This window comes from Carya illinoinensis, chromosome 5 (genome assembly GCF_018687715.1).
Source record: "Carya illinoinensis cultivar Pawnee chromosome 5, C.illinoinensisPawnee_v1, whole genome shotgun sequence".
Classification (NCBI taxonomy): Eukaryota; Viridiplantae; Streptophyta; class Magnoliopsida; order Fagales; family Juglandaceae; genus Carya; species Carya illinoinensis.
The window spans coordinates 31,699,820-31,767,789 of record NC_056756.1 but is presented as its reverse complement, the minus strand read 5'-3'; the positions used below and the strand labels follow the sequence as shown (position 1 = coordinate 31,767,789).

Below are 67,970 nucleotides of genomic sequence, written 5' to 3'. Positions count from 1 at the left end.
TGGGCCCTCACACTATTTGCAAAATTTTGAAACACTTTAAGCATCCAAATGTACCTGAATGTGCTAAGTTTGTCTAAATTCGACTTGAGTTGCAAAAGTTTATATAAGTTTTCATATTTTTTTAGATGCGGTTTGGATAGTAAGATGAGATGAAATGGTTTTAGATAAAAGTTTAAAATTGAATAAAATATTCTTATAATATTATTTTTTAATATTATTATTGTTTTGAGATTTGAAAAGTTTAATTTTTTTTATTATATTTTGCATAGGAATTTGAAAAAATTGTAATGATGAAATAAGATGAGATAAAATACTTTCATTGTCCAAATGGGGCTTTAGTTAAAAAATATTTAGTACTCACGACTTCAAATATGGGGAGATGCATGCACACGTGCCTTGCACATGCCGCCCTCACGAGTTTAATATAAAAGAGCAGATTCAACAATATATATATAAAAGAGGCGTAATAAAAAATAATCTTCCTAAAATGATTGAGTGGATTATTATTGTGAATATAGAAAATCTTAGTCCTAACCGAGAGTACCTACCAGGTAGGGTTATAATCGAGACGAGCCGAGCTGAGCCAGTCTTTATCTTATCAAGCTCAACTTGACTCAAAATATTCGAGCTTGAGTCCGAACTTGAGATTTTTATTTATTATTTATTCGAGCCCAACTCGACAAGTTAAACTCTCAATTCCAGTTCAAGCTCGGTTCGAATTATTTATTTTTTTAATTTTTTGAATAAGATTTAATAATAAATAAATTAGATAAATAAAAAAATAAAATAATCCAAATTTTGTTATAAACTTATTTGTATGACCATCTTTAGCCATCAATTAAGACCAATCTTTAGCTATTAATTAAGACCATTAAGCTATCAATTAAGACCTATCTTTAACCATCAATTAAGACTTAAGCTATACCTACTCCCTTGTACTATTATATATATGACTATCATTCACTTGTATATAATCAAGTTTTGCATTGAAAAACAACTCTTTCTCTTACAATATCCTCTTTCTCTTACAATATCATTTCTCTTTTAGTTTCATAACACGTTATCAGTATAAAAGTTCTGACGAATTTGAAGCTGGTAGTCTTCTACTTCAAGTAAGTTTTTCAATATATTATTTGTAATTCCCAAAATGAATATGAAATGTTACATTACTTATTATTACTTAATGAAACTCTATGTTTATTCTCATGATTTTGTGACTGTATTTCTTATTTACAATATAAACATACTTATGTTCTTGATTTATATATTTATGTTCTTGCTCTTGACATTTTTGAAAAAATTATTAATCTTGGATCATTGATGCTGAAATCCATCTGGATGCGATGAACCTAAGAGATACAATTAAAGAAGGAAATCAAGGGTCCTAGCAGGACCGCGCTAAGGCAATAATTTTCCTTCAGCATCATCTTCATGAAAAATTAAAAACTGAGTATCTTACGGTGAAAAATCCCCTTTTGTGGAATGATTTAAGGGAGAGATATGAGCACCAGAAAACTGTAATCCTCCCAAAAGCTCGTCATGATTGGATGCATCTTAGGTTGCAAAACTTCAAAAGTGTTAGTGAGTATAACTCTGTACTCTTTAAAATTAGCTCACTATTGAAATTATGTGGTGAAAAAGTCACTGATGATGACTTGTTAGAGAAGACATATACGACTTTTCATGCATCGAATTTGCTTCTGCAGCAGCAGTATCGGAAGCGAAAGTTCAAAAAATATTCTGAACTTATATCTTGTCTTCTAGTGGCTGAACAAAATAATAAGATTTTATTAAGAAATCATCAGTCACGTCCTACTGGTTCTATATCATTCCCTGAAGTGAATGGTACTAGATTTACACCATTCCCAGAAGCGAATGGTACATCTTTTCAAAGAAACCGAGGGCGTGGACGTGGTAGGAAAAACTATAGAAGTGGAAGCCCTAGAAGCGACCATACTAAAGTGGATAATATTATATATACACCGTATCACCAGAAGTGGTTCAACTTAGAGAAGGGCAAATGTCCTCAAAACAAATTTCTAAAGAAAAATGAAGATGGATGCCATAGATATGGTATGACTGGACATTGGTCTCGTACTTGTCGTATAGCTAAGCACTTGGTTGACTTATACTAAACTTCTATAAAAGAAAAAATAAAAAAGTTTGAAACAAATTTTTCTGAACCATTAGATGCTTTAGTTTCTATAAATGGAGAAGATATTACAAACCTTGATATTTCTGATTTCTTTGAGGATACTAGTGGTAAAGTTGATCATTTGATTGGTGATAGAAGTATTCATTTTTAATTAATGTATTTTCTTTATCTTATTGTAAAAAAAATTTATATTTTGCAATGTTTTATATATAGTAATGCAAGTTTTATATATTTTGTAGAATTATGAGTTTTACTTATAAACTTTTTATCTCTGAGATGAATAATATAGATATATGTCTGACTGATAGTGCTACAACTCACACAATTCTTAAAGATAAAAAATATTTTCAAAATTTAACATTGAGTATAGCCTACGTTCATACCATATCTGGTTCATCGAATCAATTGAAGGCTCCAGAAGAGCTTATATTGTGTTACCTAATGGCACCAGATTTTGTATTGATGATGCTCTATTTTCTTCATGATCCATAAGAAATTTATTTAGTTTTAAGGATATACGTCGTAATGGTTGTCATATTGAAACCACCAACGAAGACAATAAAGAGCATCTTCTCATTACTAAAATAATTTCGAGCCAGAAGTTCGTATTAGAAAAACTGTCTGCTCTCTCATTTGGATTGTATTATATAGAAATGAGAACAATCGAATCACATGTGGTAATGCACTAGAAGTGCATTGACCCCAAAGTATTTATGAATGGACATGATCACCTTGGACATCCGAGATCAATAATGATGAGACGAATAATTGATAATTCGTATGGACATCCCTTAAAGAATCATAAGATTATCTTACCCAATGAGTATCCATGCTTTGCATGTTCTTAGGATAAATTGATTATCAAACCATCTCTCTTAAAGGTTGTTTTTGAATCTCTGTCATTTTTACAAAGGATTCATGAGGATATATATGGGCCTATTCAACCATCAAGTGGACCGTTCAGATACTTTATGGTTTTAATTAATGCATCAAGTTGATGGTCACATGTTTGTCTATTTTCCACTAGAAATATTGCGTTGGCTAAACTTCTTGCACAAATAATTAAACTACGATCACAATTCTCTTACTATCCAATTAAAACTATTCGATTGGATAATGCAGGTGAATTTACATCTTAAGCTTTTGATAACTATTGTATGTTAGGAATAAATGTTGAACATCTAGTTGCCCACACACACACTTAAAATGGTTTAGCTAAATCATTAATTAAAAGGTTTAAGCTAATCCCTAAACATTTACTTATGAAATCAAAACTTCATATTTCTACCTAGGGACATGCTATACTTCATGCAACATCGTTGATTCAAGTTATGCCATCAGTATATCACAAGTATTATCCATTACAGCTTGCATTTGGTCAACAATCAAATATTTCTCATCTCCGTATTTTTGGATGTACGATATATGTTCCAATTGCACCTCCACAACGTACAAAGACGGGTCCTCAACGTAGACGTGGGATATTTGTTGGGTTTGATTCTCCATCTATTATCAAATACCTTGAACCTCTTACAAGGGATATGTTTAAGGCACGTTTTGAGGATTATCATTTTGACAAATCCAGTTTTTCAACATTGAGTAATGAGAAGTTTGTGCCTGAAGCACAATAGGAAATTACTTGAAAAAATAAATCATTTTTTCAATTTGATTCTCATACAAATGAATGTAAACTAGAGGTTCAAAAGATTATTCATTTGCAAAGTATTGCAAATCAATTACCGGATGTATTTACTAACACTAAAGGTGTGGTAAAATCATATATTCTTGTTGTTAATGTTCCAGCAAGGATTGCAGTTCCTGAAGGACAAGTTGTCAAAACAGCAATAGGTAAGTTTAAGACACACCTGAAGCGTGGATAGCCTATTGGTGTAAAAGACAAAATTTTTCAGAAGAGAAAAATACAAAATGAATTTGGTACTCTTAAAGAGTCCATACCCACAACATAGGCCATAAGAATAATTGATGTTCCTGAATAGACTAAATCTCCTGAAAAAGAACCTCTTGAAGAGATATTTAATTAAACGTTTTCTCTTGAAGAAGGACAGGTACTTGAAAATAACGAAATCTCGATACATTTCATGAGTACTGGAGAAATTTTGGATAGAAATAAAACTGTTATCGACAACATATTTTCATATAAAATGACCCTTGATATTACTAGAAGTAATGAAGAAATTGAGCCAAGAACTGTCGAAGAATGTCAACGTTGAAATGACTAGCCAAAATGGAAATCAGCTATTGAAACTGAATTAAACTCGCTAGCAAAGCGAGAGGTCTTTAGACCAATTGTACAAACACCAAAGGGTGTAATGCTTGTTGGATATAAATAGGTATTTATACGTAAGCGTAATGAGAACAATGAAATTGTGCGATATAAGAGTTCCTGCAGAAACCAGAGATTGATTATGAGGAAACATACTCTCCTGTTATGGATGCAATCATATTCAGATTTTTGATTAGTTTGGTAGTTACAAAAAGATTAGATATGCAGTTGATGGATGTGATCATTGCATATTTATATGCATCATTGGATCATGACATATATATATATATATATATATATATGAAAATTCCTAAAGGATATAAAATGCTTGAATCTTCTAATCTGAGTACATTCAGAAATATGTATTTTATTAAACTTCAAAAATCTTTATATGGGTTAAAACAATCCGGACACATGTGGTATAAACGTCTTAGTGAATATCTATTGAAAAAAGGATTTGAGAATAATCCAATATGCCCATGTGTTTTTATTAAGAAATCAGACTCCAGATTTGTTATTATTGTGGTTCATGTTGATGATCTAAATCTTGTTGGAACTCCTAAAGAGATCATAAGAACCACTACATATTTAAAGAATGAATTTGAAATAAAAGATCTTGGCAAAACGAAATTTTGTTTCGATCTGCAGCTCGAGCATTTGCAAAATGGAATTCTTATTTATCAGTCAAATTATACAGAGAAAGTCTTGAAGCACTTTTACATGGACAAAGCTCATCCTCTGAGTACTCTAATGGTTGTTCGATCACTTGATGTGCAGAAAGATCCATTTCGTCCTTGTGAAAATGATGAAAAAATTCTTGGTCCTGAAATATCTTATCTCAATGCAATTGGAGCCCTGATGTTTATTGCAAATTGCACTCGGCTTAATATTACATTTTCAGTTAATTTACTTGCAAGATATAGTTCTGCACCAACTCGAAGACATTGGAATGACATTAAACATGTCCTTCGATACTTTCGAGGTACGGTTGATATGAGATTATTTTATCAACATGGATCAAGTTCACAATTAGTTGGATATGTGGATGCAGGTTATCTTTCAAATCCACACAGAGGTAGATCTCAAACTGGATATGTATTTACTTATGAAAATTCTGTTATATCATGGAGATCTGTAAAGCAAACACTGTATGCTACCTCTTCAAATCACTCAGAGATCATTACAATTCATGAGGCAAGTAGAGTATGTATTTGGCTAAGATCAGTGATTCAACATATTCAAGAAAAGTGTGATCTTCCAGTGATTAATGATAGTCCAATAATTTTATACGAAGATAATGTTGCTTGTATTACTCAAATTAGAGGAAGATATATCAAAGGCGATAGAACCAAACATATTTCACTTAAATTCTTTTATACCCATGAACTTCAGGAGAAAGGTGAAATTAATGTCAAGTAGATACGGTCTAGTGATAATCTAGCAGATTTATTCGCTAAAGCATTACCAACTGCAACATTTAAGAAGATTGTGCAGAACATTGGAATGCGAAAACTTGAAAAACTATTATCATGCACTTTTCAGGGGGAGTAAATGTCTTGAAGACTTGTATTGTACTTTTTTTCCTTCGCTAAGGTTTTATCCCACTGGATTTTCCTTTACAAGGTTTTAATGAGGCAATTTTAAATTACTTGGCAGTACACATAAATGTTGTACTCTTTTTCTTTCGCCATTGGTTTTTTTCCACTGGGTTTTTTCTTGGCAAGATCTTAACGATGCATATTTTTTATGTATGATCATCCAAAGGGGGAGTGTTATAAACTTATTTGTATAACCATCTTTAGCTATCAATTAAGACCATTTAACTATCAATTAAGACCAATATTTAGCAATTAATTAAGACCATTGAGCCATCAATTAAGACCTATCTTTAGCCATCAATTAAGATTTAAGCTAAACCTACTCTCTTGTACTCCTATATATATGGGTATTATTCACTTGCATATAATCAAGTTTTGCATTGAAGAACAACTATTTCTCTTGCAATATTCTATTTCTCTTACAATATCATTTCTCTTTTAGTTTCATAACAGAATTTTTACAACTAACAAGTAAAACCTCTATTGAATTATAAGATTTTAAAAATTTATAAATAATTAATATCTAACTAGTTGATATTTATCAACAATAACAATATATTATATGCCTATTTAAATTATTACACATAATATGATAGCATATATCTATTTCATATATGGTTCCCACATAATAGTATATGAAATTATTAAGTCTTATCGATTAATTATTGTACAAATTATAAAATGAGTAATATTACATACAGTCACTTTTGCGTACTCCCTGCGCACTCCACTGATATGATTGTTAGGATTAATTTTTTTTAATACACAACCAATCATATAATTGAAATGCACAAAAGAGTACGCAAAAGTGACTGCACATAGAATTTTTGTATAATATACCTATGAAGTATATTTAATATATAAACATAAATAATTAGGTTACATATTATATATTTAATTATAAAAGTATCATGCTTATATTATTAGCTAATACATAAATATATGTTATATACATAGGTATATGTATATATTTATCAATATATGAATGAGCATTAATCGAGTCAATTTAATGAGTCGATTCAGGCATAAACGAGCCTTAGCCAAGCTGAACTGAGTTTTTTCAAGTAAGTTATTTACTAATCGAGCGGGTATCTGCTTTCGCAGGTGAGTTTTTTTTTTTTTTTTTTCATGTATCGATTTCGATTCGAGTTTAATCAAGTGAGTACTAAGTAAGCTATTAAACAAACTGGTTCATTACAGTCCTACTACTGATAGTGGGTATCTTTTTTTTTTTTTTTTAAATGGAATTCATTTAGATTAGCAAATGCTGGATACAAGAAGGGATTCCCTCCAAACTGATGCTCTCCTCAGAGAGTTTAAGTGCATCCTTAGCTAAACAATGGGCAACACTATTACAAATCCTAGACACATGCATCACAGACCAGTTTTTCATATTCTTAAGCAGGGATCTGGTATCTTGAATGATCATTCCTGTGCAGCTCCAGTTCATCTCTTCGCCCTTGATCTATTGAACCACATTAAGTGAGCCGCCCTCGAAAATAACATCCTGCATGTTCAGCTGGTTGCATAGGATGACAGCTTTCAAGACAGAAAAGGATTCAGCTAACAACGGGTCAAGGAACATATCCTTTTGGGATCTAAGGGTGGCAACTACACAACCATTCCAATCTCTGATCACAACCCCTATCCCAACTTTGCACTGTACTTTGTCTACTGATGCATCCCAATTGGCCTTAAAAACATGCAAAGGAGGGGCTGACCAGCTTTGGACAGATGATGCTATTGGTTTGTCCTTACTCACCTGGGTGTTGTTTGCTTCCTTGTAATCTAGTACTATCTTAGTGGCAGTATTCACCACTGTCTCAGGGGCTTCATACTTGCCTTCAAAAACATATTGATTCCTTCTCTTCCATAGTTGGTGAGCTATGGAAGCAAAGGTTGACATGTCATTTTCATCCAGTACTGACAACATGTGGCCTACTATGCTTGAGAATGGAGACTCGACCACACTATCTTTTTGTAGTTTTCTCGAGCTGACACCCCATGCATCTTGAGTTGAGGGACACGACCACAAGGCATGTGTAGTCGATTCTGATTCCCTGATGCATATGGGACATAGTGCTGACTCCCTTATCCTTCTTTTGTTTAGGTTCTGGTTTGTGGGCAGTGACTCATGAGAGGCTCTCCATAGTAACATTTTGGTTGCATTTGGCACACTCAATTTCCAAAGCCTGTGCCAGAAATCATTGCTCCTCAATTTGTTAGATGCTTGCCCCTTTGAACACACCTTCATCTACCCTAGAAGGTGATAAGCACTTTTAATTCTGAAGAGTCCATTCTTTATGAGTCTTCAGATAAGTTGGTCAGGGCTCCTACTCAGGCTTATAGGGATCTTGCTGACGACAGTAGCTTCTTCCACTGAGAGGACCTCCCTCAATAAGGACCTGTTCCATGTTTTCTCTTGCTTATCAATCAATTCACTCACTTGTCATCTTGAGTGCCTATCACTAAGAGAGGATTAGACCCGGTATGAAGAGGGTTGGGGTATCCTCTTGTCTCTCCCTATGTATACTGATTCCCCATTCCTTATTCTCCAGAATAGGCCTTCTTCCAAGACTGGTTTAGCCTCCATGAAGCTCTTCCATAGGTATGAGGCATTACTACCCAACTTGCTGCTCATGAAGTCAGTTCTTGAGAAGTACTTTGCTTTTAGAACTCTGGCTGCGAGGGAGTGAGGTTGCTGAATAATTCTCCATCCCTGCTTTGCTATGAGGGCTATATTGAAGTCATTAAAGTCCCTATACCCCAGCCCCCTTGCACTTTTTGTCTGTCCAAGCTTCTTCCAAGGAATCCATTGGGTTTTAACTTTGTCATCTCTGCTTCCCCACCAGAAATATTGTATAAGCTTGTTGATGTTCTTGAGAATGGCCTTTGGGAGCTTAAAAATGCTCATACAATAAGTTGGGATGGCTTGAACAATAGATTTAAGAAGAACTTCTTTCCAGTTCTGGATCCTGTTCCTAATAGAGTCCAGTATGGGCCTAAAGGCTGCTAATTTATGCCTTCCCACATACGAGGGAAGGCCTAAGTACTTCTCAAAAGCCTTTGCTTCCTTCACTCTAGCTGCAGTTAGGATGATTTCTTTGTTGAGTGTATCGGTGTTCTTGCTGAAGAAAATTGTTGTCTTGTCCATGTTTAACATCTGTCCAGATGCATTTTTCATATGAGGTGAGGATCTTGAGTAATCTGCTCCATTCCAGTACATTGGCTCTGCAAAAAAGCAGGCTATCATCTACAAAAAGGAGGTGGTTAACCAAAAGAGAGCCCCTGGCAAAAGGGAACCCAGTTACTAAGCCTTTCTCTTCAACCTTATCAAGCATTCCACCAAGTACTTCAGAGCACACGATAAAGAGGTAAGGGGAAAGGGGGTCCCCTTGCCTCAACCCTCTGGTTGGGAGAAAGGTCTCTTGAGGTTCTCCATTGATAAGGAGGGTGTACCTCACTGAAGTTACACACTCCATGATAAGCTTAAACCATGCTTCAGCAAAATCCATCTTTCTCATGATAGCTTCCAAGAAAGCCCACTCTATTCGGTTATAAGCCTTGCTCATGTCCAGTTTCAAGGCCATATGCCCTTCTTTCTTGCTTCTCATCCTGTACTGCATTGAGTGCATGGCCTCATATGCCACTATGATATTATCTGAAATCAAATGCCCTGGTACAAAAGCACTCTGTGCTGGTGAGATGATGGATGGCAGGAAAACTTTTAACCTGTTAGCTAAGACCTTGGCAACAATTTTATGAAGAACATTACAGAGGCTTATAGGCCTATACTCAGTGACTAAGTCAGAACACTTCTTCTTGGGAATTAGACAATTTAAGTAACATTTACCTCACCTACTCCTGTCCTGGTTGAGAAAAAGTCCTTCACTGTTGAGAATACCTTGTCTCCCACTACAACCCAGTTGTCTTGATAGAAACCAGCAGAGAACCCATCTGCCCTGGGGAACTCAGAGGTTGCATCTCAAACACAGCATTTTTAACTTCTTCGAAAGTTCATTCCACTAGCAAGTTCCTGTTCATCTTTAGGGTAACCATAGGCTCCATATCTTGAAGAACCTCATCAATTCCTCTCGAGTGAGAAGATTTGAAGAGGTCCTAATAGAACCTTTGGAAGAGAGAGCATATACTTCCATGTTCCCTGGCACATTCCCCTCTGTCATTCTTCACCACTTTTATGGTATTAGTTTGCTTTCTTTGGGATGCACATTTGTGAAAATATTTGGAGTTCTTATCCCCTTCCTTGAGCCAGAATTGCTTGGCCCTTTGCCTCCATTTGGTTTCCTCTTCTGCCAGCATTGCATCCACCTCCCTTTGCAGATTTCTTATAGATTCATTAAGGTCTCCTTGGTTTGACTCCTGCACCTGTCAAATCATGTCACTCTTCTGCCTGATTAGAGTGGTCTGGCTGCCTGCATTTTTCTTCTGCCAGCTTCTCAGATGATGTCTGCAGTTAGCAAGGCCATTGTTGATGGAGCTAAGGGAATGACTCCTATGAGAGGTTGCCAGCCAGGCTCTTTCTATTGTATCCTTACAACCTTCTTTGTTGGACCAGCTAGCTTCATACCTGAACAACTTGTGCCCCTTCCTCGGCATACCTCCTCCATTGTCACATACAAGTAGCAAAGGGGAATGGTCAGAATTTAAGACAGGTAGGACATGCACTTCCCAATTGCTATAGAGTAATGGCCAGGTTGCATTTCCCATTGCTCGATCCAACGTCTCTTTAGTGAAGTTGCCTCCATCTCTTTTATTGCTCCATGTAAACTTGGAGTCTATATAGCCCAGGTCACTAAGTTCACATGCATCTAGTGCTTTCCTAAACCTTTCCATCTGAGAGAAAGGCCTAGAAGCAGCCCCTGATTTCTCAGCCAAACTGAGGATTTCATTGAAATCCCCTATGCATAGCCATAGGGTGGGGTTCTTAGGCTTTATCATCTTTAACAGTTGCCAACTGCCTTTCCTTTTCTCCACTGATGGGTTCGCATAAAAGCCTGACAAAAGCCAAGGTTGCCCCCATACTAAGGTGTTATGGTTACTGCAATATGACTCCTAGAGTAGGAGGTCAACTGAGCCTTCACTTCACTTTTCCAAAACATTGCAAAACCGCCACTCTTGCCTATACTGTCAACCACAAAAATCTGATCAAACCCAAGCTTATTCCTGGTCTGTTCCATCCTCTCTCTGCTGCATTTAGTTTCTGATAGGAACACTACTAGGGGGTACTTATGCTTCACCAATAAGTGAAGCTCACGAACTGTCCGAGGGTTCCCAAGCCCTTGGCATTTCCAACTTAGAATTTTCATGAGGGTGGGCAGGGCTGCCCTGCACTGAACCCCTTAACCTCTTCCTCATCCATGAGCCTTAGCTTTTTCTTGGCTCCAGTTCCTGTCTCGGGTTGGGCCTTTCTTTTCTGGGCTTTGCTAAGTTGCTCAAGACCTATCATCCCATCCTTAAGTTGGTCCATGTTGCTAGTTGGGCCAACTTGAGCTCTCAGTTTCCACCTCTTGTTGGTGGGGGACCTTTTTCCACCCAATGGGCTCTTTTTACTTCTCTGTCCCCTAGGAGAATTCACCTTAACTTTCACAGGAGTGGATTGCTTTGGGGATTTGGCCTTGACCTTAAGGCTTTGCTCGACCAGCCTGCAGGAGCTTTTCATAGAAAAAGGTAGTTTTTGGCTCTTGTGCCCTGACTTGTGACCTGTTGTCCCATGATAAGACAAAAATTCACCATTTTGCACTTTTTGGTTTCCTGTGTCCTGAGTTGCCTCAAATCTGTGTGGCAGTCTGCAGGCCTCTGCAGAGGGGAAGTTGTTATGCTCGATGGACAAAAGAGTGGACTGTTGGTTATTACCTGGTGGTTCCTGCCATGTGATCTCCACCTCTGGTGGTGTTTGGAGCTTGCCACTACCACCTTGTTGAGTACCTTCCTCGTGTCTTTGACCTTGTGATGGAGATCCCTGTGAAGGGGAAGAAGGTGACCCCCCATACTTCTTCACCGATAGGTGATGAGAATAGGCAGTGGATGCCCTCAACCATTGGCCATACTGCTTTTAGGACTGAGAGGCCAAGTTGAAGTTAGGACACTTACCGTTGGGATGCCTTAGTAATCCACATTTGTAGCATATCGTGGGAAGACGTTCATATTTGAAATAAGCCCAGCGTTGTTTCCCTTCTAGGTTGATCATTCTGCCTCTCTTCAGAGGTTTAGTGATGTTTACTTCTACCCTAATTTTGAGGAAGCTCCCCCATCCACATCCCTGATCATCCACCTCTACCAAGTGCACCCTGCCTATAGTATCACCTATTCTCCTCCTCACCATCTCGTTCATCCCTGCAAACGGTAGGTTATGTATTTGTACCCAAAAGAGTTCTATGTCGAACTGCACCTCATTTGGAGTCAACACACCTTCAAACTCCTTAAGACTAATAAGGTGTCGATCAAAGGACCAGGGTCTTCCATGAAGGACCTTCTCCTTATCAGAAATAAGCTGGAACTCGAGCAAAAACTTATTGGAACCTAAGTCTCTGAATGATACCCATCCTTCTGTGTTCCACACTTTGGACATGGTGGACTTAAAAGCCTCCCTGTTAGCATAACGATCATTGAGGACCATAGCCAGGAGACAATAGTTTCCTCTAAGCCTAGTAGTCGTGACAGCATCCTCTGGCAGGTGGAGCTCTTGTTGCTCTTCTTCAATAAGATTAAGGTTGCACCACCGTTGAGAAATGTCCTCCTCCATCGTTAAGAAAAAAACTCTAAAGGCTTGCGCCCAAGAGACAACAGCTTAGTCACAGGACTAAGTAGAAAACCTCAACCTTCCACAAGAAAGGACCGAGCTGCTCCGTTAGAGCTTGTGTTTTGAGTTTCTTTCCTCATTTGCGGTTACCGATTATGCTGATAGTGGGTATCGATTATATATTCTTTTTTCTTAATGGTTAAAGAAGTATTTTTTAATAAATTTGTGAATTTGCTTTCTTTTTTATAAATATTCAAAGTGTTTAAAAAATATTTAAAAAAGAGATAAAAAAAATTTACATAATCGGTGAGAATCCTCATGGATGTAGCATCACCCTTGGGAGTATATATATATATATATATGTAGTACATATTTATGTATAGAAATTATAGAAAAACCATAAAAGATGCGTACATAACACAAATGTTGTAACAAATATTTATGATTTATTATTAAGCCAGTTAATATTGGTGAATACAATCTGTTAGTTCCTAAATATTGTTCATCTAATTAACCTTAATAATATAATTTAAAAAAATTAAGTAAACAAGGACAAAAATTCCCTAGAATTTATAAAATTTAAAGATATTATAAATTCATAAGAGAGAATAATGAATTCGTACGGCTCCTGTTTTATAGTCCTAAAACGACTGTTCGTTTGATACAAAGTGGGTCGTTTAGAGGCCTCTAATTATTCCACTTTCTTCCGCTCCAAGCTTACACTGTTAAATTAACTTCGGAGGCTATGGATTCATCATTCTCTCATTCGGAAACTTTCTTCTGCTTTGCCCATATATCTCTCAGGTACATTTCAATTCCTTCTAGCTTCCATGACACCTTGAACACAGAATTTAAATTATGGAATGTATCTGATTTTAGTTCCTAGTTGAGCATAGAAAATCATAAAATCAGGGCTCTCTCTGTTAAATTCTCGTTTTTATTTAATTTTTCCTGTTTTCCTTTCAGGGATTAAACCCTAGCTGTGGTGTTTCATTTTACAGTGATTATATAAGAGTTTTTCTTTATTGGATGAGTAGGTTTGTTTGTGGAATTCAAAATGGCTCAGGTAGCTGTGGAGGTTCCTCCTAAGGGTGGATTCAGTTTCGATTTGTGTAGACGCAATGAAATGCTTTCTAACAAAGGTGTACCACCTCCTTCTTTTCGAAAAACTGGGACAACTATTGTTGGGTTAATATTTCAGGTATGTTGCGTTTGGTTTGCAGCAGTGTTTGACCTTTAAACCAGTTTGTTTGTTGCCGTATTGGGTTCTAGATTTACTCTATCTCTGGCTACGACCATTATAATTAGCAATTTATGCAAAGAAGAGCTGCGTCACTTTTTTAGCTAAATTTGATGCGGATCTCATATGCTCATATGATTTACAGGGCAGAATATGTAATTCATTAAATAACCTCTGTGTAAATATGGATTTTGTTTTGGATTTGGGAACTTCTCGGGATATGCTCCTAGTTCACTTCTGTTAGATTGGTATGCTTGAATTTTTCTTTTTCTTTTTTTTTGACATGCAAAAGTAAAATTTTTTTGATAGTAAAAGGCATAGCCCAAGTTTATAGGGAGTATACATCGAACATGCCTAATCCTTATGTCTTTTTAACGTACTTTTCACAAATTTGTTTACCAGCCTCCAATGTGTAACTTTGATGCTGGTTGATACTAATGACCTTATCATTTTCTGTTTGAGGAAGTGGGGTTGGCGGTGTGGCTGTGCCTGTACTTATCAGATATTCTTTTGTAGTTAACTTCTTATAGGGCCTTTTATGTAGGTCCTTTTGTTTTTCAGATTTCCTTGCATTTCCTGTGGAGTTAAATATTTTTGAGCTTTCTAATCTAGTTTTCTCCATTTGTACCTAGCATGGTGTTATTCTAGGGGCAGACACAAGAGCCACCGAAGGACCTATAGTTTGTGACAAAAATTGTGAGAAAATTCATTATATGGCACCCAATATTTATTGCTGTGGAGCAGGAACTGCTGCTGATACAGAGGCTGTAACAGGTTTATTTATTTATATATTGGACTCATATATTCCTTTAGAATTTAACATAGCATGTAGTTGTTTTTATGCTTCTGCTACATGCTTATATCTATGTCCATCTTTTGAGACTTTGTGGTTATACTCTGTTTTTGTGATGCTGATCTTTGTAGACATGGTCAGTTCGCAACTGCAGCTGCATCGATATCACACTGGTCGAGAATCAAGGGTTGTCACTGCTCTTACTCTTTTGAAATCTCACCTTTTCAAGTAAGCTCATTTTGTGTTGATAATGTTGCTTGCAATGTAACAATATAGTCGTTATTCAACATGACAACTTAATCAGGCCTAACTGCTTGGTTACTTGTTCAGCTACCAAGGTTACGTTCAAGCTGCTTTGGTGCTTGGTGGAGTTGATGCTAATGGTCCGCATTTGCACACTGTGAGTTGGGTTCCATTTGTGAACATCTGAACTCCTATTGTTTCTTGTTGCACACGATACTTACATTACAAGGTGAATTATTTTTGTTGCCAGATCTACCCCCATGGATCCACAGACACTTTGCCATTTGCTACAATGGGTTCTGGTTCCCTTGCTGCGATGGCTGTTTTCGAGTCAAAGTATCATGAAGGCTTGACAGTAAGCTACTATCTAGTCTCTACTATATGGTTTAAGTGCTTTTAACTCGAACTTTGGCCTATCCAATTTTCTGTCAAGTAAATCAGAGTTTTTTCTTTTCTTTTTGTCTTTTTCTTTTTTATGTCACCATCACATCAAACCATGTGATTTAATCTGGTTTGGAAAGATTCTTGTATTATTTTAGCTGAAGTTGGGCTTAAAAAGAAAAGTTTATGGTCATTAGTTACTGGATATTACATACTTGCATGTTTCCACAGCTGATGATTTTCTCTGAAAAAAAAAAAAATTGTAGAAGGATGAAGGAATAAATTTGGTGTGTGAGGCTATTTGCTCTGGCATTTTCAATGACTTAGGAAGTGGAAGCAATGTGGATGTTTGCGTAATAACTAAGGTTTGTGGTTCTTCACTTCATACCATTGAACATAAGTTTACTTTTTGGATGCTTTTTCCTTCTCCTCATACATATAATTTTGATTATGCTTGTGGCTTAGGGTCACAAAGAGTACCTGAGAAACCACCAGTTGCCAAATCCTCGCACATATGTCAGTTCCAAAGGATTTTCGTTTCCCAAGAAGACTGGTCAGTAATTCTATCCTAAACCTTTATTTTCTATGTGTCAATTTGTAGAAGTAAATTGACATGTTGTTTAGGCTATTATCTTTTAATGAATGATGGATGAGATGCAAGTATGGTTTGCAACTATGACAATTGTACCTAATTATTTAAATGATAACCAACTTCTCCCTGATTGACAATTGTACCTAATTATTTAAATGATAACGAACTTCTCCCTGATTCTTCTTAGATAGATTTCACTCCATTTGTTTTCACTTTTCTTTAGTGGAGCTGCGTTATGCAAGGACCATAATTACCCCCTGTATTTTGCATGCAAATTTATGCATATGTTGGGCTATTGATGCTCCAGTACCATCGGTTTTTCATTGTAGCAGAAGTTCTATTGACAAGGGTTACGCCATTGCAAGAAAAGGTGGAAGTGATTGAACGAGGAGATGCAATGGAAGAATGAGATCTGTGGTTGAACTCCATGTTGCAACTTGAATGAATTTCTTTTCCACTTCAATTGCTTCTATATCACTTCATGTAGTTACGAATCTGGGTTTATAGTTAATTTCAAACTCTTTTTCTATTTTTTTTTGCTAATTTATTAAGCTGGACATCAGTTGACCTTTGGGTCCTAATTTTCAGGACATGCCTTAAAATTATTAAAAATTATATCTTAGCTTGTAAAGCATGATTATTTGGAGAATTGTTTTCTTGTTTCTCAGCTTTGGAGCACCCCATTATTAATGTGGAGTTAATCAACTTGGTTAGCATAGAATATGCGAGGACTAGATGCTATCTGCTAGATTTTGTTTCTGTTTTAGTTTTTGTTTCTTTCTTCTTCTTTTTTATTTGTTTGCTGAATTGCTAGATTTTGTATGAACCAACAATGTCAGCCCTGGTTTAGAGGGAAAATAATCAGCTGCGTTAGAATATGAGCCAATAATTCACTTCCAGAAACTAACAGCACAATCAATTTGCTCCAGTACACTGATCTTAGTTTTGTCAACCAAGTGACCTTTTGGATTTTTATTTTATTTCTCATGGCTATAGATTTCTTTTTTGGTTTTATTTTGTTTTTCCGTGTATTGAAATTTCCAGTGGGACTAATAGTTATGGGCATATTGAGGAGCTTCACAATTTCTATCTATGCGTCTTGATCAATTGTGAATGGTTTGCCAGATTGCTCTCCTTCTCTCGACTACTGCTCTCTTGCGGATCTAGAAAATATCCCTATATAATCCTTACCCAAGTAGAGCCAATATCGACTTTATTAGAATATTTCTTTAGAATTTGAACTTCTTGCACTGTCAACAAGCTTGAACCACTGGCTTCCTGGATCACACATGTTGTCTCTGCTTATGCATTTGCAAGTAGTTGTGACTAAGTTATTGCTGGAGTCTACATCTAGGCAAACAGTAGTACCATTGCCAACCTTCGTTGAGAGGTGCATCTGAGAATCTGAGATGAGTTCCCATTTGGACCCAGGAACGGTGCAAATTATTCCAAGTGTTGCTGGATCATCCAATTCTTCTGCTTGTAAGCAGTAAAATGTTCCCATTAGTTTCAAAGTCTTCTGGGATGTATAACTCCAGGCTGCAGAGTTGGTGCAGGGACCCAACCTGAGTGGTTCCAGGAGGGATTTTCTTAGGACACAGAGACCCGTTAATGGATGGAAAATTACTTTGTGTCGATTAGTTTCTTCAAGGCCTGGCCCTGCAAGTCAAAATTGAGTGCATCCTGGGATATGTCATTCCAAGTCTATAGACTAATGTAGAATATATATACCTTGAAAAGGAGGATTGCATTAAACCATTATACCTTGAAAAGGAAATTGCAGAGTAGAGATTCTTTTCAACAAGCTTGGATTTCTAATATCACACCAATTCCAATCAAGCACCCCATAGTACTCACTCAACCCAATGACTCCCTCTCTCAAATAATAACTCCCAACAAGTGTCCAGAGTGCCCAATCTAGGTCATGTTCTGCAGCCACGGCCATGAAGCAATTAAAATACCTATTGTCGTTCACAACTGTTCCTCTCATGTCTATCCCAAATTCACTCATGAACAATGGCCAGCCCTGCTCCAGCAAGAACCCCGATAATCTCATCATGTTATCCACCACTCTCCCACACACTTGATTGGGGTTCCCAGATTCCCATGCCTTCCCATCCGTAAACCCATACCAATGCATCTCATATACTAGCTTCCCAGTGAATGTGATGTTCACTGGTTGATCGCGGATGAACGACAAGTCCTTGTCATAGTTCAGACCGGAGAGAATGACCAGAACATCCGGGTTTGCTGAATGCACTGCTTCTGCTCCTTTCTGCATGTACCTAGTTCAAGATTTCATTATGAAAACTGAAATTTTGATATGAAGAGCACAACAAAGAACTGAACGAAAAGAAATAAATCCCATCATGTACCATTAATGAAGAAGAGAATGTAGTATAGTACTACCTGTACCAATCATTAACGTTCTGTCTGGCGCCTCGGAGCTCATTCCTCAAGCTCATCCCAACCACATTGGCCACACCATTGAAGATTGTGGCCATCCGAGTTAGCCCCTTAACCCAGAGGTCAGGGTTGAAATACTCATCTCCAAAGAAGCCATTACGATCAGAGCTGCTACAACACCAACCTGGCTTGCTTATGTGATTGTCCAATATGACCATCACATTGTTAGTTCCCAGGCTAGACACCACCGCCTGGGATACAAACATTATGAGCAATATTATATGAAGGAAAATATTTTAGCCACAAAAAAATTGTATAAAAGTAAATCTGCAAACTGATATGATTTGATGTGGTACGTCAGATTGTAAAGTTACTTTTATTATAAAACAGATTTTATGAATTTCATAAAACCATAATAGTTTGTAAGTTTATTTTGTGTAATTTTTTTTTGTATCTGTAGCAGTCCTTTTATAAGAATATTATTTATATATATATATATATATATATATATATATATATATAAATAGGTCCCTTCATTCATGAGAAGTGTTATAATCACAAAAAGATCATATAAAAGTAAATCACAAACTGGCATAATTTCATATGTTATATTAAATCTAGCTAATTTACATTAAAAGTAACTTTATAATCTAATGTATTACATCAAATTACGTCAGTTTGTAGATTTACTTTTGTAGAATCACTTTTGTAGAATCTCTTTGTGACTAAAACATTTCTCTTCATGTAATTATGAGAGACTACCATAGCACACAAATAGAGATATCTCTGCATGTGAAAGTTGAAAGATATATTATGATAACATTTTGAAGCGTGAAGCAAAAGCAAATGGGTTTAGAATATCGTATCACTCGGAAGAAAGTTAGGAGCATACAAACATAAGTATCATTGTCATGGGCAACTGGGCATCGCCATCAGCCTAATTGTCATTGTTATCATACTTATTATCGTCAATTTCTATTAAATCTATAGCTTATAGCATTTATTCTATGCTTAAAGAAACGCAAGCGCATGGGATCAGCTTTAATGGGAAGTGGCAAACATTAAAATCACCAAAATGCAGACGTACAGTATCTCATCATCTTCTTTATTTGATGAGGGTATCGAACATTAATTAGGAGGGAGTGGGGAGATTAGGGTATCGACTGACAGTTTCAAATGCTTACGTGGCCGCATTCTGTTGGTTACTATGACTGCAAACTTACAAAGACTACATACACCTAAGCTGAGCTCATCGTGCAGTAAACCAAACCCGTGAAGAACCCAACTGAGTTCCCTTGTTTGTCCTAGTCTGATCTGAAACTTACATATATATCACAAACAAAAGCTAACAATGTCCAATTCCTTCATGGTTTGTTTATCTCGCATTCGTTTTCTTCTTTGAATGTTGTACTGGTAAGAGAATAAATTTCGAAAAGAAGAATATATATATATATATATAGGTATTTTGTTGTAACCTGGAATGCTTGTATGAGAGAAAGATCAAGGATGGAGGGGTTGTTGGCTTGGATTCCGGCAATGGATTCAGACAGCCCAAGATTCTGAAAGGACTGCCGCACAGTGAGAGAAGCCAGAGAGTCATTGGTGGCCAAGAAAAGAGGCCAAGTGAGCCTAACACAATTAAATCCCATGGACTTAATCCTCCCAGAGATGGCATCCACGGGCTGCTTACTAAGGCCCTCAGCCACCACGACTTCCATGTGTGAAACCCAGTTCAGGCATGCCAACTTCACCCTTTGCCCTTCTCCGTCGACGATCCACCGTGAATTGGTGTATAGTGGCAAGGCCATGACAGTGGGGAAGATTATAGGAACCCATAGAAGAGAGAGGAAGGAGAAGAAGAACCTCCCCATATTAATTTTTGGACTATGGAGTATGGAGGAGTAGGGAAGGTGGAGATCAACTGGTACACCTATTTATATGATGGCCTGAGCCATGTCTAACTACTTCTTGTATATAATGGGGAAAAAAAAAACGAACAGTTTTCGCAATCCTATCTTTTTGTTATCACTGTGCCACCATCTTTCTACCGTTCATAAGTTGCATTCAAGATAAATATATAGATATATAAATATATATATATATTATATATATATATATATATATATTCACATTGTAAGGAACTCCCCACAACCTAACCTTAAAAAGGTACATTTGTCATGTTCGAATTTTGTTCCCCGTGAATAAAAATGTGGCATCTTGCCGACACATGCACCAGGGGATGGTGATACCATGCTCTTTGAAAGATGGACCATTTAGGTACGTATAAAATAGTTTTTTTAAAGTTAATACGACGTTTAGTGGATTTTGATAAGATGTTTAGCGGATTTTAAATCAGTTCCTATGAAAACAAAAGAAAAGAAAAGAAATTGAAAAAGTATTACAAAGATAATGACATTGCATTTAACCAACTTTTGTTAAATAATTGACCAGAAATGTTAAGGTATCAATGTATCATTCTCCAGATTTAGATTGTTAAATTGATTTTTGGCCAATTCTGGATCAAATGCTTTTTCCCTTTTTAAAATTTAGAATTTTCATTCTATCACAAGAGCATATCAATGACAAGCCCCTGCATTGAATTCGTCTTCTTCTTTTAATATAAAAGGAAAAAGCGGGTTTATTGAACTCTTTTTGCCACGAAAACGCAACGCATTATTGACTACCATGCATTAGTGATGACATTTAAAAAAAAAAATCAAACATCTTTAAACATTTAGAAAAAAATATCAATACATTAATAGGCACTTCCTTAATTATTAAGTAAAAATATTTTAAAAATAAAACAAAAAACATGAACAGTCAAATTCAGGAAATATGTTGATTTTCCTATTTTAAAATGGAGTCACTTTGTGGATTGAGCGCGGTAAATGTGAAGTACCCATCATCGTTGTAGCCACGCCAAGTAAAGGGGATATGTTGGTATGAAGGCATATGTAAGTTAAGCTGAAGAAAATGCACCCCTTTCCCATTACTTTCACCCCTTTCTTTGGTCGCAAGGGATAATGACCCTTTATTTCAAACTTTTTTGGTCTTTGAAAGACTTCCAAGGCAATGCACATTGGCCATATATATATATATATATATATAGCATTCCTTTTGTATTTATCATGTTCTTTCTTTTCTTTTTCCCTAAAAAAGACATATTAATTGATGGTCAAAGTGGGGTGAGGTATTGTAATAAAACCAGCACATTTATCACGGATACATCTACAAGAAAAAAAATGTAGAAAATTGAGAAAAATTCATGCCCTCATTGGGTTTTCCTTGACTATATAATACGGTATGTTGACTATGGTTTTCAAAAATGATTAATGTTATGGATAAGTCTTAAAATTACAAGTCTTTTGTGTAAAAAAAAAAAAGTGAAATTTCCCGTAAAAAAATAGATTTTTCACACTTTTTCATGATAAGCCCATTTTTTTTTTTAATAAAAAAAATACATGAAGTTTGTACATTTATAAACTTGTATATATTATTATTCTTAAAGAAAAGTATACCTATTAGACTCTTCGACCAATGAGAGCTTTGTGGATAATTGAAAAATACGAAAATAAATGATTTATACAAATTCCAAATAGAAAAATCATGCGCAAGCTGCCTTTGTAAAAAAGTGGACCCATATTAAAAAAATATAAAAAAATATTCTTTTTTATAGATGGCCTATGAGGGACTTGTCTATTTGAAACTTATACCTAGTATTAGAACTCACATACGAAAGACAATACTAACACATCACAGTACATGGGACTCATATAAAATATGTAGATGGTCATAATGAGCATATTTTAAAGATCTAAGACTAGTATAAACTAATAAATCAGGACATGTAACTGGGGGTGAGCATCGACTTAGTCAAAATTAGATTCTCCTATATCCGACTTTGATTTTGTTGGAGTTCAAATCTGAACTCCGACTTGTCAGAGTGGAGTTTGAATGAAGTTAGATTTAGGCTTTTAACTTTGGGTGGTTTTTTTTTTTTTTAGCTTCATATTTAGCCCATTAAAAAAAAAGTGGCCTTTCAAATTTCAGTTTTTCCATAAAAATGAAAACTAAAACTAAAGCATTTACTACTAATTTACTTCTATACTAATATCTAACTTATTTTTATACTAGACTTATACTATAGTGCCTAATTACATGTTATCATACTATAGTATTACATATTATTTTTAATGTTTAATTACATGTTATTCTATTATATTAGTATCTAACTTATTAATAACTTATTTCTACACTAGACTTGTGTCTAGTGTCTAATTGCATATTATTATACTTTAGTAAATTAGTATATGTTATTAACTTATTACACTAGACTTATCTAAATGCTAGTGTCTAACTTATTTCTATGCTTGATAGTATGGTAATAATACTATGATGTTTACATATACTAAACTATCATTAGTCAATTTATATTATAGTATAAATATATTATTTTAGAGCTACTAGTATATTATTAAATTTAACTATATAAGTTCTAATTATATAACTATATAAGTATACTAGTATATATGATAAATATATATTTTATAACATGTGTACAATAGGATTTCGGCTTCCCCAACACACTCTTGATACAAAAGAAACCTCCCCCCGAGAGAAGAGATCTAAATGCTCAAAACAGAGAGAGAGAGAGAGAGAGAGAGAGAGAGAGAGAGAGAGAGAGAGAGGGCTTCGAGGGTTTTCGTTTAATGGGTTATATATATATAGAACTTGGGTACCGAATTTTAAACCTGGAACCTGGGTTTCATAACCCACATGGACCAAATTGGTCCAGATTTTTGTAACGCGGGTTCGGCCCAGATCAAATCCGAGCCAGAACCAGATTATTCGGGTTCCGAACCAGGCCAGAAAAAAAATCTGGCCCGGATGAACAGTCCTAATCAAAAGGTTCCCTTTCGGAAATTGGGTTGAACACTACATCATAAAGTGAACCCAAGGCCGTAAGCCTAACCAGTGGAAACCAAGGCGCGACTGCCAAGAAGCATTAATGCGAATTTCAAGTCTAAACGGACAAAAGGTAATAATCTGTGATACTCGCTTGGAACATTAATGCCTCATTTGTGAGATGAGATGTGATGAGATAACATATTTAGTTGAAAGTTAAATAAAATATTGTTATAATATAATATTTTAATATTAATTTAATTTTAGAATTCAAAAATTTTAAATTACTTATTATATTTTATTTGAAAATTTGAAAAAATTGTAATGATTATATTAGATTAGATAGTTTAGTATTTGGCAACTAAACCAAGCCTAATTCCTCTCAGCATGGTATTTAGCATACAACAAATTTGATGCGCAACCCAGTAAGGACTAGAATGGATTAGACTCTAAGGCAAGCTTAACCAATTGAATATTAGGCCTCGTTTGTTTTCAGATATGAGATGAGATAAGTTGAATAAAATATTATTAGAAGATATTATTTTTATATTGAAATTTGAAAAAGTTGTATTGGGATTTGAAAAAGTTGAATTATTTATTTTATTTTATATGGAAATTTGAAAAAGTTGTAATTATTAAAATGAGATGAGATGAGATGAGAGTTTTATGAAAGTGAACAAGGCCTTAAGTGTATATAAGTGAAGGTCAAAGAACCACTTATAATGCCCCAATGGAAGGTCCAAACCATATAATTTTTACTCTAAAAAGACTAATTAATGATAAGTGAAGGCCAAAGCACACACCAAAGATAACATCATGATCCAAAAACAAAAACGCTCCATACACTCAATTCTTACTAATTTAGGCATTAGATGTGTTCCTAACCACACAGAGCCCCTCTTTCCTTTGTGGTGCAGGTTGCTAGAGATCATTCGCAAGAGTACAAAACATGTCCACAATAGTTAGTGTCATTTGTGGGATTTTTAAAATCTCAACATACCTTTCGTATACCTACAATGACACGTTATCAAGCAATACACGATCAAGAAACTACAACAACGAGCGAACAAGAAAACATGATGATGGAGGGAAGGTTCAGAGAAATGGAAGAGAGACTAGGAGGATGACTCAAGAGATGGAGAGCCTACAATGCAAAAATAGAGCTCTTAGGCAAAGAAGTGTAGAAAATGTTGCATCAAGCCATAGAGAGAAACGAGGCAAAGTCATAAAATGCTTGCAGATTGAACTTCGATGACGAGGAGAAAAGGAAGATGCACCAAGACCTGTGCAATCTCATGGGCAAATATGAGGACATGGTCAAAAAGATAGGCACATCCTCATATGTTGACCACCTACTTAACAACACCGACTTTTCCTACAGCAGTGTACCTCTTGACTGTCTAGCAGGGGGAGGACAAGAGTTTAAAGGCCTATCTCCCTAGATTTAAAGATGAGTGCATGATGGTGGATGATCAAGATGAGAAGATTACGCTAACGACCCTCTTAGAAGTTATTTGGCTCAGGAATCCACTCATGAAGAAGTTGGCAAGAAAAGTCTCAACAACATTACGAGCGTTCATGGATAGGACGAATGACTTCATCAACGCCAAAGATAGTCTCAGGGCCTTAACCACTCCAAGGAGGTCTGAGTTAGAGCAAGTAGAGAGTAGCTCGAAAAGAGTAAGCGACAGAAAAGATCAAGAGAAGGCGAGGAAAAGCTAGTATGATAGAAGGAGAGATGGAGGTGCACCCTCCTGAAATCAAAATTTAAGGTCAACGCATGCGAGTCTATATGTACAGACAAGAGGTGAGAAGCATGTGCAGGGCAATGATAATCAAAACAAGAGAACCCGCCACTTCTGTACCTACCACCATGTGGAAGGGCATAGGACAGAAGATTACTACACTCTAAAAATGAAAATAGGAACAATGAGGGAGAAAGGGGAGTTCGAGCAGTTAATTACCCAACATTACTCAACTAGAGGACAGTTATCAAATAGAGGCCTAGAGCAAACCCAAAGGCCTCATAAAAGTGAAAGCTCAAAGTGAAAAAGGACAATGCGAGGAAACCCTGAGGACACTCCTCACCAAAGTCCTAACAGGAACAATGCACTTCTAGGTGAGATTGGACAATTAAGAGAGGATTCGCCGTAGGCGAGCCGAAGTCCTCCAGCAAAAAGGCACATGCCCGAAAGGCCAGATACAAAGAAGTTTTTAGCATGGAGAGGTCACCAAAGCAAGCAATGGGCTAGAAGATGGTCGCCACATCCTTTGGTAACGAAGATTGCAAAGGGGCCCAATACCCTCAAGATAAGGCACTGGTAGTGTGATGTTGATAGTGGCCATCTACACTACTTAGAGAATTCTAATTGACATTGAAAACTTGGTTGATGTCCTTTTATGGGATGCTTTTATAAAAATGGGAGTTGACCAGAGTCGGCTATGCCCTTCGCCCATGCCGCTAAAAGGGTTCTCTGGAGACAAGGTCCAACCCGTAGGTACCATAACACTGCCTATATCTACGGGAATAGGGCCTTGCACAGCCACCACGAGGATCGGTTTCTTTGTAGTTAAGGCCCACTCCTCATATAACACCATCATCAAGCAACCAACCTTGAATAACTTAAAAGCCATTACTTTCACTTACCCCTTGAAAATGAATTTCTCGACAGAGGTGAGAGTAGGAGAAGTAATCGGCAAGCAAGAATTGGCATAAGAATACTACGTACCGAAGCTCAAGAGTGGAGGAAGGGACGTAAAAGTACTAGAAAGTTTAGGGTTCTACAAAGCTCCACCACCGCCACCACCCAAACTCATTGAGCATGAGGTCAAAATGAGGGATGAGAAAAGCATAAGGCAAGCGGAGGCTGATGAACCTCACACAAAGACGTGTTCACCTGGAACCATGAATACATGAATCGATAATGAAGTCATTGAGCATTGCCTCTTTGTAAGCCCCAAAGCCAAGAAGGTCCGACAAAAGTGAAAGAGCTTTAGCACCGAAAAATACACAACAATAGCTGAAGCAGTGGAATGGCTCTCCAATGTAGTTTTGGTAAAGAAGTTAAATGGCAAGTGGAGAATATGTATTGACTTCACCAATTAAAACAAACCATGCACAAAAGATAACTTCCCCTTTTAGCGTATCAACCTGATAGTGTACTCCTTGGCAGGTCATCGAATACTAAGTTTCATGGATGCCTATTCTGGATACAACCAAACTCGAACTAACCCAGATGATTAGGAGAAGACTTCTTTTATCATAAATCGGGGACTATATTGCTACCATGTGATTCCCTTAAAAAAAGAATGTCAGGGCCACGTATCAAAGATTGGTGAACTACATGTTCAAAAATCAAATCATTCAAAACATGGAAGTTTATGTGGGTGATCTACTTATCAAGAGCAAGGAACCCGAGCTCCACATAGCTGACCTACAAGAAGCTTTCACTATCCTGCAGAAATACAAGATGAAGCTCAACCTGACAAAACACACCTTTGGTGTGGACTTAGGCAAATTCTTGGGCTTCATGATCTTAGAAAGAGGAATAGAGACCATCCTGAAAAGATTAGGGTGATAATCGACATGAAGCTGCCTCAAAATATAAAAGTTAATTTGCTGGATGGTAACACTTAATAGATTTATCTCCAAATCAATAGACAAATGTATACCTTAATTCAAAGTGTTAAGGAAGCTCTAGTCCTGGAATGAAGAATATGACCAAGCATGTGAAAAACAATGCTTCTCCGCACCTCTCTTGACATGCATCTCGTTAGAGGAAGCACAATACGTGATGACAAAAAGACATGAAGAGGTAGGAGCATAAGAATAAACCAACAAACCGGAAAACCGGCCCGGACAGGTTGGTTTGGTCTGGTTTTTGACCCGTTCGATTCGAAATCGATTCTTTTATTTTAAAAACGGTCAAATCCGGTTCGGAATCGGTTTTATGTTTTCCAACATCGAACCGGACTGGACCGGACCTGTTCACATATTAGATATGTTTTATTAATTTTTAATATTATATATAATATATATAATTACGTATGAAATAATATATTATAATTTATAACATAACATTTTAATCTCAAACATGAATATTTATTTGATCATATGTTTTAAATATAAAATATATATATTAAATACATTTTATTACCTAATAGATTCTCAATATATATTTTTTTGATAAATACATTAGTAATATTAATATACTTAATATATTAAAACTGAAAAACCAGATCAAACCGGACCGAAACCTGTAAAACTGCGCGTACCGGTTTAAAGGGATAATCGGTGCGTAATTGATTTTTGAAAATACAAAACCGGTACAAACCGGTTAGGTCCTAAATTTTATCCAAAACCGGATCGAACCAGACCGGTTACACCCCTATGAAGGGGTGTTCGGGAGTCACTCTAGTAGGTGAGCTCTAGTAGGAAAGTGAGGGTATGGCCTCACGCCCTCAAAGACACAGAAGAATTTGTTAGGAAGTGTACAAAATGTTAGGTATATGCACTGGTGGCTCATTGCTCACCAGAAGAACTAACATCCTTCATGTCGCCAAAAGACCTATGCCATTGGGAAAAGGAGGCGTGAAGTTTATCAGCATCACCGTGGATTACTTCACGAAATAGATAGAAACAGAGGCCCTAGCAATGATCATGACTAATAGTATCATCAGATTCCTATGGAAAGCGATTGTATGCGGATTCAACAAACCACGAAGCATCATTTCAAAAAAATGGGCGGCAGTTCGATTCAGAACATTATCGTGATTAGTATGGCGAGCTAGGAATCAAATCAAATAATCCTTTTCAAAACACCCCCAAGCCAACAGACAAGTTGAGGCAACCAATAAAATGCTACTAGGGATCCTAAAGGAGAAGTTGACAAACAAAAGGGGACCTTGGGCCAGGGAACTTCTATAAGTGTAATGGGCATATGGAATAGCCACCAAAACTCCAATAAAGGAAACCCATTTTTCCCTAACTTATGGAAGCGAAGTATTAGTGCTAGTGGAAGTTGGAATGACAAGTTTCTGAGTCTAGCACTATGACAAAGAGTCTAGTAACAAAGGGTTGGAAGAACATATTGACATGTTGGAGGAAAGAATGGAAGAAGCAAAAAGGTAGATGGTGACTAATAAAAGGAAAGTAGAACACTACTTCAATATAAGGGTCAAGCTCCCACGTTTCGTTTCTTCTTCATCACCCATTATTCTCCCCTGCAATTTATTTCTTCTAGTAATGACACCTTGCTTCTTCAACATCTCTCTCTCTCTCTCTCTCTCTCTCTCTCTCTCTCTCATAATTGCTACAAGCGTTTCTTTCTAGCACTAACTTCATCATTACATTGTTAATATCGCCAACCGTAATGCTCGAAATTACTCTGAGGATGCCAAATCTTCTAGTGAAACGATAAAATTTTTGTCCTATAAATAGGCACTGGTTAAAGCACCCCATTCACACACAAACTTCTTTTTTCTTGTTTCAAGTTCTTGGTTTGGAACTCTCTGTTTCTCGTTTCTCATGTTCTGGTAAGCCCCTTTAGCTTAGTCTCTCTTACTTTGGACTTACTATGTTTTGTTAGGACATTCTAAATATTGTATAAGTTCCCTATCGTTGTTTTGAATATTACAAGATTGAGTATGGGTGTATGCATTTTTAACAATCATTTTGGTGAAATGTGTGTGTGTGTGTGTGTGTGTGTGTGTGTGAAAGAGGTTGAGATTTACATATAGAGCACCTTTAGTTGAGAAAATAATATGTTAATCCCTATAAACGGCACAACAGACCTGAAGGGGAGAATGATCCATTCCCGGCCCCGCTGGGATTCTAGGCCTGGATTGGTATTGTGTGGGCCCTTGGCAGTGATCCAGTACAGCTGTACAGTGTCGGTGAGTACATCCATGACAGTAAAAAGTAAATAAATGCAGAAAAATTAAAGATAGATGAATACACATATTTATATTGTTCGACACTGGGCCTACATTCACTGGGATTTGGGGAGGAAAGAAATCACCTTGACACCTTGACTTCCCTTTCTTCTCTGTCCCTCTTTCATCTCTCTTCATTTGTTCTCTAGTGATTGCCATTTGATGAGCTAAGCCTTAGAAACCATTTTGGACCTTGTGATATTTTACCCATTTACATAATGTTTGCTAGTTGTACATGCAAAGTTGCAGATTTTTTACTATTTCGGCATGTGGTTTTTGTTATTTGGTTCTTTAGTTTATGGTTATTGGTTGCTATCTATAGTTGCCGGTTAATGTGAAAGAACATATTTTGATATTTAATATATGATCTCACATTGGACACTTGATGATTTATGCAATGGATGGAGAACCTTGTGTCGATTGATTTTGTACCACTAGCTATTAGGGAAATTAGAGGATTCCCTAAGCCTAAATATTCGTATGGTAGGACAGAATTTTTACGTGTTATTACATTTATGCCTTTACTTTATAGGTTAGGATCCAACGTCGTGCTTTGAAAGTTGGACTTTTCTTTTATTTTTATTTTATTTTTAATTTTTATGTCTGGTTGGCATTACGTTGGGTTTGTATTTTTTTCATATCCTATGGGACTTTGTCGTCATTATCAAGCGGTAATTTGTGTATTGAAGTAAGTTGGTTTAATTAAGCTGTCATTTTTATTAAAATTTTCTGAAATCTTAATTTTTATTAAGTATGTATGAACTTCATGAAGGCTTGACAATAAGCTACTATCTAGCCTCTACTATATGGTGTAAGTGCTTTAACTTGAACTTTAGCCTATCCAATTTTCTATTGAGTAAGTCAGTTTCTTTTCTTTTTTCCTTTTTATTTTTTATGTCACAATCACATCAAACTATGTGATTTAATCTGGTTTGGAAAGATTCTTGTATTATTTTAGTTGAAGTTGTGCTTAAAGAGAAACTTTTATGTTGTCATTAGTTACTGGAGATTACATATTTGAATGTTTCCATAGCTAATGATTTTCCTGGGAAAAAAAAAAATTGTAGAAGGAAGAAGGAATAAACTTGGTGTGTGAGGCTATTTGCTCTAGCATTTTCAATGACTTAGGAAGTGGAAGCAATGTAGATGTTTGTGGTTCTTCACTTCATACTATTGAACATAAGTTTACTTTTTGGATGCATTTTTTTTCATCTCCTCATACATATAATTTTGATTATGCTTGTGGCTCAGAGTCACATAGGGTACCTGAGAAACCTCCAATTGCCAAATCCTCGCACATATGTCAGTTCCAAAGAACTTTCATTTCCCAAGAAGACTGGTTAGTAATTCTATCCTAAACCTTTATTTTCTATGTGTCAATTTGTAGAAGTATTGACATGTAGTTTAGGCCATTATCTTTTAATGAATGATGGATGAGATGCAAGTATGGTTTGCAACTATGACAATTGTACTTAATTATTTAAATGATAACCAACTTCTCCCTGATTCTTCTTAGATAGATTTCACTCCATTTGTTTTCACCTCTCTTTAGTGGGGCTAAGTTAGGCAAGGACCATAATTACCCCCTGTATTTTGCATGCAAATTTATGCATATGTCAGGCTATTGATACTTCGGTACCATCGGTTTTTCATCTTTGCAGAAGTTCTATTGACAAGGGTTACGCCATTGTAAGAAAAGGTGGAAGTGATTGAAGGAATAGATGCAAGGGAAGAATGAGATCTGTGGTTGAACTCCATGTTGCAACTTGAATGAATTTCTTTCCCACTTCAATTGCTTCTATATCACTTCATGTAGTTACGAATCTGGGTCTATAGTTAATTTCAAACTCTTTTTCTATTATTTGTCGCTGATTTATTAAGCTGGACATCAGTGTACCTTTGGGTCCTAATTTTCAGGACATGCATTAAAATTATTAAAAATTATATCTTAGCTTGTCAAGCATGATTATTTGGAGAATTGTTTTCTTGTTTCTGAGCTTTGGAGCACCCTGTTATTAATGTGGAATTAATCAACTTGGTTAGCATAGAAGATGCAAGAACTAGATGCTATCTGCTAGATTTTGTTTCTGTTTTAGTTTTTGTTTCTTTCTTCTTCTTTTTTATTTGTTTGCTGAATAGCTAGATTTTGTATGAACCAACAACGTCAGCCCTGGTTTAGAGGGAAAACAATCAGCTACGTTAGAATATGAGCCAATAATTCACTTCCAGAAACTAACAGTCAAGACAATCTGCTCCAATACACTAATCTTAGTTTCGTCAACCAAGTGAACTTTTGGATTTTTTTTTTCTCATAGTTATAGATTTCTTTTTTGGTTTTATTTTTTTTCCCGTGTATTGAAATTTCCAGCGGGACTAATAGTTATGGGCACATTGAGGAGCTTCACAATTTCTATCTATGCATCTTGATCAATTGCGAATTGTTTGTCTGGTTGCTCTCCTCCTCGTGACTGCTGCTCTCGTGTTGATCTAAAAAATATCCCTACATAATCCTTACCCAAGCAGAGCAAATATCGACTTTATCAGAATATTTCTTTAGAATTTGAACTTCTTGTGCTGTCAACAAGCTTGAACCACTGGCTTCCTGGATCACACATGTTGTCTCTGCTTATGCATTTGCAAGTAGTTGTGACTAAGTTATTGCTGGAGTCTACATCTAGGCAAACAGTAGTACCATCGCCAACCTTCGTTGAGATGTGCATCTGAGAATCCGAGATGACTTCCCATTTGGATCCAGAAACGGTGGAAATTATTCCAAGTGTTGCTGGATCATCCAATCCTTCTGCTTGTAAGCAGTAAAGTGTTCCCATTAGTTTCAAATTCTTCTGGGATGTATAGCTCCAGGCTTCAGAGTCGGTGCAGGGACCCAACCTGAGCGGTTCCATGAGGGATTTTCTTAGGACACAAAAACCTGTTAATGGATGGAAAATTACTTTGTGTCGATTAGTTTCTTCAAGGCCTGGCCCTACAAGTCAAAATTGAGTACATCCTGGGACAAGTCATTCCAAGTCTATAGACTAATGTAGAATATATATACCTTGAAAAGGAGGATTACATTAAACCATTATACCTTGAAAGGGAGATTGCAGAGTAGAGATTCTTTTCAAGAAGCTTGGATTTCTGATATCACGCCAATTCGAATCAAGCACCCCATAGTACTCACTCAACCCAATGACTCCCTCTCTCAAATAATAACTTCCAACAAGTGTCCAGAGTGCCCAATCCAGGTCATGTTCTGCAGCCACGGCCATGAAGCAATTGAAATACCTGTTGTCATTCACAACTGTTCCTCTCAAGTCTATTCCAAATTCACTCACGAACAATGGCCAGCCCTGCTCCAGCAAGAACCCTGATAATCTCATCATGTTATCCACCACTCTCCCACACACTTGATTGGGGTTCCCAGATTCCCATGCCTTCCCATCCGTAAACCCGTACCAATGCATCTCATATACTAGCTTCCCAATAAATGTGATGTCTACTGGTTGATCGCGGATGAACGACAAGTCCTTGTCATAGTTCAGACCGGAGAGAATTACCAGAACATCCGGGTTTGCTGAATGCACTGCTTCTGCTCCTTTCTGCATGTACCTAGTTCAAGATTTCATTATGAAAACTAAAATTTTGATATGAAGAGCACAACAAAGAACTAAACGAAAAGAAACAAATCCCATCATGTACCATTAATGAAGATGAGAATATAGTATAGTACTACCTGTACCAATCATTAACGTTCTGTCTGGTGCCTCGAAGCTCATTCCTCAAGCTCATCCCAACCACATTGGCCACGTCGTTGAAGATTCTGGCCGTCCGAGTTAGCCCTTTGACCCAGAGGTCAGGGTTGAAATACTCATCTCCAAAGAAGCCATTGCGATCAGAGGCACTGCAACACCAACCTGGCTTGCTTATGTGATTGTCCAATATGACCATCATGTTGTTAGTTCCCAAGCTAGACACCACCGCCTAAGATACAAACATTTTGACCAATATTATAAGAATATTATTTATATATACATGTAAATAGGTCCCTTCATTTATGAGAAGTGTTGTAACCACAAAAAGATCTTTTAAAAGTAAATCACAAACTGACATAACTTCATATGATATATTAAATCTAGCTACTTTATAATAAAAGTAATTTTACAATCTAACGTATCACATTAAGTTACGTCAGTTTGTAGATTTATTTTTGTAAAATCTCTTTGTGGCTAAAGCATTTCACTTCAAGTAATTATGCGAGACTACCATAGCACATAGATAAGGATATATCTGCCCATGAAAGTTGAAAGATATATTAAGATAATATTTTGAAGTGTGAAGCAAATGCAAATGGGTTTAGAATATTGTATCACTTGGAAGAAAGTTAAAAGTATACCAACATAAGTATCTTTGTCATGGGCAACTGGGCATCGCCATCAGCCTAATTGTCATTGTTATCATACTTATTATCGTCAATTTCTATTAAATCTATAGCCTATAGCATTTATTCTTTGCTCCAAAGAAACGCAAGTGCATGGGATCAGTTTTAATGGAAAGTGACAATCTTGAAAATCACCAAAATGCAGACAGTATCTAGATCTCATTATCTTCTTTATTTGATGAGGGTATCGAACATTAATTAGGAGGGAGTGGGGAGATTAGGGTATCGAGTGGACAGTTTCAAATGCCTACGTGGCCGCATCCTGTTGGTTACTATGACTACAAACTTACAAAGACTACATACACCTAAGCTGAGCTCATTGTGCAGTAAACCAAACCCGTGAAGAACCCAACCGAGTTCCCTTGTTTGTCCTAGTCTGATCTGAAACTTACATATCATAAACAAAAACTAACAATGTCCAATTCCTTCATGGTTTGTTTTTCTCGCATTCGTTTTCTTCCTTGAATGTTGTGCTGGTAAGAGAATAAATTTCGAAAAGAAGAATATATAGGTATTTTGTCGTAACCTGGAATGCTTGTATGAGAGAAAGATCAAGGATGGAGGGGTTGTTGGCTTGGATTCCGGCAATGGATTCAGACAGCCCAAGATTCTGAAAGGACTGCCGCACAGTGAGAGAAGCCAGAGAGTCATTGGTGGCCAAGAAAAGAGGCCAAGTGAGCCTAACACAATTAAATCCCATGGACTTAATCCTCCCAGAGATGGCATCCACGGGCTGCTTACTAAGGCCCTCAGCCACCACGACTTCCATGTGTGAAACCCAGTTCAGGCATGCCAACTTCACCCTTTGCCCTTCTCCGTCGACGATCCACCGTGAATTGGTGTATAGTGGCAAGGCCATGACAGTGGGGAAGATTATAGGAACCCATAGAAGAGAGAGGAAGGAGAAAAAGAAGAACCTCCCCATATTAATTTTTGGACTATGGAGTATGGAGTACTAGGGAAGGTGGAGATCAACTGGTACACCTATTTATATGATGGCATCTTGCCGGGAATAAAAATGTGGCATCTTGCCGACACATGCACCAGGGGATGATAGTGATACCATGCTCTTTGAAAGATGGACCATTTAGGTACGTATGAAATAATTTTTTTTAAGTGACATGGAGTTAATACGATGTTTAGTGGATTTTGATAAGATGTTTAGTGGATTTTAATTCAGTTCCTATGAAAAAAAAAAAAAAAAAAAAGAAAAGAAATTGAAAAAGATAATGACATTGCATTTAACAAACTTTTGTTAAATAATTGACCAGAAATGTTAAGGTATCAATGTATCATTCTCCAGATTTAGATTGTTAAATTGATTTTTGGCCAATTCTGGATCAAATGCTTTTTTTTTTCCTTTTTAAGATTTAGAATTTTTATTCATATTAATGTTTTTTCCTAATTTAGTTGAAGGAACTATGAATTCTATCACAAGAGCATATCAATAACAAGGCCCCTGCATGGAATTGGTTTTCTTTTTTTTTATATAAAAGGAAAAAAGAGGGTTTATTGAACTCTTTTTGCCACGAAAACGCAACGCATTATTGACTACCATGCATTAGTGATGACATTACCAATTGAGGAAGGGGTGGATGATGTGAGTGAGTTATTTTAAAGGCTAGTTCTACTATACCAACTAGATTTGCCCACTGGATGTGTTCTTAGTGTAAATTGTACTTTTTTTAAATAAAATAAAAAATTCAACATCATTAAACATTTTTAAAAAAATATCAATACATTAATAAACACTTCCTTAATTATTAAGTAAAAAAATAAAATAAAAAGTATGAACAGTCAAATTGAGGAGACAAACTTAAGTGACATATATGGTATGATTTTCCTATTTTAACATGGAGTCACTTTGTGGTTTGAGCGTGGTAAATGTGAAGTACCCATCATCGTAGTAGCCACGCAAAGTAAGGTGATAGGTTGGCAGGAAGGCATATGTAAGTTAAGCTGAAGAAAATGCACCCCTTTCCCATTACTTTCACCCCTTTATTCCAAACTTTTTTGGTCTCTGAAAGACTTCCAAGGCAATGCAAATTGGCCATATATATATATATAGCATTGCTTTTGTATTTATCATGTTCTTTGTTTTCTTTTTCCCTAAAAAGGACATATTAATTGATGGTCCAAGTGGGGTGAGGTATTGAAATAAAACCAGCACATTTATCACGGATACATCTACAAGAAAAAAAAAATGTAGAAAATTGAGAAAAATTCATGCCCTCATTGGGTTTTCCTTGACTATATAATTGGGTGTCAAGAAAAGGCTCGCCACAAGGACGATTGATTCAGCAATCTATAATGTTTTGGAATGCTTTAATTTTACGATAGTCATAGCTGGATGGTACCTCATCAACCACTCACCGGCCAGCAGAAATTACGTTTCTATAGGTTGCTATAATGTTAGCATGATCTGAAAATCCGTTTTTTTTTTTTTTTTAACCAAGGTAATTGAGTATGTTGACTATGGTTTTCAAAAATGATTAATGTTATGGATAAGTCTTAAAATTACAAGTCTTTTGTAAAAAAAAAAAGTGAAATTTTTCGTAAAAAGGTAGATTTTTCACACTTTTTTCACGATGAAGTCCATTTTTTTTTTATAAAAATAATACATGAAGTTTGTACATTTTTAAACTTGTATATATATATTATTATTCTTAAAGGAAAGTATACCAATTAGACTCTTAGACCAATGAGAGCTTTGTGGATAATTGAAAAATACAAAGATAGATGATTTATATAAATTTCAAATAGACAAATCATGCGCAAGCTGCCTTTGTAAAAAAGTGGATCCACATTAAAAAAGTATAAAAAAATATTCTTTTTTATAGATGGCCTACGCAGAACTTGTCTATTTGAAACTTATACCTAGTATTAGAACTCACATACGAAAGACAATACCAACACATCACAGTACATGGGACTCATATAACGTTTGTAGATGGTCATATTGAGCATATTTTAAAGATCTAAGACTAGTATAAACTAATAAATCAGGACATGTAGCTAGGGGTGAGCATTGACTTAGTCGAAGTTAGATTCTCCTAAATCCGACTTCGATTTTGTTGGAGTTCAAATCTGAACTACTCCGACTTGTCAGAGTGGAGTTGGATTGAATTTAGATTTAGGCTTTTAACTTTGGGTGTTTTTTTTGTTTTTTTAGCTTCATATTTAGCCCATTAAAAAAAAATGTGGCCTTTCAAATTTCAGATTTTCCATAAAAATGAAAACTAAAACTAAAGCATTTACTACTAATTTACTTCTACGCTAATATCTAAATTATTTTTATACTAGACTTATACTATAGTGTCTAATTACATATTATCATACTATAGTATTACATATTATTTTTAATGTTTAATTACATGTTATTCTATTATATTAGTATCTAACTTATTAATAACTTATTTCTACACTAGACTTATTTCTAGTGTCTAATTGCATATTATTAAACTTTAGTAAATTAGTATGTGTTATTAACTTATTATACTAGACTTATCTAAATACTAGTGTCTAACTTATTTCTATGCTTGGTAGTATGGTAGTAATACTATGATGTTTATATATACTAAACTATCATTAGTCTATTTATATTATAGTATAAATATATTATTTTAGAGCTAGCTACTAGTATATTATTGAATTTAACTATATAAGTTTTAATTATATAACTATATAACTATACTAGTATATATGATAAATATATATTTTATAACATGTGTACAATAGGGTTTCGGCTAGTCACCGGCAATGATGGCTAGGGTTTCGGCTTCCCCAACACACTCTTGATACGAAAGAAACCTCCCACCTAGAGAAGAGATCTAGAGAGAGAGAGAGAAGGCGAGAAGAGAGATAGAGAAGCATGGACCCGGGCGAGAGAGAGAGAGAGAGAGAGAGAGAGAGAGAGAGAGAGAGAGAGAGAGAGAGAGTTAGGGTTCCAGGTTTAAAATCCGGTACTCGGGTTTCATAACCCGCATAGATCGGATTGGTCCAGATTTTTGTAATGCGGGTTCCGGCCTGGATCAGATCCGAGCCGGAACCAGATTATCCGGGTTCCGTATTGGGCCGGAAAAAAATCTGGCCTGGATGAACAGTCCTAATCAAAAGGTTCCCTCTCGGAAATTGGGTCGAACACTACATCATAAAGGACTATAAACCCAAGGCCATAAGCCTAACTAGTGGAAACCAAGGCTGCAATTGCCAAGAAGCATTAATGCAAATTTCAAGTCTAAACGGACAAAAGGTAATAATCTTTGATACTTGCTAGGTACATTAATGCCTCATTTGTGAGAAGAGATGAGATGAGATAAGATATTTAGTTGAAAGTTAAATAAAATATTGTTATAATATAATATTTTAATATTAATTTTATTTTAGAATTAAAAAATTTTGAATTATTTATTATATTTTATTTGAAAATTTGAAAAAATTGTAAAGATTAGATAGTTTAGTATTTGGTAACTAAACTAGGCCTAATTCCTCTCAGCACAGTATCTAGCATATCGCAAATGTGATGCGCAACCCAGTAAGGACTAGAGTGGATTAGACTCTAAGGCAAGCTTAACCAATTGACCACTAAGTGTATATAAGTGAAGGTCAAAGAACCACTTATAATACCCTAATGAAAGGTCTAAACCACATAATCTATACTCTAAAATGACTAATCAATGGTAAGTGAAGGCTAAAGCACATACCAAAGATAACATCATGATCTAAAAACAAAAACACTCCATACACTCAATTCTTACTAACTTAGGCATTAGATGTGTTCCTCACCACACAGAGCCCCTCTTTCCTTTGTGGTGCAGGTTGCTAGAGATCATTCGCAAGAGTATGAAACACATCCACAATAGTTAGTGTCATTGATTTTTAAAATCTCATCATACCTTTCGTATACCTACAATGACACGTTATCAAGCAATACACAATCAAGAAACTACAACAACGAGCGAACAAGAAAACATCATGATGGAGGGAAGGTTCATAGAAATGGAAGAGAGACTATGGAGGATGACTAGAGCTCTTAGGCAAAGAAGTGTAGAAAATGTTGCATCAAGCCATAGAGAGAAACAAGGCAAAGTCATAAAATGCTTGCAGATTGAACTTCGATGACGAGGAGAAAAGGAAGATGCACCAAGACCTGTGCAATCTCATGGGAAAATATGAGGACATGGTAAAAAAGATAGGCACATCCTCATATGTTGACCACCTACTTAACAACACCAACTTTTCCTACAGCAATGTACCTCTTGACTGTCAAGCTATGGGAGGACAAAAGGTTAAAGGCCTATCTCCCTAGATTTAAAGATGAGTGCATGATGGTGGATGGTCAAGACGAGAAGATTACACTAGCAACCCTCTTAGGAGGTATTTGGCTCAAGAACCCATTCATGAAGAAGTTAGCAAGAAAAGTCTCAACAACATTACGGGCATTCATGGATAGGACGAATGACTTCATCAACACCAAAGATAGTCTCAGGGCCTTAACCAGTCCAAGGAGGTCTGAGCAAGTAGAGAGTAGCTCGAAAAGAGTAAGCGGCAGAAAAGATCAAGAGAAGGCAAGGAAAAGCTAGTATGATAGAAGGAGAGACGGAGGTGCACCCTCCTGAAATCAAAATTTAAGGTCAACGCATGCGAGTCTAAATGTGCAGACAAGAGGTGAGAAGCATGTGCAGGGCAATGATAATCAAAACAAGAGAACCCGCCACTTCTGTACCTACCACCATATGGACGGGCATAGGACAGAAGATTACTACACTTTAAAAATGAAGATAGAAACAATGAGGGAGAAAGGGGAGTTTGAGCAGTTAATTACTCAACATTACTCACCTAGAGTACAGTTATCAAAGAGAGGCCTAGAGCAAACCCAAAGGCTATATAAAAGTGAAAGCTTGAAGCGAAAAAGGACAATGCAAGGAAACCCTGAGGACGCTCCTCGCCAAAGCCCTAATAGGAACAATGCACCTCTAGGTGAGATCTGGACAATTAAGGGAGGATTCATCGTAGGCGAGCTGAATTCCTCGAGCAAAAAGGCACACGCCCGAAAGGCCAAATACAAAGAAGTGTTTAGCATGGAGAGGTCACCAAAGCAAGCAATGGGCTAAAAGACGGTCGCCACATCCTTTGGTAACAAAGATTGCAAAGGGGCCCAATACCCCCAAGATAAGGCACTGGTAGTGTGATGTTGCTTGTGGCCAACTACACTACTCGGAGAATTCTAATCGACATTGGAAACTTGGTTGATGTCCTTTTATGGGATGCTTTTATAAAGATGGGAGTTGACCCGAGCCACTATGCCCTTCACCCATGCCGCTAAAAGGGTTCTCGGGAGACAAGGTCCAACCCGTAGGTACCATAACACTGCCTATATCTGCTGGAATAGGGCCTTGCATAGCCACCACGATGACCGGTTTCTTTGTAGTTAAGGCCCACTCCTTGTATAACACCATCATCAAGCAACCAACCTTGAATAACTTAAAGGCCATTACTTTCACCTACCACTTGAAAATGAATTTCTCGATAGAGGTGAGAGTAGGAGAAGTAATCGGCAAGCAAGAATTGGCATGAGAATGCTACGTACAGGAGCTCAAGAGTGGAGGAAGGGACGTAAAAGTACTAGAAAGTTTAGGGTTCAGCAAAGCTCCACCACCGCCACCACCCAAACTCATTGAGCATGAGGTCAAAATGAGGGATGAGAAAAGCATAAGGCAAGCGGGGGCCAATGAACCTCACACAAAGACGTGTTCACCTGGAACCATGAAGACATGAATCGATAATGAAGTCATTGAGCATTGCCTCTTTGTAAGTCCCAAAGCCAAAAAGGTCCTACAAAAGTGAAAGAGCTTTAGCATTGAAAAATACGCAGCAATAGCTGAAGCAGTGGAATGGCTCTCCAATGTAGTTTGGGTAAAGAAGTTAAATGGCAAGTGGAGAATATGTGTTGACTTCACCTATTAAAACAAAGCATGCACAAAAGATAACTTCCCCTTTCAGCGTATCAACCTGATAGTATACTCCCTGGCAGGTCATCGAATACTGAGTTTCATGGATGTCTATTCTGGATACAACCAAACTCGAATGAACCCATATGATTAGGAGAAGACTTCTTTTATCACAAATCATGGACTATATTGCTACCATGTGATTCCCTTAAAAAAAGAATGTCAGGGCCATGTATCAAAGATTGGTGAACTACATGTTCAAAAATCAGATCAGTCGAAACATGGAAGTTTATGTGGGTGATCTACTTGTCAAGAGCAAGGAACCCGAGCTCCACATAGCTGACCTACAGGAAACTTTCACTATGCTGTAGAAATACAAGATGAAGCTCAACCTGACAAAACACACCTTTGTTGTGGACTCAAGCAAATTCTTAGGTTTCATGATCTCAGAAAGAGGAATAGAGACCATCCTGAAAAGATTAGGGTGATAATCGACATGAAGCTACCCCGAAATATAAAAGTTAATCTGATGGATGGTAACACTTAATAGATTTGTCTCCAAATCAATAGACAAATCTTTGCCTTAATTCAAAGTGCTGAGGAAGGTCTAGTCTTGGAATGAAGAATATAATCAAGCATTTGAAAAACAATGCTTCTCCGCACCTCTCTTGAGATGCATCTCGTTAGAGGAAGCACAATACGTGATAACAAAAAGACATGAAGGGGTAGGAGTGTAAGAATAAACTGACAAACCAGAAAACCGGAGCGGACCGGTTGGTTCGGTCCGGTTTTCGATCAGTTCAGATCAGAATCGGTTTTTTTATTTTAAAAACCAGTCAAATCCAGTCTAGAATAGGTTTTATGTTTTCCAACACCGAACTAGACCTATTTACGTACATATTAGATATATTTTATTAATTTTTAATATTATATATAATTATGTATGAAATAATATATTTTAATCTATAACATAACATTTTAATCTTAAACATGAATATTTATTTGATCATATATTTTAAATATAAAATATATATATATTAAATACATTTTATTACCTAATAAATTCTCAATATATATTTTTTTTTATAAATACATTAGTAATACTAATATACTTAGTATATTAAAACCAGAAAATCGGACCAAACCGGACCGGAACCGGTAAAACTGGACGTACTGGTTTAGGAGGTAATAGGTGCGTAATCGATTTTTAAAAATACAAAACCGGCACATACCAATTAGGTCCTAAATTTTATCCAAAACTGAATCAAACCAGACCAATTAGACCCCTATGAAGAGGTGTGCGGGAGTCACTCTAGTAGGAGAGCTCTAGTAGGAAAGGTCATGAGGGTATGGCCTCACGCCCTCAAAGACGCAGAGGAATTTGTTAGGCAGTGTACAAAATGTTAGCTATATGCACTGGTGCCTCATTGCTTGCCAAAAGAACTAACATCCTTCATGTCGCCAGAAGACCTATGCCATTGGGAAAAGGAGGAGTGAAGTTTATCATCATCACCGTGGATTACTTCACGAAATAGATAGAAGCAGAGGCCCTAACGACGATCATGACTAATAGCATCATCAGATTCCTATGGAAAGTGATTGTATATGGATTCAACAAACCACGAAGCATCATTTCAAAAACATGGGCGGTAGGTTGATTTAGACCATTATCATGATTAGTATGATGAGCTAGGAATCAAATCAAATAATCCTCCTCGAGACACCCCCAAGCCAACAAACTAGGCGAGGCAACCAATAAAACGCTACTAGGGATCCTAAAGGAGAAGCTGACAAACAAAAAGGGACCTTGGGCAAGGGAACTTCTATAAGTTTAATGGGCATATGGAATAACCACTAAAACTCCAATAAAAGAAACCCATTTTTCCCTAACTTATGGAAGCAAAGTATTAGTGCTAGTGGAAGTTGGAATGAGAAGTTTCTGAGTCTAGCACTATGACAAAGAGTCTAATAACAAAGGGTTGGAAGAACATATTGACATGTTGGAGGAAAGAATGGAAGAAGCAAAAATGCAGATGGTGACTAATAAAAGGAAAGCAGAACACTACTTCAATAAAAGGGTCAAGCTCCCACATTTTGTTTCTTCTTCGTCACCCATTATTCTCCCCTGCAATTTATTTCTAGCAATGACACCTTACTTCTTCAACATCTCTCTCTCTCTCTCTCTCTCTCTCTCTCTCTCTCTCTCTCTCTCTCTCTCTCTCTCTCTCTCTCTCTCTCTCTCTCTCTCTCTCTCTCTCTCTCTCTCTCTCTCTCTCTCTCTCTCTCTCTCTCTCTCTTATAATTGTTACAAGCGTTTCTTTCTAGCACTAACTTCATCCTTACATTGTTAATATTGCCAACCGTAATGCTTGAAATTACTCTGAGGATGTTGAATCTTCTAGTGAAACGATAAAATTTTTGTCCTATAAATAGGCACAGGTTAAAGCACATCACTCACACACAAACTTCTCTTTTCTTGTTTCAAGTTCTTGGTTTGGAACTCTCTGTTTCTCGTTTCTCATGTTCTAGTAAGCCCCTTTAGTTTATTCTCTATTACTTTGGACTTACTATAATTTTTTAGGACATTCTAAATATTGTATAAGTTCCCTATAGTTGTCCCTATAGTTGTTTTGACTATTCCAAGATTGAGTATGGGTGTATGCATTTTTAACAATCATTTTGGTGAAATGTGTGTGTGTGTGTGTGAAAGGAGGTTGAGATTTACATATAGAGCACCTTTAGTTGAGAAAATAATATGTTAATTCTTATAAACGGCACAACAGACTGGAAGGGGAGAATGATCCATTCCCGGCCACGCTTGGGTGATTATGGGCCTGGATTGGTATTATGTGGGCCCTCGGCAATGATCCAGTACGGCTGTACAGTGTCGGTGAGTACATCCATGATAGTAAAAAGTAAATAAATGCAGAAAAAGTAAATATAGATGAACACACATATTTACATGGTTCGATATTAAGCCTACATCTACCGGGATTCAGGGAGGGAAGAAATCACCCTGACACCTTGACTTCCCTTTCTTCTTTGTCCCTCTTCCATCTCCCTTCATTTATTCTCTAGTGATTGTCATTTGATGAGCTAAGCCTTAGAAACCATTTTGGACCTTGTGATATTTTACCCATTTACATAATGTTTGCTAGTTGTACATGCAAAGTTGCAGATTTTTTACTACTCCGGCATGTGGTTTTTGTTATTTGGTTCTTTAGGTTATGGTTATTGGTTGCTATCTATAAATGCCGGTTAATGTGAAAGAACATATTTTGATATTTAATATATGATCTCACATTGGACACTTGATGATTTATGCAATGGATGGAGAACCTTGTGTCGATTGATTCTGTACCACTAGCTATTAGGGAAATTAAAGGATTCCCTAAGCCTAAATATTCGTATGGTAGGACATAATTTTTAAGTCTTATTACATTTATGCCTTTAGTTTATAGGTCAAGATCCAACGTCGTGCTTTGAAAGCTAGACTTTTCTTTTATTTTTATTTATTTTTAATTTTTACGTCCAGTTGGTATTACACTGGGTTTGATTTTATGGTGGGTTTGTATTTTATTCATATCCTATGGGATTTTGTCGTCATTATCAAGCGGTAATTTGTGTATTGAAGGAAGTTGGTTTAATTAAGCTGTCATTTTTATTAAAATTTTCTGAAATCTTTATTTTTATTAATTAAGTATGAACTTTATGAAGGCTTGACGGTAAGCTACTATCTAGTCTCTACTATATGGAGCATCAAGTGCTTCTAACTTGAAATTTAGCCTATCCAATTTTCTATGGAGTTAAGTCAGAGTTTTCTTTTCTTTTTTATGTCACCATCACATCAAACTATGTGATTTAATCTACTTTGGAAAGATTCTTGTATTATTTTAGCGGAAGTTGTGCTTAAAGAGAAAAGTTTATGCTGTCATTAGTTACTGGATATTACATATTTGAATGTTTCCATAGCTAATGATTTTTCGAAAAAAAAAATATCCGTATATAATCCTTACCCAAGCAGAGCCAATGTTGACTTTATCAGAATATTTCTTTAGCCTTTGAACTTCTTGTGCTGTTGACAAGCTTGAACCACTGGCTTTCTGGATCACACATGTTGTCTCTGCTAATGCATTTGCAAGTAGTTGTGACTACGTTATTGCTGGAGTCTACATCTAGGCAAACGGTAGTACCATTGCCAACCTTCGTTGAGAGGTGCATCTGAGAATCTGAGATGACTTCCCATTTGGACCCTGGAACGGTGCAAATTATTCCAAGTGCTGCTGGATCATCCAGTCCTTCTGCTTGTAAGCAGTAACGTGTTCCCAATAGTTTCAAAGTCTTCTGGGATGTATAGCTCCAGGCTTCAGAGTCGGTGCAGGGACCCAACCTGAGTGGTTCCAGGAGGGATTTTCTTAGGACACAGAGACCCGTTAATGGATGGAAAATTACTTTGTGTCGATTAGTTTCTTCAAGGCCTGGCCCTGCAAGTCAAAATTGAGTGCATCCTGGGACATGTCATTCCAAGTCTATAGGCTAATGTAAAATATATATACCTTGAAAAGGAGGATTGCATTAAATCATTATACCTTGAAAAGGAGATTGCAGAGTAGAGATTCTTTTCAAGAAGCTTGGATTTCTGATATCACGCCAATTCGAATCAAGCACCCCATAGTACTCACTCGACCCAATGACTCCCTCTCTCAAATAATAACTCCCAACAAGTGTCCAGAGTGCCCAATCCAAGTCATGTTCTGCAGCCACGGCCATGAAGCAATTGAAATACCTATTGTCGTTCACATTTGTTCCTCTCAAGTCTATCCCAAATTCACTCACGAACAATGGCCTGCCCTGCTCCAGCAAGAACCCTGATAATCTCATCATGTTATTCACCACTCTCCCACACACTTGATTGGGGTTCCCAGATTCCCATGCCTTCCCATCCGTAAACCCGTACCAATGCATCTCATATACTAGCTTCCCAGTAAATGTGATGTCTACTGGTTGATCGCGGATGAACGACAAGTCCTTGTCATAGTTCAGACCGGAGAGAATTACCAGAACATCCGAGTTTGCTGAATGCACTGCTTCTGCTCCTTTCTGCATGTACCTAGTTCAAGATTTCATTATGAAAACTAAAATTTTGATATGAAGAGCACAACAAAGAACTGAACGAAAAGAAACAAATCCCATCATGTACCATTAATAAAGATGAGAATGTAGTATAGTACTACCTGTACCAATCATTAATGTTCTGTCTAGCACCTCGGAGCTCATTCCTCAAGCTCATCCCAACCACATTGGCCGCGCCGTTGAAGATTCTGGCCATCCGAGTTAGCCCCTTAACCCAGAGGTCAGGGTTGAAATACTCGTCTCCAAAGAAGCCATTGCGATCAGAGGCACTGCAACACCAAGCTGGCTTGCTTATGTGATTGTCCAATATGACCATCACGTTGTTAGTACCCAGGCTAGACACCACCGCCTAAGATACAAACATTTTGACCAATATTATAAGAATATTATTTATATATATCTATATATATATATAAATAAAACATTTTGACCAATATTATAAGAATATTATTTATATATATAGGTCTCTTCATTCATGAGAAGTGTTGTAACCACAAAAAGATCCTATAAAAATAAATCACAAACTGACATAACTTCTTATGATATGTTAAATTTAGCTATTTTACAATAAAAGTAACTTTACAATGTAACATATCACATCAAGTTAAGTCAGTTTGTAGATTTACTTTTGTAGAATCTTTTTGTAGTTAAAGCATTTCTCTTCAAGAAATGATGGGAGACTACCATAGCATGACACAGATAGGGATATCTCTGCCCGTGAAAGTTGAAAGATATATTATGATAATATTTTGAAGTGTGAAGCAAATGCAAATGGGTTTAGAATATTGTATCACTCGGAAGAAAGTTAAAAGCATACAATCATAAGTATCATTGTCATGGGCAACTGGGCATCGCCATCAGCCTAATTGACATTGTTATCATACTTATTATCGTCAATTTCTATTAAATCTCATAAGTATCATTCTGTTGGTTACTATGACTACAAACTTACAAAGACTACATACACCTAAGCTGAGCTCATCGTGCAGTAAACCAAACCCGTGAAGAACCCAACCGAGTTCCCTTGTTTGTCCTAGTCTGGTCTGAAACTTACATATCATAAACAAAAGCTAACAATGTCCAATTCCTTCATGGTTTGTTTTTCTCGCATTTGTTTTCTTCTTTGAATGTTGTACTGGTAAGAGAATAAATTTCGAAAAGCAGAATATATAGGTATTTTGTTGTAACCTGGACTGCTTGTATAAGAGAAAGATCAACGATGGAAGGGTTGTTGGCTTTGATTCCGGCAATGGATTCAGACAGCCCAAGATTCTGAAAGGACTGCCGCACAGTGAGAGAAGCCAGAGAGTCATTGGTGGCCAAGAAAAGAGGCCAAGTGAGCCTAACACAATTAAATCCCATGGACTTAATCCTCTCGGAGATGGCATGCACGGGCTGCTTACTAAGGCCCTCAGCCACCACGACTTCCAGGTGTGAAACCCAGTTCACGCATGCCAACTTCACCCTTTTCCCTTCTCCATCTACGATCCACCGTGAATTGGTGTATAGTGGCAAGGCCATGACAGTGGGGAAGATTAAAGGAACCCATAGAAGAGAGAGGAAGGAGAAGAAGAAGAACCTCCCCATACTAATTTTTGGACTATGGAGTATGGAGGACTAGTAGGGAAGGTGGAGATCAACTGGTACACCTATTTATATGATGGCCTGAGCCATGTGTAACTACTTCTTGTATGTAATGGGGAAACAAGGAAGAACAGTTTTCGCAATCCTATCTTTTTATTATCACTGTGACACCATCTTTTTACCGTTCATAAGTTGCATTCAAGATAAATATATATATATAAATATATATATATATATATATATATATATATTCACATTGAAGAGAACTCCCCACAACCTAAGCTTAAAAAGGTACATTTTTCATGTTCGAATTTTGTTTAGGGGGAGTTCCAATTTATTTTTATGTTGCCCGTGAATAAAAATGTGGCATCTTGCCGACACATGCACCAGGGATGATAGTGATACCATGCTCTTTGATAGATGGACCATTTAGGTACGTATGAAATAATTTTTTTGAAGTGACATCGAGTTAATACGATGTCTAGTGGATTTTGATACGATGTTTAGTGGATTTTGAATCAGTTCCTATGAAAACAAAAGAAAAAGAGAAGAAATTGAAAAAGTATTAGTAAGATAATGACATTGTAACAAACTCATCGGTCCGTCCAACTTTTGTTAAATAATATTTGACCAGAAATGTTAAGGTATATATCAATGTATCATTCTCCAGATTATAAGGCCTTGACAATACAACAGTCTACTTTCTTTCCATGGAAGAGTATATGGAAGGTGTTAGTACACTTTAAAGTTGCTTTCTTTATTTGGACAGCCGCTCGTGGAAAGATTTTAACGATTGATAACTTAGAAAGCGAGGAGGTCTGGTTATAATGGAGTGGTGCTATATGTGCAAAAAGTGTGGAGAATCGATAGATCACCTGCTTTTACATTGTGAGGTGGTTGGGGAGTCATGGGCCAGAATGATCTTTAGTAGAGCTGGGCTAAGCTGGGTTATGCCTAGGAGTGTGGTGGAGGTACTTGCATGCTAGAATAGATCTCACAACAGTGCTCAATTGGTAGCAGTGTGGTGGATGATACTCTTGTGCTTAATGTGGTGTTTATAGTCAAAAAGGAATGAGAGGTGCTTTAATGATAAGGAGCGGGGAGTGGGGGCAATCTGAAAGTTTTTTGTATTTTCTCTGTTTCAATAGTTTTCAGCCATTGTTCTAAAGGGCGGGAATGTTCATGAGTTTCTACTTTCCTTATAGCTCACTAAAATGTAACTAAGTGTCTCACTTTGTATACTCTTTGTGTACTTGGGCATTGCCTAGTTTCTTCATATTCAATAAAGATTATTACTTATCAAAAAAATCATTCTCCAGATTTAGATTGTTAAATTGATTTTTGGCCAATTTTGGATCAAATGCTTTTTTTCCCTTATTAAGATTTAGAATTTTTATTCATTTTTATGTTTTTTTCCTAATTTAGTTGAAGGAACTATATATGAATTCTATCACAAGAGCATATCAATGACAAGGCCCCTGCGTGGAATTGGTTTATATATATATATATATATATATATATAAAAGGAAAAAGAAGGTTTATTGAACTCTTTTTGCCACGAAAACGCAACGCATTATTGACTACCATGCATTAGTGATGACATTACCAATTGAGGTAGGGGTGGATGATGTGAGTGAGTTATTTTAAAGGCTAGTTCTACCATACCAACCAGATTTGCCCATTGGATGTGTTCTTAGTGTAAATTGCATTTTTTTAAAATAAAAAAAAATAAACATCTTTAAACATTTTAAAAAAATATCAATACATTAATAGGCACTTCCTTATAAATTATTAAGTAAAAAAATTAAAAAAAATAAAATAAAAAGCATAAACAGTCAAATTCAAGAGACAAACTTAAGTGATATATATGGTATGGTTTTCCTATTTTAAAATGGAGTCACTTTGTGGATTGAACGTGGTAAATGTGAAGTACCCATCAGCGTAGTAGCCACGCCAAGTAAAGGTGATATGTTGGCAGGAAGCAGGCATATGTAAGTTAAGCTGAAGAAAATGCACCCCTTTCACATTACTTTCACCCTTTTCTTTGGTCGCAAGGGATAATGACCCTTTATTTCAAACTTTATTTCTTTCTTTTCTTTTTTCCTAAAAAAGACATATTAATTGATGATCAAAGTGGGGTGAGGTATCGTAATAAAACCAGCACATTTATCACGGATACATCTACAAGAAAAAAAATATATATATGTTGAAAATTGAGAAAAATTCATGCCCTCATTGGGTGTCAAGAAAAGGCTCGCCACAAGGACGATTGATTCAGCAATCTATAATGTTTTGGAATGCTTTAATTTTACGATAGTCATAGCTGGATGGTACCTCAACCACTCACCGGCCAGCAGAAATTACGTTTCAATAGAGGTTGCTATAAGGTTATCATGATCCAAAAAATCCGTTTTTTTTTTTTTTTTAACCAAGGTAATTATGTTGACTATGGTTTTCAAAAATGAGTAATGTTATGGATAAGTTTTAAAATTACAAGTCTTTTATAAAAAAAAAGTAAAATTTCTCGTAAAAAAGTAAAATTTTCACACTTTTTCGTGATGAAGTCCATTTTTTTATAAAAAGACTACATGAAGTTTGTATATTTTTTTAACTTGTATATATTATTATTTTAAAGGAAAGTATACCAATTAGACTGTTAGACCAATGAGAGCTTTGTGGATAATTGAAAAATACGAAGATAAATGATTTATACAAATTCCAAATAGACAAATCATGCACAATAAGCTGCCTTTGTAAAAAAAGTGAACCCACATTAAAAAAGTATAAAAAAAATATTCATTTTTTATAGATGGGTAATGCAGGACTTGTCTATTTAGAACTTATACTTAGAATTAGAACTCACATACGAAAGACAATACGAACACATCACAGTACATGGGACTCATATAACGTTTGTAGATGGTCATAATGAGCAGATTTTAAAGATCTAAGACTAGTGGAAACTAATAAATTAGGGTATGTAATTAGGGGTGAGCACCGACTTAGTTGGAGTTAGATTCTCCTAAATCCAACTTTGATTTTGTTGGAGTTCAAATCTAAACTCCAATTTGTCGGAGCGGAGTTGGAGTGAAATCAAATTTAGGCTTTCAACTTTGATTTTTTTTTTTTTTTTAAGCTTCATATTTAGCCCATTTTAAAAAAAAAATGCGGCCTTTCAAATTTCAGTTTTTCCATAAAAATAAAAACTAAAACTAAAGCATTTACTACTAATTTACTTTTATGCTAATATCTAACTTATTTTTATACTAAACTTGTACTATATTGTCTAATTACATATTATCATAATATAGTATTACATATAATTTTTAATGTTTAATTACATGTTATTCTATTATACTAGTATCTAATTTATTTATAACTTATATCTACACTAGACTTATTTCTAGTGTCTAATTGCATATTATTATACTTTAGTAAATTAGTATGTGTTATTAACTTATTATACTAGACTTATCTAAATACTAGTGTCTAACTTATTTCTATGCTTGATAGTATGGTAGTAATGCTATGATGTTTACATATACTAAACTATCATTAGTGTGACGTCCCCAAATCCCCACGCACGGACACGGAAAAATCGAGACGTCCGGATGGTGACATCACGGGTCGACACCCTATCGACGAATGCCAAGTGTGTGTAAGTAACAAATGTGCACGAAGAAACACGCAGCGAATAGCAAAGTCATATAACTAAGTACCAGAATTTTTCTTAGTTTAATACAAAACTGTTTAAAACATACATAATAAAATATTACAGACTACAAATATTGTTCAAACCAACAACAAGTTTAAACTTCAACTCAAAACTCCGGCGGAGCCGCATCCTCAGGCTCAGCCTCCTCCTCCTCATCGATCTCTGCATCAAAATCTACGGTACCAAAAATGATGCCGCAGGTAAGTAAGACTCAAACGCCACAAGATAAAAACATATAAACTCAACAATATGCATGGATGAATGCAAATGCACATGTCCCACAAAAACCACATATTTCCACGCACGCCAAAAATCTCATTTGACCCAAAAACATAACCTCGTCATTATCCCCAATAATGGCCCAAAACCAAACCATCAGAGCACTGTAGGCAGGAATCATAGGCGGGACTCTACCACCATCCCTGCTCACCACCATCCCTAAGCGTGCACCGTAGGCGGGAATCACAGATGAGATTCTACCACCGTCCCTGCTTACCACCATCCCTACGCGCACACCGTATGTGGGAATCACAAGCGGGATTCTACCACCGTCCATGTTTACCACCATCCCTACACGTGCCTCTGACTCAAACCAATCAACCCAAATTTTCACATATACCATAAATCATTTTTCACTTACAAGCCCAGCTTTTATTTTCCAAACACATGTACATGCATGCCACTACACGAAAAAACACGGTTTTCCCCTTTTAAACATGAACATGCATGCACTATACAATGCAAACATCAAGGCACAAATATCTCAAACAAATATCAATATCAACCAAACAACTCCGTTCTCAATCCATCCAACCCTCGAACTCTTCGAACTCAGTCCGGAATCAACCAACCAATCCAACAAATAATTATTGTAAGAGTAAAATATATTTAAATCTAAAAGTAGAGTTTGAAAAATACTTACAGTGCTATAAGGTATTTTTCAAAAGCTCGCAGAGTTGCAAACGGCGGAGGAAAAGCAATGTAACAGTGTATTTTACACTATGGCCGTGGGTAATAAATTACCCACTTTTGAACGGGGACAAATCAAGGCATGAAATTGATAGGGAATGGTCTTGAGATGTTTATGAAGCTAAAGGAAGTGAGTTTTGGCCGTGGATGGTGGTGGAAACGACAGTGGAAGGCCAAAAAGGGGCTGAACGAAGTTGAGCTCGTGGGAGCTGTCCGGCAACGGATCGAGGCATGAAATGGGTGGATTAAGTAGCAAGAGGTAAGGGAAGAAGCTGTGAAGAGGTGGTGGCTGGAGGTGGAGTGACGGCGCCGAAAAAGCTCAAAAACTATGTGGCTTGAAGGAGCTCGTGGCGGCTAATAGTGGCTCGGATGGCGGTAAAACTTGGTGAGGATGTTCACCGGTGAGAAGGGAAGAAAACTGGGTGGGTGGTGTCAGCCACGTCACCGGCGAGCGGCGGTTCTGGGCTGAGAAAGCAACCGGCGACAGAGAGAGAAGGGTGGGCTGGTGCCTTGACTTCCAGCCATGCGTGGCAGCTAACGGCTGGACGGATGGCCCTGAAAATTGGTGGGGGTGATCACTGGTGGGAGGGGAAGATTTTGGTAGGGGTGGTGTACTACATAGCGGCCGGACGGCGGCGGTCTAGGCTGGTTAACAGGCGGCAATGGGAAGGGGAGAAAGAAAGTGCAGTGCGCGGGGAGAGAGAGAGAGGAAGAAGAAAGAAAAGAAGAAGAAAAAGAAAGAAAAAGAAAGAAAGAAAAAGGAAAAAAAAAGGGAAAAAGAAAAAAGAAAAAAGAAAAGAAAAGATGAGGGAAAAGAAATGAGGTCCAGTCCTCACTCCGGAATCCAAAAACTGATCCACCGAAAACGATTTTAAAAATCATAAAACACTAAAATAAATTAAACACAACATCAAATAAATTAAAACCAATTTAAAATACAATAATTTAAAATAAAAGAGCTAATATATAATTAAATTAAAAACAACTCCTTCAGTGAAAATACACGTAAAAACATGTCATCACAATTAGTCTATTTATATTATAGTATAAAATATTATTTTAGAGCTACTAGTATATTATTGAATTTAACTATATAAGTTCTAATTATATAACTATATAACTATACTAGTATATATGATAAATAAATATTTTATTACATGTGTACAATAGGCCTGTGCATTGACCCGCCCAAGCACTATTTGGCCCAACCAGATGTGACCTGCAACCTAGAGGCATAAAAAATAGTCGACCCAACCCGAACTAGTTCAGGTCAGGTAAAACTAGCGGTTTTTTTTTTCTTTTTTTTTTTAAATTTTTTTTCATGCTTCCTACCTTTTTCACGCTACTCATCCATCCAGTGGACCACTACATGACATCTCGCCATCCAAAACAATAAACATTTTTTTTCATCCACAACATTACATTCAATAACTTATTGCTTATAACCCAAATCCCAACCTTGAAAGCTCATGGGGTTTCCCTATTTTGCTATATCTCTATTTTCATAAAGTAAAAAGAGATTCATTCAAACAACCATAATCGCTAGATGTTTCTCAAGACCGAGTCCTTAAATTAGTTCAGAATGCAAAAGTTTGTCATTCATATGATCTACCAGAGAAACATAACCAAATGAATAAAAACAAGGCTTAAAATCGTCTAAGTTCAACAAAGAAAGAATCAAACCCAGATTAACTAAGCAAATCCCAAATAAAACTAACAGTCCAACAAATCAAAACCCCAAATAAAACTAACACAACCGAAGACCAGCAACGAAGAGATATTGAAAGGGTAGAGAAGGTGAAGACAGAGAAATTTGAAGCATGAGAAACGGAACATACCTCAGCAAATCGACTTGATCTTGAAGCTGCGGCCGAACATTGATGGCGAACAGCGATGGAGAATGCCACTAGCTAGGGTTTCCGCAAGCAATTGAAGTGTTTGCTTAGAGTACTCGGTTGCTTGGAGGCACGATCGAGGAGCGAAAGAGAGACTCGGTTTCTGTAGGCGTGAGAGAGAGAGAGAGAGAGAGAGAGAGAGAGAGAGAGAGAGAGGTCTACGTTTCAATGTTTGGAATTGACGATAGAGTCTCGGGCTATTGTTTTGCCCGTTAAACAGTGGGTTGGATGATTTCCAACTCGTTGTCCAGTTCAACCCGCATTTAATGGGTGGGGTCGGATGGATTTATCGGGCGGGTGTATGTTGTTAATTTTTTTGAACAGGCCTAGTGTACAATATTAAAATCAAAGCTGAAGCGGATCGGAATCGGTCTAGTGATACCTTTGACTCCTACTCCAATTGAAAAACTTAAAAATAAAAAATAATCCAACTCCAACTTCGTCGAAGCAGAGTCATATTTTTAAATATTAACTCAACCCTATAGGTAGCTTGTTGGGCTTGGAAACGGATGGCTCATAAGGCCTCGTGCATGAGGGACATACATGTAAGAACGATGCACAACTTGTCTTGATCTAAAGATTAATGGCCTAATAATTTAGTGGTGTAAAACATGTATGTTACTCTGAGATGTGTAAAATGAAAACGATTGGAAATTTTTCATAATTCTTTAAATTTTATCATGCAAATCATACTAGCCATTTTTTAAAAAGGAAGGCTTTTTTATTCATCAAATCCTTTAGGGCAAGAAAAAAATACATGAAGGAAAATCCTCCATATCCTACATGTAAAGCAGATTTAGTTGAAGTATGAGCTACAATATTAGCCTCTCTTCTCACATGATGAATATTCCATCTTGAAAAACTCAGCAGCTTTGATTTGATATAACTGATAACCATCCCAGTGCTAAATAGATTCCCCTCCTCCTTAGAGATGTTTGTAATAATTTGTAGTGAATCACTTTTAACAATTATATCACTAAAACCCAGCTCCATACCAAACAGTGTAGCATGTAGAGCTCCAAGTGCTTCTGCCAATAATAGATTAGGAAGTAATGATCTTTTCCTCCTAGTAGCTAAGACATTGCCTTCCCAGTTTTTCACTATATTTTCAATCCCAATAATACCTTGGTTCCTGTCTATCGCAATATCCCAATTAATTTTGAAAGAGTGCAAGGGAGGAGGTTCCCATTTTTTATCCATGTTGTTAGAAGATGTTGGAGTGCTAGCCCTTTTCGTATGAGCTTCCTTCATCTCCTTCAAAATCTCCTAAGATTGCTAAACTATAACATTCAGATGTTTGAACTCTCTCATCCTACATACCAAACATGGGTCATTGAAGCACTTGAAGAGATTAGGTAAGTTGACTAGAATGCATACCAAGTGGGAGGAATGTAATGAGACTTTTCATCATGTCATCAAATACACACATGGTAAAAAAAAAATTTTGGTTGATGCATTATCAAGAAGGTATGTTCTTGTCTTCGTTTTATAAGAAAAGTTATTGAGATTTGAATATGATAAGAAATTGCATGCTAATGATGATGGCTTTGATAGTATGTATGGAGTACATGAGTAAGCATTGTTTGGTAAGTGTTATAGACCAGATCGGTATTTGAAGAGAAAATAGACTTTGTGAGCCTACTAGTTTTATGCGTGAGTTACTTGTGCATGAATATGGTTTGTTGGAAAAACTTGGTGTAAAGAAAATTTTAGACGTGTTGCATGAACGTTTGTGAGATTATCATTTGCCATTCATTGACTTGTTGCATGAACGTTTGCGGAAGTATCATTTGTCATTATTAGAGTTTGCATAAATTAGGACCATGCATACTACTATTTCTTATTCTCCTTTTGAAATTGGTCATAGTTTTAATCTACTTAAAAAAATCAAAACAAAACAAAAAAAGAGCGGGAAGTTACATGTCTAATAGTAATCCCCTCCCAAATTTATTAACAAAGCCCTCACTTATGACAGAAAAATACCGTGGTAACAATCAAGATTCATGAGAGAAAAAAACCCAACAAGACCATAACCAAGAAAACAACTAAACAAGCATATGAATCAAAATAAGCAAACCAAAACCACAACAACCAGACTACTAACACCTTAAAGAGGGAAGGCCAGAAAAGTCCAATCAGAGCAATCCTATAAGAATCCAAGGCATGTCATAGTTATTAGAGTAAACAAATTCAGCACCTGAGGCCCCTTCCTTGGCTAACCAATCCGCCACCTTATTACCTTCACAAAACACATGCTGAAAACTGCAATTGAGAGTGCGAGACAAACCAACAAGTTCTTCTCAAAAATCCTCCAGGTACCACACACCACATTGCCCTCTATTCCACCAAGAAATAACCACCATCAAATCAATCTATACTATTACATTTGAAATATTTAATGATTTGCAAATCCTCAAACCTTTAAGGAGCACTAGGAGTTCCGCTCTATTGTTAGATCCAAAACCAATAGGATAGGCAAAAGCCTGGACAAGCTGACCTGAATCATTACGAATAACACCACTAATGCCACAAGAGCCCAGGTTACCGAAACTACTACCATCCATGTTCAACTTGCACCACCACGACTGCTGCTTAAGCCACTTTACCACTTCTAAACAATTAGTTTTTGTGACCACTGGTTTAATCCACAGGGCCTCTAGGATCATGCCATCTCGGCAGGACAATCTATTTGGGTTCTTAGCCGCATGACAAAGGGAACCTATCCACACACAAATAGAATGAACAATAGCTTCATGAGTTTCCAGATTACCTTTCATTCGAGCAAGACATCTTCTCTTCCAGAGATGCCAAGTAACAATAATGGGTATGATATCGACTATAAAATCCACCTGGGAGGAAGAGCTAGCATGCCTGAACCAAGTCACAGAATTCTATTTTCAATATCTACCAAGAAGAATACCAAAAAGATTGACAAAAAAGGACCCTACTTTTTGAGGAAATTCACCCTCAAAGAGAGCCTGGTTAATATCTTCATGATGGCCTACATTACAACAATCACATTTGAAAGCGAGGGGAATGCCAATATGACGCAATATATCATCCACACTCAAGGCTATATGTCAAGCCCTCCAAAAATGGATAGATAATTTTAATGGAAGAATTTTATGCTAAATCCAAGCTTGCCAATCAAGAGAGGAACCTCTGATACGAATACAATGCCATGCAGATTTGGTAGAGAACATACATGTCTCCTAGGAGTCCAAACTAGTACATATTTTCTGGAATTAGGCCCAAATAAAGAGACTAAAATATCATCCACATTATCTTGCCCGACTAGGTTCTCCAAAAAATCCACATCCCAACTATTCGACAACCTACATTCTTTAATTTTCAGCATAGGTGAACCCACTAATGGCATATCATTAATTACAGGGCCATTATCCCTCCATTTGTCATACCAGGAAAAACAAAATCTCTCATTCTCTAATCTTTCATTTAGAATTATTCAACAATGACGGAATACAATTAGCAACCATTCTCCAAAATCTGGACCCTTTAGTAGTCTCTATTGGAAACTAAGGTTTCGACCCCACATATTTAGCTTTGAAAAAATTAGCCCATAGAGAGTTAACTTGTAGAAGGTTCCAAGCAAACCGCATATGTAAGGCTCTCTGAGTATCCTGGAGATGCCGTAAACCAAGGCCCCATTCTTCCACAGGGTTGCAAATATGCTTCCAAGCCACCCATTTCTTCCTATCTCGCCCATTAGATTCTCCCCAAAAGAAAGAACTCATCAACCTATAAATCTTGGTGATAGTAGCTTGAAGGACCTGTAAAACAGCAAAAAGGTGAAGAGCCATGCAGGATATAACATGCCTTAACAAAACAAGTTTTCCACCAGTAGACAGTAGCCTCATCTTCCAACCACTAATTTTTTGCCTCATTTTATTCACCATGCCTTCAAGATGAGATTGTTTAAGATGCCCCAAATTTATTGGCACCCCTAGATATTGAAAAGAAAAGTCTCATCCATGAAACCAATGCGATGTAATAGACTCTGCTTGCACGTAGATGGGATTTTGTCCTAGCAGTATAAAGCGAATTTCTGTTTATTAATAGTCTTTCCTGACTACCGCTCATATTGACTCAAAATTTCCTGAAGTACTCTAACCGATCTCTGACTTCTATTAGAAAAAATCGCGATATCATCAGCATACATCAAATGAAAAACAATAGGCGTACCTCGGGCCTGATAAAACTGGCGAAATTTATTCTCTACCACGCTACCATGAATCATTCAGGATTGGACCTATTGCTAAATGATAAAACAAATAAGGTGATAGAAGATCACCTTGACGAAGACCTCAGCCTCCTAGCCCCCTTGACCGTACTGTTCATCATAACTGAATACCAGGGGCTTGAAATACAGGAATGCACCAGGTCGATGATAGGAGTAGCTTGGATGGACTTTTCCAAATTCTTGAGAAAATTAAAGATAATTCATATCAAATAAATGTTCCAGCTAAGTATCATGTTTATGCTATTTTCAATGTTACTGATATTTTTTCCTTTGATGCAGGTGAAGATTCAAGGTCGAATTGTTTTAAAAAAAGGTGGAATGAAAGGCACCAAGATGGACCTAGACCTAAAAATCTGTTACAAGTTCTGGATGGGCCAATTACAAAATCAAGAGCTAAGAAGATCATGGAAGCAATTCAAAGATTGGTGCAATCTACTTGGGATGAAGCTAGCAAGAGCCCAACACTCAAGATGGGCTTGAGAGAAGGAGATCCAGTTTTGATCCACTTGATACAATGTGTGGAAGACATGACTTGGGGTTATTATTTGGGCCTATTATTATGTTTATGTGAATGAGGCTTTGAACTTGTTTAACTCATTAAAAGGGCTTTTTATTAGTTATAAGAATTAGTCTAGAATAATTTGACTTGAGGATGCTTGGCCCACATATGTTTTATTTTATTGAAATAAGGTTTCAAGAGGCTTTTTAAGTACTGTAGCTGAGTTACTGTAGCCGCGTTATTGTAGCTATAGCACTATTCACTCAGGGGTATTTTTGGAAGAAAGGGCACAATTTTAGCTTAGGGTTTTAATTGGGGTTTGGTTTAAATATTCGTTGTAGCCTCATTTTAAGAAATTTATAAAATTTGATAAATTTTAATCATTGTGAGTTGAGTTTCTGACATTTGATGAATTTTATTCATTATGAGTTGAGTTTATCTCTTTTTGTTCTTGAAATAGGTTCTTCAACGGGTCTAGATTCTTCCACTGACTTGATCTTGGCTTTCTTGGATGAGTCTTCAAATTGATTGTGGTTTCAAGATATTTCATTCCCGCGAGTTCATATCATATAGGAATCCACTTGTCATTACTGATGTGAACTACTCTTCCATTTTCAATTCTCCATGATGTGCCCTTATTTAATAATGACCATGTTGCAAGGATATTTCACCAAATATAGGAAAGTTTGCTACCGATCCTTGCTTGAAAGAAATGTACCTTTGGAAAGTATTTCAGTTTTAAAGCTTGGGAAGCTAACGAATGAGGGTATTGAAGCAATCTCCACCCTTGCTTAGCTAGCATAGCCAAGTTAAAACTCTCCAACTCTCTAGACCCTAGACCTCCCACTACCTTAGACTTTCCCATTGTGTTCCATGAGACCTAGTGTATTTTCCTCTCATTTTCTTGTTGTCTCCACCAAAAATTCTGCATTACCTTATTAATCTCTATAAGGAGATTTTGTAAGGGAGTTTAAAAAATCTCATACTATATGTAGGCAATGCTTGCACAACTGATTTGAGGAGGATTTCTTTGCCTACCTGAGAGAGGGTATTGAATTTAAAGTTGCTAATTCAATGTTTGACTTTATCCAAGATGCTTCCAAAAGACTTTGATCGGGCTCTTCCAACCAAGGCTGGCAAGCCAAAGTATTTCTCATAGGGCATGCTTGATCTAACTCTTGCAATGCTCAAGATGATTGCTTGTGTTTCTCTCGAGGTATTCCTGTTGTATTGGATAGAGGTCTTCTCCTTATTAAGTCTGTATCGAAAGGCCTTTTCATAAATGTTTAAGATATAAACCACTATGCTCCATTCAAGAGAATTAGCTTTACAAAATAGTAAACTATTATCTACAAAAAAATGGGGATTAATGTAAATCTTGCCCCTAACAAGTGGGACACCTGTGATAGAACCTGTCTTTTTTTCATTATTCGATATAGGACTCAAGGCTTCAGCACATAAGATAAGTAGGTAACATGATAAATGATCACCTTGCCCAATCCCTTTTGGAGGTTTGAAAGCAGGTTGAGGAAGGCCATTAATCAGGATAGATTAAGATACTAAATCAACACACTTCATCAATAATTTGATCCACTACTATGAAAAGCCCATCTTGTTCATGACAACTCTTAAAAATCTCTATTTAATATGATCATATGTCTTACTCATATCGAGTTTCAAGGCCATATAACCATATTTACTTGATAACTTGCTAGTCATAGTATGCATGGCTTCATAAGCTACAATGATATTATCCGAGATTAATCTCTCAATGACAAAAGGAGACTGAGTACGTGAAATAATATCTGGTAAGATCCTTTTCAGTCTATTAACTAGAGTTTTTTAAATGATTTTGTAAAGAATATTGCAGAGACTGATTGTCCTGAAGTCAGAAACCTTTGTGGGAGATTTTATCTTGGGAATAAGAGCAATATGAGTGTCATTGATATCATTAACCAGCCCATCTTAGTTGAGAACAAACAAGGTAGCTTCACTAACTTCTTTTCCAATAGAATCCCAGTGAGTATGGTAAAATGTAGGTGGGAACCCATCTGGACGTGGGGAGCTAAGTGGGTTCATTTGAAACACAACCTTCTTCATTTCCAGAACAGTGAACTTCTTGGTCAAAAAGCTGTTAATATCTTCAGTTACAACATAATTCAAGGGGCTCAAACACTTTTCAATACCTTCTAGATGACTTGTTGTAAAATGATCCTAGAAGAACTTTTGGAACTCTGCACTAATAGTTTCTGGATTGGTAGCCATATTACCACAATCATTGAAGATATTGTGAATAGTATTAATTTTCATTCTCTGATTTATACATTGGCCAAAAAAATTAGTATTTTTGTCACCTGCCTTGAGCCATCTTTGCTTAGTCATTTGCTTCCATTCAATATCTTCCTCTTCAAGAAGCAAATCCACCTCCTTTTGTAAAGCTTTAATACCATTCCCCCTCTCACCTAGTTTGACTCTTGAAGTTAAGAGATCTGGGAGAGTTTGGTGCTAATAATTCTTTTGGAATTCCCAAAGTTCACCTTACTCCAATTAATCAACTAAGCTTTGCACCTCTAAAGGTCTTCTGTAGCAATATTCATCTTATTATTAGCCAACACAGGCTTCTTCCATTCTTCCTTGGCTAATTAAAGACACTTCTCCCTAATTATCCAATTATCTTTATATTTGAAAGGTTTTTCTCTATTGCTAGTATCCTGAATATTAGAGTCCATAGATAATAATAGGCCTATGACCTAAGCTTTGAGCTACCACTGTCTTAATAACAAAGAAAGCATACAGTTCTTGCCATATTGAATTTCCAAATGCTCTATCTAGCCTTTCTTTAGTAAATTGTCCACCTTCCCCATTGTTGCTCTATGTATACATATCTCCCATAAAGCCTAAGTCACTCAAACCACATTCCTCAATAGTTAGTCTGAAATCTTCCATTTGACTTTAAGGTCTCGTGGCTACCCCATACTTTTCATGCTGATGTAAAATCTCATTAAAATCTCTCATACAAAGCCATGCCACACCATCTAGAGGTTTTAGAGCTCTTAGAAGCCTCAAGCTATTAATTCTCCTAGAAGTCAATGGGTTTCCATAGAAACTGGTTAACATCCATGCCTTTCCAACTACAGAATGAGTAACTCTTAAAGAGATATGTCGTTTGGTGTATGATTCAAGACCAAGAATGTTATCTCCTCTACATAATAATAACAATAATAATAAATAAAAATAAAAATAAAAACAATTCCCCCACTTAGGCCTTTGCTGTCAACCACAAAACTATGTTCAAAGGCTAACATAGTTTTCACTTTCTTGACTTCAACTCTACTACACTTAGTTTCAATAAGAAAAATGAAACTTGGGCTCTTGTTCTTCACCAGATAGTAAAGATCTCGAATTGTTCGAGGGTTCCCAAGCCCTTGGTAGTTCAAACTAATACAATTCATGCCTGTTAGTGGGGCTACCTAGTAGCCTTCACCATTCTTCCCTGGTTTAAGCTCTCTATAGGTAAGAGCATTGTTTTTTACTTCTTAATATCCACACTAGATTTTACAGTGTTCACATTAGAGACACTAGAAGAATCACAATTATGAAAGAATTTATCATGCGCTATTCTTTTCCAACTAGCCTATTTTTTAGACTTAGCCAATACTTGTATCTGATTAGAAATGAAGTGACTCAGTGAGCTTACTTGATTTGAGATAGATAATTCCTTTTTTTTTTTATTGATAGAAGAGTGAACTGCTTCCTTATGGCCCTGACCTTCATAATCTTCCATAACTTCCTCCTTTAAAGAGTCAACTTCCCCTACTTTGGGTTGTTTCTCCTTATCTGTTCCAGTATCAATTAAGGAAAGATCTACATTATCTGGAAACATCATCTCCACCAAACTTCCCTCTCTTTTTTAATTGAGAAATTTTCAAAATTGGAAACCTTTTCCTAATAATTCGCAATCCTCCTGAAACTTTAGAGGTTCCCCTATTGGCTACTTAGATTGATCCTTTGATTCAATGCTAACAGTCCCACTTTCCTTATTTGGCTCCTTGCCGAAATTCCAATGCTATTGATTGTTCTAAGTTTGCTAAACTTTGTCTTTGCCATACTTCTTGGTTGTATTGCCAACGAACCTTGCAGGATTTGCTCATAGCCATGATCCATATTGTGGTTGCTTCTCCACCATGAATGCCTCCATGTTCACAATTTTTTCAGCAATAACCAATGCAAAAAGACAAGACCTTCCATTTGTCATCAACTCGTGTAGTGTTAAAGGTGACAGGACTACTTCCTACTTCTCTTGATCAGTGAGACTAAAGTCTGCCCACATCTTTTCTAGTTCTTCCTCCGTTCTAATCTATTCAGACCAAGGTAAGAGACAGCCATTTGCCTAGGCAAAGAGAAAAACCTCACCCCTTAGAGAAGAAGGGGACCAATCCATCTAAAAATAGCCATTTAAAATTTGACACAATGCAAGTGGGATTGCATATAATAACAAAACTTTGGATAAACAATAATATTTCACATTTACGATTTTCAAAGAATATTAAATTAAATATATAAAAATAATATATACCATTAATTTTTTATTTTAGCTCAAAATAAATTATCAAATGAAAATGGTATAGGAATTGCAACTAATTATTATTATTATTGTTTAAAATTACCAGTCTTTTGGTTTTCTAGCACATGTGTTTCCTTTTATTATCTCAACTTCTACCCTTTTATTTTGACACACCTATAAATTACTTTTAGTCATTTTCTTAATTCAAGTGTATTATCTCAAGATAAAGAGAGAGTTTATACTCTATTCTTGGCACTTGAATGGATCGGATGAAAATATCCTCCAAAATCGAAGTATGGCTGCAACTCATTTGATTGTTCTTTTGGTAATTGTACATTGACGAAAACGTCATCCACCATGTAGTAGGCTTTTTTATTTCTTTTATTCGGCTCTTAAGATCAAGTGAGAAATTACTATGCAAATCCAATCACACCTCTTATTTTAAGGCTCACTCCAACTTATATTTAGCTTTTCAAAAGAAGTCAGAAATTAACTCCATTTTAACAATTAGCCTCTTGCTTTAACATCACGCCACGTTACATTATCTCCTATGCTCTCTCACACTTTTATCTCAAAAATCTTTCTTGTCTTTATTTGCTTTCTCTCTTCTAGTTATCATCATCACCATTGCGTTGGTAGCTAAACTCAGCAGCAGTAATATCAGTAGTGACAACAATAGCAGTAGTAGCAATGGTGGGTGTTATTTCAAATGTATTACAGAAGATGAGGGAAGGATGAGGAGGAGATGATAGATGTTTGGATGATTGGTGTGAGGACCGTGCTAAACCAAGGAAAGAAATCCCCTCACATGAGGGAAATGCTAGCAATAAGGAGGTAGTCAAGCAAGCAACATGAAGCAAAGGTGAAACTAATGTCACATTGTAGAGAACCTGGCAAATGCTAAATAGCACAGAGTGACCAAGGATGGTTTTCCCTACACCAAGCGAGTAAACGACATGTTAACCGTATGAAAGGCCAATACGAGCGAAGACAAGCCCAGTTCAAAGCAGGTAGCACTCTAGGGTAACACGAATGAGCTCAGAGGGAAACAGGTGACGAATAAGACCCTGCTTCATAAATGATGTCACAACAGGAGTAGGCTATACAAAAGGAGGAATACGGACTTGCAAGCCGTATCATTTGACCTCGGAAGTAAGGCCAATGCCACTTAAGTGACTCTAATAAGGAGAAAGACTGCGGGTTTTGTCCCAGGACAAGTTACAGAGAAGTTTAAGCCTTATCTCATTAGTCGCTCGATATCTACAATCTTTTAGATTCAAAGGACAAATGGATGAGTGAGATTAAAGTTTATAATTCAAGCAAGATGAAGGTTGGAGGAACGTTAGAACTGTAACTGATAATCGTGCCGTATATAAGACATTGGACGAAAAACAAAATCTCACTTTTGAGATCTTAAATTGTTTTTCCCTTTTCTCTTCTACCATTTGAAGACTTCAAGAAAGCTAGAAGTTTAGAGTTTTCATCAATAAGGAGACTGGTGATTTCCAACACAACCACTAGCATGCAATTGATTTCTAGGTAGGTTCAGTACTAGAAAAATATTAAAAATATGAGGTAAATGTTTATGGATATGTTCAGGAATTGCATTTTTTTCTCATCTATTTCTCTCATGAAAGTGCATACTTTCCTCACTATATTTATTGATTATTTTAATGAAGTGTTTTTAAAATGATGTGATTGTTTGATGTGATTTGAAGTGATGTGCTTTCAATATGCTCTATAATCATAGGATCGGGTTGAAGATTTCCCATACCATTCTTGGATGGTACATTGCCATGAGTTTTATAAAGGTAGATGGATTCTCCATGATGATTGGGGTGAGGCATGTCTATATGGTTTCACATGATAACGCCGGTGGAGAGAGTTTTCATGTTGATTAGATGGAGTGTTCCTAGTGATGTTTTGGTGGATGTGTCCCACATGTTAGCGGAGTAGAAATTCCCCATGCCGAGCAGGTGGAGCGGTTCCCCTTGTTGCTTTGGTGGAGGTGTTCCACATTTTGACAGAAATTCCCCACGTTAGATGGGTAGAGTGATTCTTAGTAATGGATGACAAGTGTGATGTATTTCTGATATGTGCTTTGCTTAAATGGTGATTCCTCACTATTTCAATAACTATCTTTTGGTTTAGAGGGTGATTCTTCACCATGCTCAACATGTATGTATTATCAACTTTATTTACATAGACTTATGCATGTGTATTCATTTTCATTGTCTCTCATTATTAGTACTGTCTTGGGTTTTTAACTTACTGAAGTTTCATTGAAATCTCACCACGGTAGTCTCATTATGGTTCCATTCCTCGGAACCATAGATTTTGATGCAGATGTAGCCCAAGAGAATTACCATGAGTAAGAAAAACCAACCTAGCTTGAGGAAAAGCCATAAGGGCCTGTCTCTGATTAGCTTTAGTATTTTCTATAAATTTTAAGATGTTTATTTTAGTTAGGCGACAAAAAGTTTATGGCCCTCTATATTTTGTGTAAGTAACAAGTTGATGATGGTATGTAATTATGTTTGGGATGAATGAATAGTGACATATGGATATTATTATTAATGATGGTATATTTGTACACTTCTATAGTACTACTAGATTATTGCTTGACTAATCATCTTTATTCATTCTATTGCGACTTTCTTTTCATTACATACGTGTGTTCGGCATGTGGGTATACAAGATTTTCTCACGGATGAAAAGGGGTTCATTCGGTTTCTCGAGAAATCATAGTTGAGGGCACCACAATTGGAAAGTCGTGGCAAATGCTTTAGCAATTAACAAAAAACACAAGCGTCAAAACCAAAACTTGTGTTCCGCTCTTAAGTGCAAATGCCATTCCCAATTGGTTTCTCCGCTGGATTGGATGAGCTTTTGAGGTGGGAGTTTGTAACAAAGAAATCTTTTTATGAAGCTATTCGATGCTTGAGTACTTCGTTCTGATCAAGTGATCCAGGATAGAGCTTGATAACCTAGCAACCCTCCTGGATCAAGTAATTTCGATGGGGAGATTATTTCATTTTAAAAAGTTATTATTTGTCAAACTGGATGTTTTGAAAAGCTTTGAAGAGTTTGCATCCTCTAAATCCGAGCACTTTTTACTAATCATCTAATTTTGAGTGCCTTCATAACCAAATTATCCGGCTTGATCAAATATCTCCTAATCTGATTCTCTTAGTTCCCAACTAGATTATTTCGAGTAGCTTTAAACTCTTCCTTCTTGGTTACCACAAGTTAGAAATTCACCATTCTCAATATTCCCGAGCAAGGGCTTTTTTTTTCAAGCTCGACAATCGTAATTCGCAACTAAAAACTGGCCTTGCTTGGTGTTCCCGATCCAAATCTTATTTTTTTCATACTCAATATTCATAATAGTTTCTTTTGCAAAAAGTTGCATAATTTTCTCCATAATGGACCATATCTTTAAGGCATGGTTGAAAAAGAAGGAATCTGGGCTGAATTCGATGATGAACGAGCTTGGAATGAGATGATCAATATAAAGTGCTTAGTATTACCAAACTTGCTTCAATGTGGGGGTGGAAATAAGTGTATGCATAATTGTATGCATATGGAATGATCTTTGTTGCTCAAGAGCTCAGAAATTGAAATAGTTATTAATTAATAGTTAATGTTATCATGACTTAGAAAGAACTGCTCTTTCTTAGGGGAGCGGACACTTTTGATCATCATAATGCTCGCACAAGAAGGAGAGAGGCACTCCTGATCAACATAGTCCTCACTCGGAGTGAGCACTTGTAATGGCTCCTAGGACGAACACTTTTTCTCCACGGGGCAAACACTCTTAGCCCTCGCCCAAAAACTTCATGCGATTTCATTGTGCTCACTGAGGGGGCAAACACCATTGCTCTTTGAGAGGGAGAGCACTATTGCTCTTTTAAGGGGAAAGCAATGTTGCTCCTCATGGTCCTTGCCTCGAGCTTGAGAACTTTCACTTGTCTGGTGAGAGCTGTTGCCGCTCTCCCTGATGTCTGTGTTCCTTTTGCTTTCCTCGGGTTTGACCACTCGTTGATCACCCGGGGTATGATATCTTTTAGCTAGGTTAACTATTCAATCAAATGATATTGAACACACACACACACACATATCTATTATATTATAATAAGTGGCTATGTAACTATTATAGTAACTTTTTTTATTTTTCTATTAGGTCCGTTACTTTCTTGTTTTAGGGATACAATTGTCTTTTTCTACCTCTCTCGTTCCCAATTCCCTCTCTCCTCTCATCTCGAACATCTCTCCCACTCTCCTATGTCTGTCTCTCTACTTATCCCCTCAAACCTACCCTCTCAAACGTTTCCCCAAAACGCTCAGATCCTAATCTGAGTAGAAATGTTCAAATCTATAGGGAAAAATGGCAATAAAGATCAAGAAGTACAAAATGGGAAAAAAAAAATCCACAAAGAAAAACACTCAAATCTAAAAAAGATCTGTTCAAATATATCGAGATTAAAAAAAATTATATCAAAACACATGGTTTGGATTTAACATCCAACATCCCAAAAAAAAACTCAAATCTTATACGTTCTTTGAGTATGATAATAGTATTTATTGTGGTGGCAATGATGCTATTTTTATTTGTCTATATTATTCTAATGCACCTTAACTTTAATTTTGAACTTATCCTTTTGTTTTCTA

The 67,970-nt window shown here is 36.6% G+C and overlaps 5 protein-coding genes across 11 annotated transcripts; 1 reads left to right on the top strand and 4 right to left on the bottom strand.

Annotated features, from left to right (window-relative positions):
* Positions 1–7,502: 7,502 nt before the first annotated feature.
* On the bottom strand, positions 7,503–8,291 carry LOC122310263. The gene has a single exon (XM_043124147.1). It carries the CDS (start codon positions 8,289–8,291, stop codon positions 7,503–7,505), a length of 789 nt encoding a protein of 262 aa, XP_042980081.1.
* A 5,181-nt stretch (positions 8,292–13,472) lies between these two features.
* Positions 13,473–31,149, top strand: LOC122310496 (proteasome subunit beta type-7-B-like). 6 transcript variants are annotated; one of them, XM_043124385.1, is made up of 9 exons: positions 13,473–13,601; positions 13,835–13,998; positions 14,670–14,811; positions 14,962–15,058; positions 15,161–15,230; positions 15,324–15,428; positions 15,721–15,819; positions 15,920–16,007; positions 16,270–16,713. In XM_043124385.1, the coding sequence occupies exons 2-9, from the start codon at positions 13,855–13,857 to the stop codon at positions 16,428–16,430; spliced, it is 906 nt and encodes a 301-aa protein (XP_042980319.1). In that variant the 5' UTR covers positions 13,473–13,601; positions 13,835–13,854; the 3' UTR covers positions 16,431–16,713. The 6 variants fall into 6 exon arrangements, with proteins under 6 accessions (XP_042980319.1, XP_042980318.1, XP_042980323.1 ...); XM_043124384.1 differs by having other exon boundaries at positions 13,532–13,601; positions 13,764–13,998; XM_043124389.1 differs by lacking the exon at positions 13,473–13,601 and having other exon boundaries at positions 13,810–13,998; positions 16,354–16,713.
* LOC122310495 (glycosyl hydrolase 5 family protein-like) lies at positions 16,892–20,477 on the bottom strand. The gene is made up of 4 exons (XM_043124383.1): positions 19,928–20,477; positions 18,456–18,703; positions 17,811–18,331; positions 16,892–17,705 (listed from the first exon to the last, which is right to left on the bottom strand). Exons 1-4 carry the CDS (start codon positions 20,321–20,323, stop codon positions 17,263–17,265), a joined length of 1,608 nt encoding a protein of 535 aa, XP_042980317.1. The 5' UTR covers positions 20,324–20,477; the 3' UTR covers positions 16,892–17,262.
* A 337-nt stretch (positions 31,150–31,486) lies between the features above and the next one.
* LOC122310493 (glycosyl hydrolase 5 family protein-like) lies at positions 31,487–34,765 on the bottom strand. Of its 2 annotated transcripts, none has more exons than XM_043124382.1 (4): positions 34,256–34,765; positions 33,025–33,272; positions 32,380–32,900; positions 31,487–32,220 (listed from the first exon to the last, which is right to left on the bottom strand). In XM_043124382.1, the coding sequence occupies exons 1-4, from the start codon at positions 34,652–34,654 to the stop codon at positions 31,832–31,834; spliced, it is 1,557 nt and encodes a 518-aa protein (XP_042980316.1). In that variant the 5' UTR covers positions 34,655–34,765; the 3' UTR covers positions 31,487–31,831. The 2 variants fall into 2 exon arrangements, with proteins under 2 accessions (XP_042980316.1, XP_042980315.1); XM_043124381.1 differs by having other exon boundaries at positions 31,487–32,274; positions 34,256–34,764.
* Positions 34,766–44,546: 9,781 nt separating this feature from the next.
* On the bottom strand, positions 44,547–47,524 carry LOC122310492 (glycosyl hydrolase 5 family protein-like). The gene is made up of 4 exons (XM_043124380.1): positions 47,001–47,524; positions 45,914–46,161; positions 45,269–45,789; positions 44,547–45,163 (listed from the first exon to the last, which is right to left on the bottom strand). The coding sequence occupies exons 1-4, from the start codon at positions 47,397–47,399 to the stop codon at positions 44,721–44,723; spliced, it is 1,611 nt and encodes a 536-aa protein (XP_042980314.1). The 5' UTR covers positions 47,400–47,524; the 3' UTR covers positions 44,547–44,720.
* Between the last annotated feature and the right edge of the window lie 20,446 nt (positions 47,525–67,970).

Coding starts and splice junctions, on each gene's coding strand:
- LOC122310263 (XM_043124147.1), bottom strand. CDS start 8,291: ATGAAGGTGTGTTCAAAGGGGCAAGCATCTAACAAATTGAGGAGCAAT.
- LOC122310496 (XM_043124385.1), top strand. CDS start 13,855: ATGGCTCAGGTAGCTGTGGAGGTTCCTCCTAAGGGTGGATTCAGTTTC. Junction 15,059..15,160: donor TTGAAATCTCACCTTTTCAA/GTAAGCTCATTT, acceptor TTACTTGTTCAG/CTACCAAGGTTACGTTCAAG. Junction 16,008..16,269: donor TTCGTTTCCCAAGAAGACTG/GTCAGTAATTCT, acceptor ACTTTTCTTTAG/TGGAGCTGCGTTATGCAAGG.
- LOC122310495 (XM_043124383.1), bottom strand. CDS start 20,323: ATGGGGAGGTTCTTCTTCTCCTTCCTCTCTCTTCTATGGGTTCCTATA. Junction 18,704..19,927: donor CTCTCATACAAGCATTCCAG/GTTACAACAAAA, acceptor TTTGTATCCCAG/GCGGTGGTGTCTAGCCTGGG. Junction 18,332..18,455: donor AACGTTAATGATTGGTACAG/GTAGTACTATAC, acceptor ATCTTGAACTAG/GTACATGCAGAAAGGAGCAG.
- LOC122310493 (XM_043124381.1), bottom strand. CDS start 34,654: ATGGGGAGGTTCTTCTTTTTCTCCTTCCTCTCTCTTCTATGGGTTCCT. Junction 33,273..34,255: donor CTCTCATACAAGCATTCCAG/GTTACGACAAAA, acceptor TTTGTATCTTAG/GCGGTGGTGTCTAGCTTGGG. Junction 32,275..32,379: donor TCTGCAATCTCCCTTTCAAG/GTATAATGGTTT, acceptor TTTGACTTGTAG/GGCCAGGCCTTGAAGAAACT.
- LOC122310492 (XM_043124380.1), bottom strand. CDS start 47,399: ATGGGGAGGTTCTTCTTCTTCTCCTTCCTCTCTCTTCTATGGGTTCCT. Junction 45,790..45,913: donor AACATTAATGATTGGTACAG/GTAGTACTATAC, acceptor ATCTTGAACTAG/GTACATGCAGAAAGGAGCAG. Junction 45,164..45,268: donor TCTGCAATCTCCTTTTCAAG/GTATAATGATTT, acceptor TTTGACTTGCAG/GGCCAGGCCTTGAAGAAACT.